This window comes from Cupressus sempervirens, chromosome 8, assembly GCF_028749045.1.
Source record: "Cupressus sempervirens isolate cs-2001-9-10 chromosome 8, ASM2874904v1, whole genome shotgun sequence".
NCBI classification, from domain to species: domain Eukaryota; kingdom Viridiplantae; phylum Streptophyta; class Pinopsida; order Cupressales; family Cupressaceae; genus Cupressus; species Cupressus sempervirens.
Window position 1 is genome coordinate 222,804,468 of NC_143125.1, and position 72,089 is coordinate 222,876,556.

Here is a 72,089-nt window from a genome sequence, read left to right on the forward strand (position 1 = left end):
TTAGCATAGGGATGGCCTCTTCCATCATTTCTCCCATCACATTGACCAATAATGTTTTTTTCCATAGACGTAATGTATTTTGCAACTACCACTCTAATAGCAAAATGGTAGTGGCATACACAATCAAAGATGCTAGGTAATAGTGTTAGTAGTTTGAATTGTAAAGGATGTGCCAATAGAGATGCCGTCAAACATAAAACTTGAAGATTGTTTATCAAGACTTAAGGCTCTTCATTGAACTCTATAATTTTCATGTTTTGTAAAGCCTCTAACAGCTCTAAACCATCATGTACACTTGACTTAAAAACTTATGTAAGACATTCTCAAATCCTTGGAAGCCTTGCAAATAACAAATTTTGAAAATTTTCACATAAAGACTTTAAAGCAAGTTCTACCCCATGTCTGGTGATAAAATCTTTGGCCCTAGATCTCTCCTCACCTACAGAAGATGTTTGTGACTAAGAATGTTGATTGCCAGCACCTTTTCGTATTAGAACTGGGACTTTTTCCTCTATATTAACTCATTTGCATTCATTTTTGTTGCAGAAGGAGTTTCACATGGATCTGTATAGGTCAAAGCACACGTATTCTTGATCAACTTATCATTTGGATGAAACCCTTTCCATTCCCCTTCAGATTTGCAATCTAGTTTTGTCTTATAAGACCTCACATGCAAAAGGTAGTTATGAGCCATTCCTTGAAGGTGCTACAACTTGTTTTAGATTGTAAAGAAGCTGCAAAATTTCCATCCTCATATGTCTCTATAAGGCAATAATCAAACAATTCAATAGCCTTGCAAATGACATTTAAAACTATTCCACATTTGAAAAAATCTGGATGCCATAACAGACTGGTGAAATTAGTCAAGCCCCAAGTGGGTCCAGCCAAAAATAATTTCATTTTCAAACACCTAACTTCTAAAACTAATCTATTGAATGATTGATTATAATTGGAATCGATCTTTGTCATTAATTCAACTTTTGAAAATCACTTTACCCCTTTTTTTCCAACTATCAATTTCATGCCAGGAGGTCCTTTGATTGGCCTTAAAAACTAATCCAAACACCTAACTAGGCTCTGAAAGTTGGCACATTGATTCTCTATTTCACACACTTTTACCATTTCAAATCTTGTCTCATGATGAATTCAGGCTCAAAAAATATTGACCGTTGAAGTTACTCTTTTAGAACTGCCTGAAAGAAAACAAGTTAGAAAAGAATAAATTACATTCGGATTTAGCTATGAAAACTAGGAAAAATGGCACTTGGGGGTGCAAAAAATTGGGATGTTGGTTCATTTTCATTAGGAGAATATGGATCTATGGTTTGGGCTCATGAATAATAGGACTCATTTGGTAAGTGGTCAAAGTAGGCTACTCGAATTTTGCAGATTGGAAACAATGGCAGAAAATTTATTTTGCAAAGGAAATGGACTTGGGAAAGTGTGCAAACGGATTCATCAAAACTTGAAAATTGACACAATTAAATTATTTTTGGAGGAGAAATTAGTGGTACAATCTATTCAATCTTACCAATTATGGGATCAAAGATATGACATCATGAATAGGGATTCTAACAAATCTACAAATGCTAACACCAGTAAAAAGCTAGAAATTACATTCGGAATCATGTTTGAAAATTGATCAAATAGATTCATCATAAGCTAAAACTTGAAAAAAAGCATGTATTTGACCTCTAAAATTAAATTCAAAAGGAAATTCATCACTTAGGTCAATTGGGTCAAAGTTATAACAGGTCAAACAGGGCATCCCAAAATTTAGGACAAATTGCATCAGCATAACATTGATAAATAGTCAAACGAACTCGAAATGACTTAAAATATGGAACATAGGCTCTTAGGTATGGACACTAAACACTCCCAAAGTGGCAAGTAATGAAACATTTTTGGGTGTGAAATATTCAATTGCAAACAAGGCCTCCTGTCATTGTTTGACACTTAGTTGAAAATTTAGTTTTGACAAATGCTCAAAACAAGACTTCACGAAATAGCTCAAAATGTAAATTTTACTTTATGAAACATATAGATGCACTGAATGAAAGGTGTTAGAAGGATTAAACACCTCATGTGCATCAAATGGGCAACTAGGTACATAGGCATCAAAAAGCATTTATGGGGCTTAAATTTCTCAATGGTGCGGCTACAATTTTGAGCACCAACACCTTTGATGTGTTCAACAACCACCTTCTCTTTTCCTTTGTTGATCTCTAGTTTTGGTGCCTTTGACCTTGTTGGGTGATTCCTGCTAATATGATCAGTCTTTAAGTAACTAAAACATGTGGTTTGACTCAACCATCTACTATAGTTTCCTCTGAAATGTGTTCTTATGCAATTTTTAGGAATGTGTCCATATTCTTGACAGTAATGACAATTGTACTTGGTGTTGTAGTCCCAATTGTAGTGATGTTCATGGTTATTTCTTCTTGTTGGCTAATTAGGTGTCCACATGGGCTTTGATCTGCACTCAAAAACTCTACGTCCATACTTCTTGCAATTGTAGCAGTGACCTTCAAATCTTGGTGTTCTTGTAGTCTTAGTTCTGTAGTCATGTGCTTGATGTCCTTGTTTTTTGCACTTATGATAGTGACTCACATTTTTAGGTTTTTCATGTTGATGGGCATTCTTGCTCTTGCATACATTAGAGGTATGTCCCTTTTTACCATAGAAATGACAAGTAGGTTTAGTGTTCTTACCTTTGTTACTTCTTTCTTTTATAGTCTTGGATGACTCTCCTTGTTTAGTGCTATTGTATCCTAGTTCTGAAGTATCATTGCTAGCCCTTGTGATTTCAGTATCTACTCAAAGTACTTGATTTCCTCATTGGGTTTGTTGAATCTCTTTAAAATTTCCTTCTCTCTTTTTAGGTCATTTTACAATTGTTCATTTTGCATCTTTAGTGTAGAGATCTCAATATCCTTCACATTTAGTTCATGATGTGCATTCATCATCCGACTTAGGGTGTCTAGCTGCATGTTTGAAATTCTTGCAAGTTCAATTGACTTCTTTTCCAGTCTATTGGCCATATTCCTCTTGTCTTCTTCTAGCATAGCCTTGTTGTCAATGGCTCAATTTGAAAATAGTTTTGAGGTGTCAATCTCCTTCTATTATGTATCATTCTCATCTATAGCAATGTCTCCTCTTCTGCTTAAGGATTTTCTGAACTCTTGTCTGGCTTCTTCCAAAGCATGTAAAGCAAGTTGTATATCTATTGCTTAATTCTCTATTATCTTCCCAAGTTTGTAGACTTCCATTTCCAGATCTTTTCTCTAAGTTACAAGGCTCCTCCTTGTGAGAACTTGGCTCTGATACCAATTGTTGGAATATACAAGTGGGAAGATTTACTTCTAAGAGAGGGGGGTGAATCAAAAGTAACTAACTTTGACCTCTAAAAACTTTTAACTAAAAACATTCACATGCATCTAATTCATCTAATAAACATGAAAGCAAAGACATGCATGAAAATAGATAACACAAGAAATTGGTAAGCTAGAAACCCTCCAAAATGAGAAGGTAAAACTGGGGTGGGGATGACACCCACAAAGTATCACTCCAGTAATATGTAACTATTCAAGGTTACAAAGTTTGACCACTTCCAATGGTCTGCCTTGTGAAAGGCTTGTCCTATTAAAGACTTTACACCTTGCTAAAAGTGACTTGGTTAAAGGATTTACAACCATTCATTTGGAATATTATCCTATTAAAGGATTTAAAATCTTGTTAAGGATCTACAATGTGGCTATTAGACCTATATAGTTGTTAGGCCAACCTATCATCGTAGGACTTTCATTCTCACAATACAATGGTTAGAAAGTATAGAAGAATGTCTTGACTTGATGAGTTGGAATCCTCAATTATTGATTCTAGATCCTCGTTCTAATTTATCTACTCTAGTCCTTGCTTGATCTGATGTGCCTCTTCTCAAAACTCTAATACTCTATTCTTGATCGAATGGTGTTCTGCTCTGTCTAAGTCTTTAAACTCCCCTCTATAGTTCGCTATAATTCACCTATACACTCTTTCATATACAGACATACAATGGGGTATCATCCTCCTTTTAAATACTTCAAAACCTTAGGGTTAGGTATGATTCTGCGATCCATATTCAATCTTCATTTCGCACTCAATTCTTGCACTTTTCCTATTGGTTGCATGCCTTCTCCATTTTACTTATTGGCTGCATATTGATTACATAGGTGATGCAAAATATTTGATCTTATCTTAAAGATCCTTCAAGATTCATCCTATGTTAGCTCCAAAAATAGTTTACATCTAAGTTTGTAAAGATACAAACTCATATGTATATTCTATGTTACTCCACACTTACTGGTTGTTGATGCTCAACACATATAGGAATTCTATTTCACTTGGCATCTATACTATGCTTGACACCTATAGTGACTTGACATCAATTATCACTTGGCACTTTAACTTTTCTTGACACCTGAAGTTCACTTGGCACCTATTGAATATTTGGCTCAACACACATTGTAGCTCAGTAACTATATTATACTCGGCATCAACTTAAGAATTGGTTTAAGTGTGTTGAAACTCAAATCTCAAAACCAATCTAAGACCAACACATGGATTAGTTAAGACAATGGTAAAATGATGTATTGATAGTATACTTGAAGATAAAGATGTTGGTCACACTTGGAAACACTGGAAGAATAAGTTTTAACAAGGTTGTCTGCAATGCTTAACTAGGTTCATTAGTGAGTGTCAAGCAAGCTAGTTCAAGCTGAGAATATTTTCAATAAGTACTGAGAAAATTCAAAATCTAGTGTGTGCTGAGTGATATAGAAGGAGCCAAGTGTATCTAGGTGCCGAGAAAAGTAATAGGTGTTTAGCATTAGAAAAACTTAGTGGATGCCAAGAGAATCGATAGTAGGTGCCAAGCACCAATAAAATGTAGTTGATGCTGAGTAACATAGTATGTGCCAAGCACCAGAATTGCAATAGTATTGAGTTGCTGCATCATTTGAAAAGTCTAAGATTCCCCAAATATAAGCCAACAAGGTTGTTACCTTGAAATTTGTGAACCAGATGAAGGATAAGGATGATGAGTTGGATCCATAGAATTTTTGATAAACCATTTTTAGAAAAAATCTGGAGGATTACTCATGATGTTTCTAGAAGAAACAAGATATGGGTTAGATTCAATGAATCCTACCTAATCCATTTGAACCAAAATTAAAGGAGGGAAGAATTGAGTGGGAAAAGCAATACCAAGCTTCTGTTTAAGTATTCATAAGCAAAGAAGCTAGAGTTGCTGGTGTGCCAAATTGTGAAGTGGTTGAAGGGTGTCAAGGAGAAGAAAGAATAAAAGATAGAGACTCTACTTCGATAAGTGGTCAGAGAGAGAGAGGATTGCACTAGTACATTGAGCATAAAGACTCAAGGAGACAAAGCTTGAGATGAGGACAGGCTATCAAAGATGAAGAGATTAAAATCTAGGCAAAGTGTTATGAGTTGAATAGAGATCTAAAATCTATAAGATAAGTTGTGAATTGTAATCAAGTCAAAACCCCTTATTGTTACTCTCTAGAAATTGTATCAGTTAGGGTAAAAATTCTAGTGACATAGGTTGTTTTCATAGCCATTTGTAAATCCTTCAAAAAGGTAACATTTGAAGTGAATGTTCTAAAGTCCTCTAACCAGACCCACTTCTAACAGGGTGGTTAAATCCTCTAACAAGGTCACATTCAATAGTGTATTGTAGCCTTTAATAGGGTAGATCTTTCATAGGGCATCACTTTAGAAGAGTGAAAATTGAGTATCATGTTGCTAGTGGCTTTTCCCAAATTGGGTTTCCACATAAACTAGTATGTTATGCATTGATTCTTCATGTGTTATGTTTGCATGTTGATTTACATTAACTTGCTAAGTAGAAAAATTTAAGCTTAGATGAATGAATAGTTTAATGGCTCACTTTACTTGATGAAAAAGTTTTATTACGACATTCAAACCTTGAATAACTGATTCACCCCCCCTCTTAGTTATTCTAAAGCATTTATAACATTCATCTCCCACCAAATTTTTCAAAATTAATCTATTCCAACCAAAAAAATATATACATTATGGAAGAGGACTCTCTTCTCTAGAGTGTCACATTCTTTTAAAAAAAAATTGATAAGATTTACTATTTTTTTCTTTCTCTTGAAATCAACATCTTGACGAGTGTTAAAATATCTACTTGTAGTATTTTTTAATTACGATATACTATATTTAATTAAAACATTATAAACTCTATATGAGAATATTATTAACTTTGAGCTCTATAAAATGATGTTTATATGTTATTAAAAAAATATCATTAAAATGAGTAAGTCTTATTGAAACATCACTTTTTGTGAAATAACTTTATTTCTTCAGTAATTAGACATAAACTAGTATAAAACATGCATTTAGTAGACATTTCCAATTAAAAAAGTGCGAGAACATATATGGCTAAAAGAACAAACATGTCCCAACCTTTTAGAAAGGAAATGACTAACAAAAGTATAAATATTCAACTTCAATAACATAGAACAAGTATTATTGTTTAGAATTTGAAAATGAAGAAAACTAATGAAATTTATAGAAATGGATCAAGTTTAGGGTTATTATTTTTTATGATTATTTGGAATAAAAATTGATATATTTTCCTAATTTTTTGGATACCTTTTCAGTTGTTGGAAATAGTGAAAATGAGGAGTCTAGTTCCCAAAACAAATTTGTCTAGAAATACACCTATTTCCCTTTGATCTTAGATTATGTTATAGATGAAATGTATAGTTAGATCACTTAAAAATAAAAAATGTCTTTTGACTTATATTTTCTTATTAAGATAAATAGTAGAAGTGATATCAACTACAAAAGTATGAGTTGTAGGTGGGTTCATTGGATCATCAAAACTATCAAGTTGTGATAATCTTGTAAGTACTCCACTTAAAGATATTATCTTGAAATAGTATATTATATTTGAGTATGTGCAGGATCATAGTCAACTAAACTATACCCTTTAGTGGCAATAAAAAATAAGCAAATCAAGGTTATGTCAACTTGACATGCAATTTTCAACTTGTTATGAACTTTCTATCAACATGTTGTCAGAAAATAATCTCTAGGAAATTAAATTCAGTTTCTATAATACAGAGCCTTGTCTAAAAAATAAAAATTGATTGTTGAAAATTTTGAATTTTGATGCAATAGTACAAACATTTTAGGACAAAAATAAGAAGTAGACATATGTCTAAACACCTTAATAAAAATAAAATGATAATTTTTTTATATGATTCTATATATAAGAAGTAGACTCATGCTCGAATATGACACATATTCTTGCGTATTTTTATTCGAATTAATTAATTAATTATGAATTTTCTCCTATAGTATTTTTGGAATATGAAAAATCTTGTGTCTAACTACCTTAACAAATTTAAAAATTTGCAAAACTGAAATCTTCATTTTTCTAACTTATAGTAGAAGAAGCATAGAATGTGATGCATCTTTTGGATTTTAAAAATGGTGTACCATTTGAAAGTAATAGGTTTTTTTTTAATTATTTGTTAATCAACACTTTATACGTAATAAATAATAATTACTTACTAAACTTTTAATTTAACAAGAATTACACTAAGGGGAAGTTAAGAATATTCTTAACAACCCCTTCTTGTTTCATCACATTTGAGTGAAAAAAGTTATCAAATACATGTTTGAAGTAAAAAAACACACAAGAATAGGCCAAAAACACTTTTTTTGGGATTTTTTTAAGTTGATCATGTAGGGTTCCTATCCAAAGATATACTATGACTTATAATGGTATTAATTTTTTTGTTTGGTATCAAGATGGGTGGGAAAAACTTGGAATAGATTTTGAAATGGTTTGAGGCATTTTAGAACTACATATTTTTCAAATTGCCACTTTTTGGCACACCATGATCCTGCACATACCCATCCATCACCAAGTAGAATGAGGAAATATATAAAGAGGATGATCTGGGAATGAAGGAACACATGGATCTCAAAATTCTCCAAAAAAGTGGTAAAATGTGGAAACGAACCTAATAACTTCAATATCCAATTTGCTTTCATGGCAGAGACACAACCTAATGTTTCTAGTGATCAATCCTATGATATTGTCATTTTTTTGATGTTAAAGTATCTTTTCTAATGTGTAATATTCCATATAAATGAGTTTGTACAACAAGCCAAAAGATTAAGCCATCAATAATATGTATTGATGCCTTTTCCCCATGACTCATAATTATCCTCAATAATAGTTATTACTATAGGAAGCATGTCATTTACCATGATTAAATTAATGATACACTTCTCACATGAAAAAATGAGATAAAAAAAATCAACACACCTTTTGATAATAAACTCAATCTATGTCTCTACTCCTACCAAAATAAAATAAAGATTATTTTGTATAGTTAATTTAACATAGGTATGATTTCTTTTCCCCAAAAAAGAGCTAAGTGAAATTATGATTTTGATGATTACAAATACCTCAATGAGCACAAATGAGATTCAAATAAATATCGCTTAAGCTAAAACTAAAATCCTATTATTACAATAATCATTAATTGTCAAAAAATACTCAAAACTAAAATTTGTTTTTTTCTTGCAATGTTTACAAAATAGTTATAGATCTAAAAAATAGAAAAAAAAAATTATGAACCTAAAAATAATGGAACCTAAACATTTATCTATATAACCATGAAAAAAGCCTCTAGATTGGAAATTGAAGGATTGGATAGGAAAAGTCACCAAAAGCTATTGGTTTTGCAAAAATTATCCACGAAAATTATAAAATAATACCACAAGGGGAAAATTTATGAATTTTTACCCCAAATAAAATAAATGTACCAAAATGGGATTATGTCTGATCAAGCTATTACCCTCTAAATTTGAACTACAAATCTAAAACCTTAAATGGAAAGGTGTTGAAAAATTCCAAACCCTATCAATCTCATAAATCTAGAAGTTTTTATTTGATATTCAAATAGATATCACAAAATTTTTTTTAAAAAATGCTTTACGTGTCCTGATGATCATAAAATTCAAAGTGCACATCATAGAAAACATATTGAGCTCAAAATATATGGTTAAATGTTTGTCAAAGTAAAACAAAAAGTATAACTTTTGATATGACTATCAAACAAAATCCAATTCTTGACCACATGGAGAACAAAGATTGATCAACCTTTATAGTTGATAGGTCACTCTCATGGTTGTGAACCTCGTAGATGACATATTAAACTTGATAGGCCCTTGATTTTTTTTGGAAAACTAGGATCCTATTAAACTCCATTTGTGGGTTTTAATATGCTTAAAAATAAATATTTGTTCGCAAAAGTCTATATCAAGATAAATTCTACTAGGAATAAAAAAAACCAAAGGTAAGATTGTCAAAAGAATTTTAATTTGTTGAAGAATAAGAAATTTTGTCGAAGGGGAGTGGGATTCTTGACTCTTATTGTTCTTAAAATTATTTATATGTGTGTTAATATAGGGGTTAATTTAATAAGCATAAGGAGATTTAAAAAAATTTCCAATTCAGTTGACCTCAATCTCAATGATTGGAGGCCTCCTTATGTGCAATGATAAAAGACATAACAATTAAGAGGAAAATAATATGATCCCAAGAAAATCAAGTTAGTAGTACAAATGATTTTCATGATATTTAATAAGAAATAAATTGGTCTATAAACCACTAATAAAATTGCATACAAAGATTCATTGAGGTGTGACTAAACAAACACAAAGTTGCAAAGCTCACAATAGAGCTAAGTTCATTTTAGGAAAAGATGAAAGATGTATAAATTTAGTTCTAAAAGTATCAAAACATCCATATCTATATTATGTATCTTGGTAGATATGGAGCTTAGGTACAATGAGTTTTGTTCAAGTCTTGAAAGAAGCAATAACTATGGTGACGACTAATGTTGGACATTTTTTAGAGTGGGAAAATTTGTGCCTTTATCTTTACTTTAGTTATTTTTTAATTACAACTTTGAACTATTACATTATTATTTTATTAAATTATTTTATCTTTTAAGTGTTGTTGTCATGCTATTTGTGCGCTATTGTTTCCATATTTTGAAACCCTTGATTTTTTCTATTATAGATTGAACACCTTGTATATTTCATAGCTAACAAAAGAAAACATATCACATGTTACATTTATAAAATTTAATTTATAGACATATATTAAAAAGAAAATTATAATTAAAATATCAATACTTTATTGTCCTATAATGTGTGTGAATAATACTCTCTCTCTCTCTCTATCTCTGTGTGTGTGTGTGTGTGTGTGTGTGTGTGTGTGTGTGTGTGTGTGTGTGTGTGTGTGTGTGTGTATACATACATATGTATACATACATATGTCTACATACATGTCTATTTGTCAAGATTAATATTAGGATAAGAGATTATTTCTATTTTTTAATTGTTTGAGTGGTGGTATTATTTTTCTAGCTTTATAGATGTATGTGTATATACGTATTAATATAAACATATAGATACACATACATGAGGGTCCACACACACATATAACTATGTATATGTGCCTACAAGTATATGTTGTAGAATATATAGTCCACCAATAGAGCTAAGAGTGGGTGGGGGGGTGAATAAGTTATCCAACTGTTATCACAATTATCAACCTTAATCAAACTTAACCATGTGAAAAATATAATTAGAAACCACAACAAGACACCCGTGCACAATAAAACATATATGTTAACTAGGGAAACCATTGATCAAAGGGAAAAAATCGGTGAGGATGATACCCACAAAATGATGTACTAACAAAAATATTTGTCGGTAGAGAATGGACCCGATTAGGAGTCTATGACAAAATTCAACACATATCAATCCCTGTTAGGAGACTTTGAATTCTTGTTAGGAGATTCCAAGCCTATTAGTAGTTGTTTCAACCCTATTAGGAGTTGTGGAAGGTAGATGGACCCACTATCCAAACAATTTCAAGGGAAATGCCAATGAGCCTACTATCCAAATGATATATATATTATTCCTTGTATAAAAATAGAATTGAATTATACTTCCTTGCTCTTTCTTTGTCCTATCAACTAGACCTCTACTCCTTTTAGTCTTGTAACTAGATCAAAAATATCACATCTAATAATCCCTTAGATTTATTATTTTCATTTACCAAAAACTCTACTCCTTTTTGCAATTCACATACACTTGATAAACTTTTTGTAAATAAGGAAAACATCTTTCCTTTATGCCACATCTTCAAAATAACTCCATGAGTCATCCTTGAGGCTTTAGAAATTAATTACAATAAGATAATTAATTATAATTAATTAATTCACAATTATAATGGCATTGTTGGCTCATAGTATATAGAAAAATTCACATGTGAAACTTTAGTACTTGCGCACTCACTAACATTACCATTAGATTGTCATTTGTTACTAGTTGGCCATGCATCAAGAGATTACATCTCTACTAGAAGATTTACTAGGATCATCATAAACTACTTTCCATGTAGTCTATCTCTACACTGTTCTCTCTAAGCCGCTTATAGCTTCTATACAACTTTGACTTGGACTTTGTACATTTAATTGCATCATCAAGAAACAAGGTACAACATTTTCTTAAATGTGCTTCACTTGTACATCAGAACTCTATTTGTACAAGTACAATCTCTATTTGCTACTTTGGCAGTCTTCACAGACTTACTATTATGTTGACATCAATTAAAAACAAAATCATGAATGCAACATGTCAGTACTCTCCAATTCTTAGGATACTCCCCCAAAGGAATACCATCAACATTCTATTAACAATCTCCCCCTTTTCTATTGATGGAAACATAGATGAAAAACATCTAAGTTCCAAGAATATTGAACAATACTTTGTTTTTGTTGTTGTTTCTGTTGTTCTCATTTTATTTTTTAAATCCTCTTCATCAATCAAATCAAAAAATCCTATAAAACATTGCTTGATCTATATCTTTGTGCTATATATCCTCCTCATAGAGATATTCATGAATCTTTTAAAATCTCCCTGATAAAGTAGAGATTTTTGTGCACTCTTATCCCAGATACACATTTAGGACATTGTTCTCCCCCATACATGCTTAAGAGATGTTTTCATGTATTCTTCTTCAATATTGACATCAATGACAAAAGACCTCACTATGTCAAGTGCTTCTCAAAGACTTTAACTAGCTCAAGTGTCCAAAGATATTATTCAATACCAAATACCAAGAGTCTTTAATGACTCTTCTCATTATAGATAGTCTCCCATGGATAGAAGCATCAACATTTAGTCTACTCAAAGAATAGTGCTCTATACCACTAGAGTGATGAACATATCTACTCTAAATTAGGAAGGGGCATGACTCCAAGCATAGCTCTAAAGTTTTCAAATGTATCTTTAGGTAAAGGCTTTGTAAAGGTATCTTCAATTTGATATTTAGTATTCACATATTCCAATCTAATCACTTTTTCTGCTACCTTCTATCTTAAAGTATGATACTTAATAGATATATGCTTAGTCTTAAAATGCAATTTAATACTCTTAGACAATCTCACTATACTTGTGTTATCACAATATATGATAATAGGCTCTCAAAATTCTATCCTAATGTCTTTCAGAATTTTCTTCATCAACATCACTTGATTACAATTTCTTACAGTTGCCACACACTCTACCTTATCTATATCTATGATATACAATCTTGTTTCTTGCTAAGCCAAGAAACCAATCTTCCTTTGAGAAAAAATACTCCACCACTGGTTCTATTTCTATCATACATATCGCCTACCTAATCTACATCTGAGCACTACCATATTCTATAATCTTATTTTCTCTTCAAATATTTCAATATAATTTTTACTATTGCATAGTGATACTCCTTAGGATTGGCTTGAAATCTAGCTAAAATCCAAACTGCATTTTCTATATCTAGTATAGTGTGAGTCCAATATTGCAAACCTCCAATCATAGAATTGTACTTCTTCTTGTCAACTATAGGTGTCACATCTTTTCTAGATAATTTGTGGCTATTTATAACTAGTGTGCCAACATGCTTACAAATTTGAAAGCCAAATCTCTTCAAAAAATCTTTCAAATACTTAGCTTGTGATATAAATACACCATAATTGTTCTACACAATCTACAAATGTAGGAAAAACTTCATTTCTCCTATCATGCTCATCTCAAAGTCATTCTTCATTTCTTTAGAAAACTTATCACTTGCTTCATCATTACCTCAAAATATTATGTCATCAAAAAATATTACAAACTATTCTCTATTTCTTTCAAATACATGTTACTATCCGTTGTACATTTAGCAAATCTAGGTTTTTCCAAATAGTTGTCCAACCTTGCATACCAAGTTCTAGGCGCTTGCTTCAAACCATATAGAGCTTTCCTCAATTTGCATACCATATCTTTTTCTTTAGTCAAAGGGAAATGTTCAAGTTATTCAATGTATATCTCTTCTTCAAGTTCTCCATTTAGGAAGGTTGATTTTACATCCACTTGATACACAATGAATTTCTTTTTTGTTGCATATGGAAATAATATTTTTATTGCTTCCATTCTATGTATAGGAGCATAATTCACCTCATAATCTATTCCTTCTTGCTGTGAATATCCTTTACACAAAAGTATAGCCTTATTCCTTACAACTTTGCCTTGCTTATTCATCTTGTTTGTAAATACCCATTTAGGTCCAATAACATTATTTTCTTTAGGTCTTGGAACCAATTCCCATGTTTCATTCTTCACAATCTAATCTAATTCTTCCTTCATTTCTTGAATCAAATGATCATCTTTATAATCTTCATCTTCACTCTTACGTTCAACTTGATAAATCAAACATATCTCTTCATTAACTCTATTTCATGTCATCACTCCTTTGTCTATGCTTCCAATTATCTTTTCTAGAGGGTGATTCTTTTCCAAATTCATGTTAGAGGTAAGAGTTTCTAACTCAACTATTATCTCTTCTCTTGGTTTAGATCTTCCTCCTCTTTGTTTAACACTTTGCACATGATTTTGCAGATCATTGTTAACCTCAATGAAAATGTTTACATTCTATCCAACAATTTTGGTATTCTCTTTTTCTTCATCATAGCTGTATCCATCATCTTTTCCTTGACTCCAAACTTTTCATCAACTTTTACATTTGCACATTCAACTATAGTCTTAGTTCTATGGTTAAAACATCTGTAAGCTTTACTTTTCACTGAATGATCGATAAACATACCTTCATCACTGCTTCGAAAAAAATTACGAATATCATTATCTTTCTTTATATAAAATTGCTTCCAAATATTGTAAAATACTTGATTGATGGTGAATGAAAAAACCATAATTCATAGGGAGTCTTACCCATAACTTTTCTAATCTATACTTTGTATCCTATTGTATTAACCGCTTCTCTCCAAAATGTCTTTGATACATCATTGCTCTTGATACCTCTACTACTGATATGTTTCTTCTTTCAACAATCCCATTCTACTCAGGTGTCTTGGTTGAAGACAAGTGTCTCTTGATTCCATTCTCTTCACAAAAATGTTAAATTCTCTAGAGGTAAACTCTTCTCCTTTCTTAAATCTCAAACATTTTATCTTAACACCAGATTCATTCCCAACTCTATTCTTGAATATCTTAAATTTCTCAAATGCTTCAGAATGTTCTTTAAGAAATGCTACCCATATCATTCAAGTGAAATCATCAACAAAAATCATGAATACCTTTCTCCATAGAATCCTTTTGTCCTTTAGTGACCACTCAAATCAATGTGAAGAATCTGTAGCTTTTGTGTAGTAGTGAACTTCTTGCTGGGAAAAGATACCTTCTTTTTCTTAGCCAAGATATGTTCTTTGTAAATAATATTAGTAAGCTTTATTATCTTAGGCGGATCTCTAACTGCAAATGTGCCACTAACCTTCATAATGTTATCAAAATTTATATGACAAAACCTCCCATGCCATAGACAATTATTATCCACTTTTGCAACCAAACATGTTATCTTAATATGATTCAACTAAAATACATTACCTCTAGATCTCGCTCCAGTTCCAATCAACTTTCCATATTTTTCTTTGATAATACAAGTCTTCTCTATGAATTGCAACATATAACCTTTATCTACCAACTATTCAACACTCAATAAGTTATGCTTTAATCCATCAACAAAGTAAATATCATTAGTGTTAGTCTTTCCATATAGAGTAATAGATCATATCCCTATGATGTGATAGGTTGTATTATTACCATTTCTAACATTACCTCCATCATGATTCTTGAATTTAACAAACTTATTCATATCACCAGTCATGTGATGTGAATATCCAGTGTTTATTATCCAATCAAACTTCTTTTCATCTAGGGAAACTAGAGCTTTTTGTTCTCGAATTTCTATGTCAAGTTCATCTTCATTAATGGCTACAAATCCTAGGTTATCATCACTTTCACTTTAAAAATTTTCATAAGATTCCTCATCTTCATTTGCACACAAACAATTTCTAGGTCTTCTAGGCTTATACTTTCCCTTAAACTTTTTCTCTCTTTTAGGAAATGTAGATCCATAATGACCAAATTCATTACAAGTCCAACATTTCAAAATATTCTTACCAACTGGTTCTCTTCTTACAAGAAGGGCCATATCTTCTCCAGTCTTCTTTTCCTCATCAGATCTAGCATGTGTGCTTGTACATCTAGTCAAATTAGGCTAGACATTTAAAGAATTGAATGTTGTTTCAACTCTTGTAAATTCTCTATAATGTCTCAGAATTTCTTTTGTTGACTCTAATATTCCAAGAAAATATTTTGTGGAAAACTTCTCATTACAAGGTATCAAAAATTCAATCATTTGGCCTACTTGCTTGAATGGTAGTGTCAAGGCTTTCAAGATCTTCCATACTAGCTCATATTATTTTGTGGATCCACCATATGATTTAATTCCTACAACAATCTCAGACATTCTACCAACATTTCTTCTTACAAATACATCTTCCATCATTTTACCATATTTAAATGCACAAATATAGTTTTGCAATCTTATTCTCTTTGTATGTGTATCACCTTCACTAGTAGATTCTAATTCTTTTCAAATCTGGGTATGTGCAGGATCATGGTCAACTAAACTATGCTCTTAATTGGCAATGAAAAATTTAAAAATTAGGGTTATGTCAACTTGATGTATAATTTTCTACTTGTTATTAACTTTACATTAAAAATTTGAGAGAAAAGAATCTCTAGAAAATTGAATCTAGTTTCTAAACTACTAGGACTTATCTCAAAAAAAAAAATTTGAATGATCAAAATTTTGAATTTTAATGCAATATTACAAAAAATTTAGAAAAAAAATAAGAAGTAGAGATATTTCTGACCATCTTAATCAAAATCAAATGATAATACTTTTTAATAATATTCTAGATATAAGTAGTAGACTCATGCCTGGATGTGACACACATTTTTGGTTATTTTTATTGTAAATAAATAATAATTAATTAATTTTTGACTTTAGTATTTTTAGAATAAAAAACTCTTGTGTCTAACCACTTTAACTAATTCAAAACTCTACAAAATTTAATTTTTCATTTTTTTCCCTTATATTAGAAGAAACATAGAATGTGATGCATCTTTTGGATTTAAAAAAAGTTGTACCATTTGAAAGTTATAGTTGTTTTTGAAGTAGTGCGTCAGTCAGTATTTTATACATAACTTCATTAGAAAATAAGAAATAATTACTTGCTAAACTCATAATTTGGAAAACATTACATTTATGGAAAGATAAGAAAATTCTTAACAAACCCTTTTCATTTACTCAAATTTTGGTGAAAAAAAAAGTCGTCAGCTACATGTTTGAAGTAAAAATCACATAAAAATAGGCCAAAAACACTTTTTAGGATGTTTTTAAAGTTGACCATATAGGTTTGGTATCAAAAGATATACTAGACCTTATAAAGATGTTAATTGTTTTCATTAATATCACAGTGGGTGGCAAAAAAGTTGGAATAGATTTTGAAATGGTTTGAGATATTTCAAAACTACAGATTTTTTTGATCGCCACTTTTTTGCACATGAAAATCTTGCACATACCCATCTCATAAGATGTTAATAGATGTTTTACTTGATTATATTCATTTTCTTGAAGGGTTGATAGTAAGGATTCTTTGGCTCATATATTACACATAAATATATCTATTCCTACTTCATTGTATTCTTTAAGCATTTCTTCTTTCACAATTGTCTTGTTGCTTTTTGTCAAAATAAATTAACCTAGAACCATACATAACAGATGAGTCTTCATCTTATCCTTCCAACTATCATAGTTGACCCCATCAAATTTAGGACTATCCTTTCTCAAATATTCTGTTGTAATTTGATTGAAAAAGATCATTGTATGAAAGATATTGTTGCTACAAAATGTGTTCAATCATTATTTTGTCACTAATGTCAAACCTGCTATTTGCTAGAATGGCAATTTTTTATAAGATCCAAACACTATCACTTAGTTGATTGATGAAGAATCAATAAGATGTAACAAAAGCACCTAAGGGAAAGGTTGAGTTATGGTTTTGTAATGAAGTGCAAAGATTAGTTAAGACAATAATAAAGTGATGTATTGACAATATACTTGAAGATGAAGAAGTTGGCCACACTTAGAAACTGTAGAAGAAGAAGTCATAATATGATTGTCTACAAAGCTTGATCAAATTCATTATAGGGAGTTGAGAAAACTAGTTCAAGCTGAGAAAATTTTCAACAAATGCCGAGTAAAGATCAAGTGCCAAGTGAAGATCAAGTGTCGAGTGAAGATCAAGTGTCGAGTTATGTTCATGTGTCGAGCATCAGAAAGTCAATAAATGTCGAGCTGATGCATTATTTGAAAAGTCAAAGATTCGCCTACTCTGAACTGACATGGTTGTTATCTAGAATTTTTTGAACAAGATAGAAGATAAGAATGATGAGCTGGTGCCACGGAACTCTATGTAATTTTTTTTGGGCAAATACAATTGGATTCTAGATGAAGTTTTTAGATAAAAATGAGATATGGGATAGATACATTGTATCCTACCTAATCTATTGAAACCCTAAAATTGGAGAAGGAGAATTGAGCAAGAAAATTATTCCACATTTTTATTTATGGAGTCATAAGGTCACGAAGAAAAAGGTTGGTCAAGTATGAAAGCATGAAGTGTTGAAGAAGGTGCTAAGGAGGAAGAGAGGATAGAAACTCTATTTCGATAAGTGACCATAGAGATGATTGCACTTGTATGATGAGCAAGAAGACTCAAGGAAATGAAGCTTGAGAGGAAGACAAGTTGTCAGAGCCACAGTGATTAAAGCCAAGCAAAGGATTGAAGTGAAGTATGATTTGAAATCTACAAGATATATTATGAGTTGTATCGGATTAAAAGCCCTTATTTTTACTCTCTAGCAATTGTAACAGTTAGTATAAATCCTATGGACATAGGTTGGTTTAATAGCCATGTTTTAAATCCTTTAATAGGGTGACATTTCAAGTGAATGTTCCAAAGTCCTTTGACCAGGCCCACTCCTAATAGTGTGGTGAAATCCTCTAACAAGGTCACATTTAATAGTGTGTTGTAAGCCTTTAACAAGGCATCACTTCAGAAGATTGAAAATTGAGTAGCATGTTACTGGTGGTTTTTTCCAAATTGGGTTTCCACATAAATTGCTATGTCATGTGTTGATCTTGCATGTTTTATTCTTGCATGTTAATTTGTTGTAACTTGCTAAGATGGTTGTTTTAAGCTTGGATGCATGAATAGTTTCATGGGCTCACTATAATTAGTGAAAAAGTATTATTAGGGCATTTAGACCTTGGATAACTAATTCACCCCCCTGCCCCCCCTCTCAGTTATTCTAAAACATTTCCAACAATTGGTATCAGAGTATTGATGCTAGTTTAGTTTAAAGGAACTAGAAGCAAAAAAGATCAAAATGCCTAAAAGAGAAGTTCCCAAGCTCAAAAAAGACAAATTTTTTGCATGGAAAAGTTTGATGAAGCTATATCTTTGATCCATAGGTGATTATGCTCAAAATTAAATTGTTACTGAACATGTTGATCCAACTGGTACTCTTACTGCAGAAGATTTGAAGAACAAATAGGAACACAATCAAACAATGCTAGGGATTGCTTCTGCACTTAACTACGCTAAATTCAATGATATCAAAGGATGTAACATTGCATTCAAGATGAGGAAAACCCTCTCAAACATTTATGGAGGAGATCAAAATTTCCAAAGAGCAAAAAGAGAAAGCCTCAGAGGAAAGTTTGATGACATGAAAATTGAGGAAAGTGAGAATGCTACTTAGTATGCCTCTAGAATAAAGGAAGTGGTAAGTGCAATAAGATGTTTGAATGGTCAATTAGATGATGATACTGTTAATAGTAAGTTCTTAAGAACATTTCTCCCTATCTATGCTATTAGAGTATTAGCTATACAAGAGCTAAGATGTGTACTAGGAAACAATCTAAGTTTTGAAGGTATAGTGGGTAGACTTACTGCATTTGAGTTATCTAACTTTGTCAACTACAGACTTGAGAATGTTGAATCTGCTTTCAAGGCCAAGCTATCACTAAAAGATATTGAACAGGTGAAATCAAAGAAAGGAAGAAAGATGAAATATGTATCCAGTGACAGTAGCACTGATGACAAAGATGTGGAACAATTGGAAGCATTATTGGTTAGAAGATTTCACAGAGGCAACTTGGAAAATTTAAGAGTAAGCTGCTTATCCTTTGTTTCAATTGCAATGAAGTAGGACATATTGCTGCAAGGTGTACATAGAAAAAGGATTACAAGGAAGGCAGCAAGTACAAAAATAGAAGAGAAGATGATAAGAGAGATTACAAAGACAAAGGCAAGAAGTGTTGTATTGCTGAAGAAGAATCTGATGATAATGATGATGAAGTTGTTTATGTTTTCGTGAAGGACTAGTCTGATGAAGAAGAGCCTACAACACTAGTAACATATATGAAAAAGAATGGAAAATGGATCATAGACAGTGGGTGCTCACATCACATGACAAGAGACAAAAGTAAGTTTGTTAACTTTACTTAGTATGATAATAGTGTTAGATTTGAAAATGATGCTCCATGTCAAATCAAAGGAAAAGGCTTCATTAAGCTTGCAGAGAAAATTTCATGTGATAATGCATACTATGTTGAAGGACTAAAATACAATTTTTTGAGTGTCTCACAGTTAGGCAATGTAGGGTGCAAAGTAGAATTTGGAAATAAAACTACAAAAATCTATGATACTAGTGGTAAATTGATAGGAAAAGGAGATCAAACAAGAAGTAATCTATTTTATCTTGATATGGAAAATGCTTTTTGTTTTGTTGCAAAATTTGATGATGTGTGGTTATGACATAGAAGGCTATGTCATGTCAACTTTGATAATCTAGTCAATATCAACAAAATAAAGAAAGTCAAACGTTTACCTAAACTGAAGAAGCCTAACAACATCATGCGCAAACAATGCCAGCTAGGAAAGATGACTAAGTCAAGTTTCAAGAGTAAAAACTATACATCTAAAGAAGTACTTGAGTTAGTCCATATTGATTTATGTGGTCCAATAGAAGTGCAAAGCTACAAAGGAGATAAATATATAATGTTGTTTGTTGATGACTATTCTAGGATGATGATTGTTATGTTCTTAAAGAAAAAATTTGATGCTTTTAAAATGTTTAAGTGGTATGTGGCTAGATTTGAAAAAGAAATAGGAAAGAGTTTGAAATGCCTGAGATCAGACAGAGGTGGAGAATTCACATCAAAAAAATTTGAGATACTTTGCAATGACAAAGAAATCAAGAGACAAACATCAGCTCCTAGAACTCCCCTACAGAATGGAATTGCTAAGAGAAGAAATAGATCTATGATTAACTGTGCCAGAACATTGATGATGGAAAAGACTGTTGCTCTAAAATATTGGAGAGAAGCTATAAGTGTAGCTATTCACACACTAAACTGAGTACAAGTCAAGAAAGGTACAAATGCAACAACTTTTGAATTATGGTATGGTCACTCACCCAATGTAAAGCATTTCAAAGTATTTGGTTGCAAATGCTTTATCCTTAAAGATACTAGAAATGGAAAATTTGATGCAAAAAGTGATGAGGGCATATTCCTTGGTTACTCCACTAGAAGTAAAGCATATATGTGTTTAAATACTAACACTAACAAAATTGTGGAAAGTACAAATGTAAACTTTGATGAGCATACAAAAGTCCAAGTTGAAGAACCAAAGAGATTAGATGAATACATAACCTTTTTGTATTCTTATGAAGGAATGCCTATTGACGAGGATGCTATCAATCAAATTGGGATTCAATAGAAAATTTTAGTCTCAGCCAAGTCACAACCAGTGAATGTCGAGCTGCATTCAGAAGCCAAGTTGTAGAATGAAGAAAATGCACATTCTGACTCTGAAATCAATACACATGAAAGAGATGTAGAATTACTTGACAACGATGTGCATAGTGACCCTGAATCTGAAAGATCAAACATGGAAATAAGGATAGAACTAAGATTATCCAAATATCTAAAGAGACATCACCTTGCTAAATAGATAATTGGTGACAAAGATGCAAGACCAATGACAAGGAATAGACTAAGAAATGAATCATGTCTATTAATCAAATTTGAACCTAAGACAATGTATGATGCATTACACGATGGTGACTGGTATAAAGCTATGGAAGAAGAGATTGATCAAATAAAGAAGAAAAAAACTTGGAGTTTAGTTCCCGGACCAGCTGACAAGAATGTGATTGGCACCAAGTGGGTATTTAGAAACAAAGCCATACTAGTATGTAAGGGTTATGCTCAAGAAGAAGGATTTGACTATGGGGAAACCTTTGCCCCTATTTTTAGAATGGAAGGAGTAAGAACTTTACTTGCATATGCTATGTATAAAGGTTTTAAAGTCTATAAGATGGATGTAAAGTCTACTTTTTTGAATGGTATATTGGAAGAGGAAGTCTATATTGAACAATCAGAGGGATTTGTTGATGAGAACAACAGGGATATGGTTTGTAAACTACATAAAGAACTCCATGGTTTGAAACAAGCACCTAGAGCATGGTATGAGAGACTTCACAAATATCTTGTCAAGATAGGATTTGAGAAAATAGTTGACAACAACAATCTATATATCAAGGAAGAGAAAGGTAAAGATGTTTTGATATTTGAGATCTTTGTTGATGATATAATATTTGGAGGAAAAGATGCTCTATGCAAAGATTTCACTGATCAGATGAAACATGAATTTGAGATGTCAATGTTTGGAGAGATCAAATTTTTTGTTGGATTGCAAGTACATCAATTAAAACATGGTATATTTGTAACCCAATCAAAATATATCAAGGAAATACTCAAAACATTTGGTTTAGATGAATCAAAACTAGTGAGTACACCAATGGTGACAGTACATAAGTTATCTAAGAATGATGATTCAATTGAAGTAAACCAAATAGTGTACAGATCCATGATTGGAGAGCTACAATATGTTGTACATAGTAGACCAGATATTGCTTTATCTATTGGAATAGTGGCAAGATTTTTTGCAAACCCAAGAGAAAATCATCTTATGGCTGTCAAGAGAATAATGAGGTATCTAAAAGGTACAGATGATTTTGGTTTGTACTACAAGAAGATTGAAAATTTTGATTTGAAGGCATACTCTGATGCAAATTGGGGAGGTAACATAGATGATAGAAAAAGCACCAGTGGAGGAGCACTTTTCTTAGGAAAAAGATTAGTCACTTGGACTAGTAAAAAGAAAAGTTGTACATCACAGTCTGTAGTAGAAGCTAAGTATGTTGCTACTGCTATAAATTGTACCAATATTGTATGGATCAAGCATCTATTGAAAGGAATGAAGGAAGAAATAACTGAAACTGTGATACTTTATTGTGATAACACAAGTGCTATCAACATATCAAAGAACCCTGTGATGCATGCCAAAACAAAGCATATTGCAATCAAGTATCACTATGTAAGAGAATTGGTGGAAGACAAGAAAGTGAAGATGGAATATATCAATACAAAAGAACAAACTATTGACATCTTCAAAAAACCATTACCTAAAGATGCATTTGAATATCTTAGAGGTAAGTTAGGGGTGATACCCCTAACCAAGGCTGCTTAAGTAATAGCAAGACTACCCTGCATCAAATGAGTTGATTGTTTAGATGATATAAGTTGATGTAGAGGGTACTTACTTTAGGTTTATCTTAAAGTAATCAAAGTACTGACATTCCAAACAAGTCACAAGCAAGGTGGCAGAGGGAGATATTGGAAGTTCTTGTAAATGCTACAAATGCATGATAAGATGCTGAAATAATGTGTCTTTGGCATTGTTGTCAAAGAGGGAGAAATAGCATAAACTGATCAAATCTAGAAAAGAGGGAGATACAAAAGTCAAAAAGTTTTCTTTTTGGCATTTGACTTAATGTTTTAGCTTAGTTAGAATTTTGTTAACTTGGTTGATCAGTCAACTTTGGTTTGGTTGATCAGTTTGGTTTGCCATCAATGCTAAAGAGGGAGATTGTTGTAATCTGATTGAAAAAAATCATTGTATGAAAGATATTGTTGCTACATAATGTGTTCAATCATTATTTTGTCACTGATGTCAAACCTCCCATTTGCTAGAATGGAAATTTCTTATAAGATCCAAGCACTATCACTTAGTTGATCAATAAGATGTAACAAAAGCACCTAAGGGAAAGGTTAAGTTATGGTTTTGTAATGAAGTGCAAAGATCAGTTAAGACAATGATAAAGTGATGTATTGACAATATACTTGAAGATGAAGAGGTTGGCTACACTTAGAAACTATAGAAGAAGATGTCATAATATGATTGTCTACAAAGCTTGATTAAATTCATTAGAGAGAGCTGAGCAAGCTAGTTCAAGCTGAGCAAATTTTCAATAAATGCCGATTAAAGACCAAGTGTCGAGCTGCTACATTTTTTGAAAAGTCAAAGATTCACCTGATCTGACTTGACATGGTTGTTATCTAGAATTTTGTGAACCAGATAGAAGATAAGAATGATGAGCTGGTGGCACAAAACTCTATGTAAAACATTTTTGGGTGAATACAATTGGATTCTAGATGAAGTTTCTAGATAAAAATGAGATATGAGACAAATACATTGTATCCTACCTAATCTATTGAAACCCTAAAATTGGAGGAGAATTGAGCGGGAAAATTATTCTAGATTTCTATTTAAGGAGTCATAAGGTCACGAAGAAAAAGGTTGGTCAAGTATGAAAGCATTAAGTGCTAAAGAAGGTGCTAAGGAGGAAGAGAGGACAGAAACTCTGTTTCAATAAGTGACCACAAAGATGATTGCATTGGTATGATGAGAAAGAAGGCTCAAGGAAACAAAGCTTGAGAGGAAGACAAGGTGTCAGAGCCGCATTGATTAAAGCCAAGCAAAGGATTGAACTGAAGTATGATCTAAAATCTACAAGATATGTTGTGAGTTGTATCAGATCAAAAGCCCTTATTGTTACTCTCTAGCAATTGTAATCGTTAGTATAAATCCTATGGACTTAGGTTGGTTTAATAGCCATGTCGTAAATCTTTTAACTGGGTGACATTCCAAGTGAATGTTCCAAAGTCCTTTGACCAGGCCCACTCCTAATGGTGTGGTGAAATCCTCTAACAAGGTCACATTTAATAGTGTGTTGTAAGCCTTTAACAGGGCATCACTTCAGAAGAGTGAAAATTGAGTAGCATGTTACTAGTGGTTTTTCCCAAATTGGGTTTCCATGTAAATCATTGTGTCATGTGTTGATCTTGCATGTTTTATTCTTGCATGTTGATTTGTTGTAATTTGCTAGATGGAGCCATTGGATGGAGGGATTCATATTGATAAAGGTGGCCCCTTACCACACACCACTATTGATGACGAGGGTGACTCCCCGGTGAGGGAAACCAAACTCTCCTTCCTTCACTCTGCTAAACAAAAAGCCAACTCTTTCTTTCATGTCAATTCTTGGTTATATAATGAAATAATGGGGTTGAAGAAGAAAGTGGATACATTGCAACAAAACCAAGAGGCTGACCAAGCTATTATTCAACACATGGAGGTGCAAATGAGAGATATCCCAAAAAAACTAAAGGATTATGAGTAGAATCTCAGAGTGCTCATCAAGGAAAGTGGAACAAAAATGGAGCAAGTTACCTCAAGCATCTATGCAGCTATGAAACACTGGGCAAAAGACTTGATGAAGGAACCATATCTTTGGAGGGTCAAAGCAAGAGGACAAGATAGAGTTTGAGAAAGAAAGCTTTGATTGTTGCTACTTCTTCGGCTGCTAACTCCATCCAGGACATGGCTAAGATTGGTAAGGAGGCTATGAAGATGATAATGAAATTGCAATAGTTTCTTGGGTCTTCTTTTTTAGTCGGGTTCCTGTTCTGGTCCTGTTTGTTGGCTAGCACTTCTGGTTCCTGGGTTTGGTCCTATTTTTTGGCTTTTAGTTTTTCTTGTGCTGTAGGTTCCAGGTTCTTGTAAAACTTGGGTACTTTATCTAGACTTTTTAGTGGTTTCAGGTCCCTATAAAACTTGATTTTGGAACTACTTTGCAGTAGGTTTTTGGGCTCTTTCCTATTGGATGGCTTGTTTTTGCCTTTTTTGAGGATGTGAAAGGGTTTTAGGGTCCCTTCAAAAACTATTTTTACCATAATCTAAAACTTGCTAAGATGGTTGTTTTAAGCTTGGATGCATGAATAGTTTAATGGGCTCACTATAATTAGTGAAAAAGTATTATTAGGGAATTTAGACCTTGGACAACTGATTCACTCCCCCCCCCCGCCCCCCCCTCTCAGTTATTCTAAAACATTTCCAACAATATTCAACTTTGATCTCCCAAAGTTGTTAATCTTTCCCTTCAAGGACTTGATGCTCTGATACCAATTGTTAGAATCTATAGTCCACCAAAATAAATGAGAGAGGGGGTGAATCATTTATCCAACTATTATCACAACTATCAACCTTAATCAAACTCATGTAAAAAATATAATCAAAAACCATAAGAAGATACCCATGCACAATAAAAACATATATGCTAACATAAATATTCCTTAAACTAGAGGATGGACCATGTTAGGAGCCTATAACGAGATTCGGTACATATTAGTCCTTGTTAGGAGATTCCAACCCTATTAGGAGTTGTGCCAACCTAGTTAGGAGTTGTGGAAGGTAGATAGACCCATTTTTTGGAAACACCTCCAAGGGAAAGACAAATGAACCCACTATCCAAATTATCTCTATATTATTCCTTGCAGAATAGTAGAATTAAATTGGACTTCATTTCTCTTTCTTTTTCCTCTCAACTAGACCTCTACTCCTTTTGATCTTGTAACTAGATAAAAAACAACACATCCAATAATCCCTTGGATCACTTACTCACATTCACCAAGCACTTTGCTCCTTTCCCCACTTCACATATACTTGATACACTTTTTGTAAACAAGTAAAACATATTTTGCTTATATTGTATCTTTAAAATAATTCCTTGAGTCAACTTTGAAGATTTCCTAATTAATTATAGTAAGATAATTGATTAATTCACAATTGCAATAGCATTATTGACTCACAGTCTATACCAAACTTCACATGTGCAACTTCAAGATTTGCACACTCACTGATGTCACCATCAGAGTGTCATCTATTACTAGCTAATCGTGCATCACTAGATTATATCTCTACAAGAAAATATAATCTAGGATCATCAGAAAAATCTTTCCATGTACTTTGTCTCTGCACTACTCTCTGTAAATCACTTCTAGCTTTTGTACAACTTTGACCTAGACTCTGCACATTTAACCTCGTCATCAAGATACAAGGTACAACATGTCCTTAAATGAGCTTCACTTGTACATCAAAAATCTATCCATACAAGTATGATCTCTATCTACTACTCTGCTAGTCTTCATAAACTTACTACTATGTTGATATCAATGAAAAACATAGTAATGAATACAACATTTCATTACTCTTTAATGCTTAGGATACTCCCCCAAAAGAATACCATCAATATTCATGCTAATAGATGTATTTCTATATATTTGTATGCATCTCTCTCTCTCTCTCTCTCTCTCTCTCTCTCTCTCTCTCTCTCTCTCTCTCTCAATGCATATATACAATGTATAAACACACACAAATTTTATTGTAGTTCATTTTAGTTTTGTATATTTATATATTTGTATATTGATATAATACATATTTTTATTAGTATTATAAGTAGATGATAGAATATTGGTTATTTCAAATCAAAGTTCTCTCTCTCTCTCTCTCTCTCGCCCCCACCCCCACCCCCCCCCCTCCCCCCCCCCCCCCCTATGTGTGTGTACAATTTATAAACATTTTGATTAGTATTAGAAGTATGTGATAGAATATATGTTACTTTGAATGAAACTTTTATCTATAAAAATATATGGTAGATTACATCTCTCTCTCTCTCTCTCTCTCTCTCTCTCTGTGTGTGTGTGTGTGTGTGTGTGTGTGTGTGTGTGTGTCTATGTGCACACACGCATGTGTGTGTGCATGTGTGCATGCAGGCATGTGCACAATAATTAAATACACCCAAAAAAAAAAAGTTCCATGTTTATTGTAGTGCATTGTAGCTTTATGTATACTTGTATTTTTATTCAACACATATTTTTATAAGTATTAGACATAGAGGATATATTATATGTATTTTATTAAAGCAATAGCTAGAGGATGTTGCCCTGTGGAACAATTGGAGAATAGGTCCAGAGGGCCAATACTAGACATAGTTAAATAACACATTAAAAGTATGTTAACATTACATTAATGCCACATTAACAGTTCTTTGACAATGACTGGTACCACAAGACTAGATAAAGAAATACACAAATATCCCTATATCAAAAAACAAATGTTTGAAAGCAACCAGGCCACCAAACATTGTTAGTATTCTCAAAGATCATCATCGGAAAAGCTCCCTCAAAAGCTACAAGCTATACCAATAACACAAATGAGGGATCAAAGTGAGCCCTTTAAAACTTCCAATAATCACCCTATCATATGGAGGAAAGAAATTAAAAGATACTATCATTATAGTTAAAAGAGAGGAAACCAACAACACATTGGTAGTTTCCCACAAAAGAAAGCTGAAAAAAACCTTTGGAGAGGGCATGCCTGACAAAGATCTTCTTGTACACAAAAATAACCTAGTTGTTGATAGAAAAAAAAGATCCATTAGTAGCAAATCTCCCCAAACAAGAAGTTGACAGTTGTCATCTTTCAGAGTCAGTCTAGTATTTGCAAGGATCTTAGAGAAAAGTAACTCAACCAAAACCAAGGCAAGCAAAACTTCACCTCCATCCTCATAACTAGAATGAATGGCCTTAGATCTGTAAACAACCCTCACAAATGCATGAATAGATGTGTCTCCTTAAAGAGCACAAAACTTGAGATACAACAACTTACATTCAAGTGAAGGGAAAACTTCCCAAAATGAGGATGATAATAGAAAAGTAGAGACAAAGGGTAAAGAAACCCCCGTCCAAGTATTCTAATACCATTATTAAATAGAGAACAAAGACAAGCAACCTCAAACCGCCTTTGGTCTCCCAGATCATCATTGTCATGAGTGTTTTCCCCTTCTTCCTATGCAGGATTAAAAAATTTCATGCTCGCTCCTCTTCCCGCTCATGTTGCTCTCCTTCACACCCATTTTTTAGTCAGCATATATACGTCATAATAGGTTATATGTTACTTTGAATCAAAGTTTTATTTGTACAAATATATTGTAGATTAGAGTTTGTTTTCAATTTGATAAATTTTTAACAACATTTCTATAAAATAGATGTTTCCTTTTAATACAATATTAATTTTGGATGTGTGCACAATAGATAGCTTGATATAAAAAATGGTATGAGTTATACATTGAATCATAGTGTTTGTGTTTCTCAACCAAGTTTATTACAAATGGCTCTAGACACTATCTCTATTGATAGAACAAATGACACAACACTAGCAACCCGAATATCAAAATATTGGTTTACAATATTTTTATTATAGATATTAATGTATATTTCAATTATTCACAAAACATCTCTATACCTGTATATGTATAGCACGCCCACGTATATAGACACGTACATACAGGTAGACCTCACTGATAATTATTTGCTATATATTGATTCCTAATTCGATAGGAAATACAAACGTGTCATTTTCACCAAGCAAAGAACAAGTGTTGTGAGGACCAGTAATGGCTGGTGCATGGTCTATTTTGCCTTCATCCTTTTGTGCCCGAATATCATTTCTACGACACGAGTACCAAATTCATAGATTCATCCGACCGACCTATTAGCATTTAAATGTATACAACTGCTTATGAAGAGTAGACCAGAAGATACTTCTTTCCTTCCATTTAGGAGATGGGTAGATGCAAACATCAAATAGTGATTCATATACCTAGTTTTGATCACTTATTGATATCACACATAGTCCAAATGAAGATTCACGGTATCACAGATAAACAGGAAGTTTGATCTTCCTCGTTCCACGTAAACAAAACTTCATCAGGAGGTGGATAACATTTAGGCCACACTATATTCCATTTCGTGAAGTGGACATGAGCAGAAGCCCGTGCTTAGAACATGTTATAATGTGACATTTTTCAGTATCTTTCTATTCCTTCTTGTCTCTGTTCTCATCATCTTTCTTGTCCTCAATGTCCTTGTTCTTATCTGTTTTTCCTTTTTTTCTTTCCTGTTTGCTTTTGTGGGAGATAGATTGGAAATAACGCGACCACGGTTCAGTTTTTTTTTTTTGTTGTTGTTTTTTTCAGGGTCCCGTTGGTTGCTGGAATAGGAATAGGAATAAGAAGTTACAATTATGTTGTCTATTTTCTGTTTTGTGCTTAAATTGAAATAGGGAATAGGAATACATATACCCATTTTGCTCTTGAAATAAGCTTATGTCCATTCTAAAAAATAGCTGTTATTGGAATAGCCATTCCTATTCTCAATTCCTATTACTGATTATAGACATTGAATATGCATCCCATGAACAATTGTAATCTTGTCCTCACATTGAAAAAAACTTGTCTACTCTTCCAAACAAATGATATAAACCCAAAATGAATATCAATCAATCCAGTCGATAATAAAGCAGAAAAGAGGCAATGAAACTCTGTTTCCATGGTGAATACGTGTTCCATCTCCATGTAAAAATATTATAGACTTCAACAAGAAGAGACTTGGAGACATAGCTGTTGGAACCTCAAATAATTTGCCCATCTGAATATGTTGACTGTAAAGATCTTTATTTTTTTCATTTCCTCTTGACTATGGAGTGTTATGTGTTATTTAAATTAGCTTAGATATCTTTATACATCTATCTAAAACATGCTGAGAGATATCAAGCTCGAGGCACCTATTTCAATAAAAATATCTCTCGGTGTGTTTTAGATAGATGTATAAAGATATCTAAGCTAGTAGTATCCACAATGCAACATGTAAAATTGATACATGCTATCAACATTTCTTCTATTTGTGTTAGATTAGAAAGCTCTAATGATTGTGGACCAAGATCCATGTTGTTTGATGCTAAAAATTGATGTTCATTCTTTTCTTGTCAACGTCGATGACAAATAGGGCCTCCAGGGACCCATGAAACCTTCATTGAAAGATAACTTTCTTGACAAATGTAGCACATATTGGGCATAGCAAGTTTATCTAGTCCATTTTGAAACATTATTTGTAATGTCCTCAAGTCAATCCCATTATTTTGAATGGTAATGATTGTCCGCTTATCCATTCTATTTTGTGTTCTTTTCAATTGTCTTTGTCTTCTTATTTGTGATGTGACCTCTTGTTGTAAATTATAATTTCCCAAATCAACATTCATAATATCCTCTACTCGATTAGTTAGTTTTTGTAGAACACAATCTATTGTCATCGAATTCCCATCTGAATTAAACCCACCATTTCATGAGATTGACCTTGTCCTTGAATTGAGTCACATTTACATAGTTGTATTTGTTGTATTTCTCTTTCATTCAACTTGTCTAGGCTCATAGATCTTTTTTTTTTGTCTTCTCAGTATATTTTGGTAATCTTGAGATGTTTCTGTATGATATGCTCTCATCTTATCTACATGTCGTCTCATTTCTTCTTCAATCTCTTCCATTGTCATAGTTGCCCTACGCTTGACATGTCTTTCTCTATCAAGTTGGTTTCGATGATTCCTTTCTTCTTCTCTTTCTGCATTAGTCATTTGTTCACGTCGTTGTCTCATATAATTTCATGGATATTCCTTGTGTTGTATTTTTTGGTCACCATTTCTAGGACTTTTAGCTTCCTCTCTTTGAGCACTATTCCTTTGTTCATGTTGTCATTTCATATAATTCCAAGCATATTCTCTTTGATACTGTCTTTGTTGCTCTTCATTCTCAATATTTAGTCTTGGAGGAGGCATTTTAGAAAATCTAAATGTGATAACATTAAAAATAAGAGGATTTAAATTAGTAATCTTTCACAAACAAATAAAACATAAAATATATTGAGCTATATATTATTAAAAATAATGGAAGTAAAGATTAATATATTTCATAAATAAATATGATTTTCTCATAGTAAATTATAGACAAAACCTCTCTTAGTATTAAATTATAGACAATTAAAATGGAGATTAATATAAATCTTAATCTAAATCTATTATTGTTTGAAAGATATAAACAAATTTAATATACACAAAACCCTAAACTATACTCTAATTTTATTAATGTTAACACTAATTCAACTGAAACCTAAAGCCCAACTTAAATAAGCTATATTTTAAGGAAGTATTTTTTAACTATTAGTCTGACTTTTTTTTTGTTAAAAGTTTGGTTTTTTGAGTGTTCTGATTTTGGACAGAAATGTAAGAGCCAATAATATCAAATGTAAGCTTTGATAGCTCAGTTGGTTAGAGCACCTGTATACTTTCATTCATTTTGCATTTATTCACTATCGTACATTACCATTCATTTTGGCAATATTGTTTTCATTTTTCATCTTAGAGAGGAATTTATCAAGTTATGGTTGTATTTGTCACAAGATTTCAATCCTTTGCAATTAGACACTATCGGACGGCTCCAAAAATATTATATAAGACATCGATACTTTTATATGTAGATAAAGACTGGATCAAACACAGATAAGACATGGATTGATCAGTTGTTCCACAATGAACTGATATTTAATTGCACTCATGTTTTTAGTTTTCAAAATTAATTTTGTTTCTTGTCTAGATGCTTTAAATTCTTGGATCTCTAATTGTGCTTTAGTCTATGCCTGGTAAAATCAATTGTAATGCCTTTAATATACCCAATGTATTGCTAATTTGGGAGAGAATTTGGTAGTGAAGAAGTTCAGCTAGGATGTTAGGGATTCTAATCAATCTAATGATATGGAAAAGAGGGGTGTGAAAAGTCTCAAAATTAGATTTCTAGGAAAAAAAAACAAAACAAAAAATAAAAACAAAATAGAAAAACCTTTATAAAATAGAGTGGGACCATAAAGAAATTGATTTCTAAGGCGATATAAGCAACATACTCTAATTTTATTAATGTTAACACTAATTCAATAACTTGTATATAATGTCATTGACAGAGTGAATTCAAACACAGATGTAACAGGTGGGCTTTTTATTTCCATACTCCATTTCTTAACTCAATCTCATTCTATGGCTTTTTAGCATCACAGTCTTGTCATGTTGAGAAATCTTGCACTATTTTATTAAATATGAAGGTATAAGTTTGCAAAATTTGAATGTATGTGGAAAACATTCAATATGGTCTTCTTTTAAAATAAAACACCCAGTGCCCTAACTGAGTGATTTTAGTCTTAAAGCACTGGTCCATAGAAATCAAGATATTATGCTGCTAACTATGTTTATCAAGAAAAGAAAACTTCAACATCAAAGTTTTATACTTGCAAAGATACTAAATAGAGCCGAGGTGTCCTTATTAAAATTTAACCACGGAAAACATTAGGCCAAGTAGAATTGTTATAGCAACTTTAAATGGCAAGGACTTTGAATGGATTTGGAAAATATTCAATATCTATTTTGTATCCCATTTTGGGCTGATCTTTAAATGTGAAACCATCTCCCAAAATCCCACATATTTTTTGGTCTTTTTTATTCAAGAGAGAAAACATGACTAAGTGAAATGGAGAATTTTTCTTACAGCAATGATGAAGTGAACATAATCAGAGAAAGTAGCTTTCTGATCCATGCCTTTGAGGGAAGAAGAATACAACTCATGAAAATTGAATGAAAGTTGGTAATTGTAGGAGATATAGAAGGTATATTTATATATTAATTTTACTTAGTTGGCTTTCAATTTTTAATATTAAAAACTTAACATTAACACGGTCACAACACTTTAGTCTCCCATTCTGCCACTGTAGGTTATGCCTCTCGACATAATAAATAGATATATAAACATAAGTAGTTAATAAATTTATTTATTTTATATTTAAAAAGCTCTAAGTATTTTAAGAGTATTTTGAATGTATAATTGTCAGTATAAAATTAGTAAATAATTATGGTGACAGTCACATCACAATCTATCATATAATAATAATTTTAAAATATCTTTTTGTAATTTTTAATATCTATGAAGTGTGAATATATTTGAATTATAAAGTAAGAAATTTATGTAGGCAAAAAAGTGAAACACTCTTTTTAAGTTTTATTTTCTTAGTGATCATTTGCTTGTAGTCAATTCTAATACTATACAAGAATTTTCAAGACCACTTTGGAAGGCTAATTTTCTTTTTGTTCAAATTAAGTGTGTAGGGTCTATTATGAGTCAAATATAAGAGATGTTATAAATAGTGTATAACATATCATGAAAGAAAATCAAATTTTAGCATTTCAGTCTTGTTTTGTTTGAATCTTATTTTTTGCAAGCATATCAATGTGTGACAATGATGATCTCATATTTAAATGAAAGAAAATTCAATAATGATGCTCTTCTTTGTATTAATTTTATGATTTCTAAATTTAGTAATTCAAAGATCTTAGTCAAATCATTGCATTTATTTCATGTGTATATGTTTTAATTTTAAGCTTTGATAAAAATTCAATTAAAATGGTAAAAGAAAATTCATAGGCTCATCAGGTTATGAAAATGATACTTATAAGAAGTTTGATTTTGAGTTGTATGAATGGTTGTTGTTGTAGTTTACTAATAATTCAAGTATTGGAACATTTTCAAACTCATTATGTTCATGTTGTGAGTTGTTCATTATAGTGTTACCCACTATAAATTTGTTATAATTATTATTATTTTTATTTCCTATTATCTAGGTATACCATCTTTTGAATTAAAATCCTTCCAATTTCTGGTATGTGCATGGTATGCATGCCTTATACTCCATACCAATTGAGAATCAATGTTTGACTAGCCATTACTTAGTATTTTATTTTATTATTTAGTAGTTTTAGGAGATAGGCTACTCTATTAATTCAAGCAATTGAGAATCAATGTGTGACTAGCCATTACTTAGTATTTTATTTTATTATTTATTAGTTTTAGGAGATAGGCTACTCTATTAATTCAAGCAAGTTTTGAGTGAAACTATTAGTAGACTGAATATATAGGTATACATGTCCTAGTTTTGTAAAGAAAAAAGTTTAGAGGAGTACTTTATCCATGTTCGTTTGTCCAATATATCAAAATAATTTTATAATTTGACCTAGTTTTCTCCTTATAATTTATTGTGAAATATATTGGTATCCTCTAGAGTCTAAAATCATTTTGGGAACAAACAAAATGAAAACTCTAATAGGGAGATATTCAAAACTATTGTGTTGATTAGGTTTATAGTTAAGCTTGATCCTTTCCTTTTCAACAATATTCTCTAAAAATATTTTCCATTTGATGTTTTCACAGGGTTATTTAACATATTTTCCATGTATTGAAAGAGTAGTGTACTTGTTTCTAGATATTTTGTCCTTATTATTCATTTAGGGTCTACAATCTCTAGGGTGTCCTTGTTAAGGATATAAAACATATTTCTTAATATTCCATTAGTTGGTGATTCAAATCTCTACACCAGTCCTTATAGAAAATTATGTTAAAGAGGATACTAAGAAATGAAAATGAAATTTACTAGGTCATGGATGAAGGAACCTCCAAGGGAACAATTAGAGAGTGAGATTTATGATATCCGTAAAGGTGGATAAAAAAAGAAGAATCTATAATAATTAATACTTCATCATCTTCATAAAGACCAAAGAATGAAGACTTGGATAGGGTTTTTGAATATGAAAAAGTCAATAGTGAATCCTCTTCTAAGGATTCAAAATATAATAGTGCAGTTGCATATGATAATTTGGTTTTCCTCTGGTGCAAGAACAAAAAATTAAAGGAGTAACTCAAGTTACATATAAGGGTGATAATAGGAGATCCTACAATGAAAGTGTAGCCCCTCATAATAGTAAATCTAATTTTGCATATGTGGCTTTAGGTTCATATATCCATTATAGAAGTTTGAAAATTTAGAGGGAGAATAGTTTGATCAATTTGAGTGTATCATCTAAATTCAAAAGCACTTAGCTAGAATCTAAAGATTTTTTTGTCCACTCAAATATTTAGGTAGACAAGCCAAATAGGAAAATCCCTTAAGGACTAAGAGGCAAAAATATATGAAAATGAAATTAGGAAGACCATAGTTCAATAGGATAGGCTTAAGAAGAAAATTATAGATATGATAGATATAAATTATGAGGAATCTTAAAATGATGATGAAGGTCCTTGTGTCTATCAGTTGCTTGAACAAAAAAAGCCTCGAGTTAGGACTATCATAAAAAACATTCAGTGCATGAGGTTGATAAAATAGATAACGGGAAAGGGAAATAAAAGGTCATCACTATAAATATTGATGAGTTTTTGAGCCAGTGAAAAAGGTGTTAATCATTTATTCTGGTTGGATCTTGAATTGGAGAAATTTAGACAAAAGTTGAGGTTATAGCAAGGCTATTATTGAAGGAAGAAATGAAAGCTATAACCTTGGAGATAAAAAATAAAATTATTTTCTTGAAACAATCTAGTGGTTCTCCTTCTATTAATATATCTTCCTCCTTTTTTTCAAGAAAACTTTTTCCAACCTTCTCTTGTGCTTCATGGTTTTTCCTATTTGAAAGAGTTTTAAAAATAATGCATGTGGTGGTTAGTATTCATCAATGATTTTACAATAGATTGATTGATGTCTAGGAGCTCATGTTAATGGTCACCCACAAAGAAGACCCATAAATATTTAAAACTATAAAAAAAATTATTTGAAGTATAATGAGTACCCTACTTTTCTCCCTAAAGAGTTAAGAGACAAGCTAACGAAATTTGTAGGAATTAATGTTATAAATCCTAAAGAAAATTTTAAAAATTTTAATAACATGTTGAATTATTATGAAGTAAAGAATAAAATTGTGGTTATCCATTTATTTGTTAAATTTTTAGTCAAACATTCTTGAGATTGATTTAGAGGACTTCCATGTGAAAATATTGCATCTTTGGAGGTTTTTAAAGATTTCATTAAGGAAAAATATGTTGATTAAATCAAAGAAATTTTTTTGTTGAATAAGTTTGATAATATTAAAAAGATGTGTAATGAAGAGGTTTTCTAGTTTAACACCAAGTTTAAAAAGGCTATGTATAAAATTAAGAAATTTATGTGATTGGATGAAAATGTATGCTTATCAACTTATGTTAATCTTCATGATTCTAATATTTCTTATAATTTAAGGGGCCTTGGGAAAAAATCCAAAAACATAAAGGGATATATTTAGAAATGTTGGCAATATCAAAATTAATACAAGGATATTTAGGAATCTTGAGAAAAGGGATAACCCCAGGTTGAGAACTACATAAGAAATAAATTTATAGGTAGTTCAACAATTGTTGGAATTTACAATAATAAAGGTAAACTTATCAGGGGTGGGGAATGGGTGGTGTGGGGTGAATCAGTAGTTTAAAATTTGTCCCTTAAAATATTCACCACACATCCATCTCATACATTCACTAAGTAAACTGAAATATCATGTAAAGCATGTACATCTAAAACATGAAAGCAAGTAAACATTCACACATGCATGACACTAGATATGATTACCTAGAAACCTTTCAAGGAGAAGGTAAAATTGGGGAGGGGATGGCACCCACAAATCTTCACTACTTTAGTAATAAAGTGTATCCAATGAAGGTTAGAACATTTGATCATAAGACATGATCTACCATATGAAAGGTCTACCTTGTTAAAGGCTTAGAAAGACTCTTAGGTCTTACCCTATCAAATGATTTCAACACCTTGTTAGAAGTGTGCCTGGTTAAAGGACTTCAACTCACAATTAAGAAAGTACCCTATTAAAGGATTTCAGTACAACTTGCTAGGACTACTCTGTTGAGAGATTTAACTAATTCACCTAATAGAATGATTCGACAATGATCGTGGGATTAGCACTTGATTGCTTAATGACATATCGCCTCTATATAGATATATTCTTGATCCTTCTTCCTTTCATCTATTCTCCTTTAATTGATTCTGCAATTTAGTCTTTTTTCATAACTCCTTATCCACCATGAATACTTTGTTTTCACATGCTAACTTCTCTCTTCACAACATAGATAGATTAGGGTTTCTCCTCCTTAAGAAGACTTTGGTGATGTAGCATTAGGTATGAATCAATAGCTATTATTCATCCATTTATCTACTTAAAACTTCCCTTTTTCTAATTGGCTACATGCAATGCATTGGGAATTCAAATTAAGACTTGTCCTTATTGCCAAATATCATAATTCAATCCTTAAGTTGGATAAAAAATGGTTTACATTGTTATTTGTGCCATTACAAACAACTATGAGGAAATTTTCTTACTCGACATCTGATGCTCGATATATACTATTCTTTATACTCTAGCTTAATGTTTGTATCACTCAGCATCCATTGTTTGCACGACTCCTGAATCACTCAACATATAATGTCTAATCAGCACTTGAGTGATTCAGCACATGAGTGGCTTGGCACTCACTATGGATTTGGCATGAACTATTATATACATGTTGTGCTTAGTATGTAATACTTATTTTGTATGCTCCAAGTAAATAACTGAAGTGTGTGGACAATCACTTGTCAAAACCAATCTCATACCAACAATCTCCCCCTTTGAAATGAGTGTCAAAAACACTTTTTCATGTATTAATATCCTTATCCTTATGATCATAACATATCTCTTGTTCGACTAATATATAAAAATTCAAAATTTCAAAATTTGGCAACAACTTTTACCTCAAAATATAATAACTCCCCCTGAGTTGATAGGTTTTTTCTATATTAAGAATTATGTACTCTTGCTGAGAAAATATTTCTCTACTAATTCTCTTTGACTTTATGTTGTTTGTGCTTGCTCCCTCTTAGCTTATTTTCCCCTTTTCTCTCTTATATTTCCTCTATCCATTTCTCCAAAATCTCTATATCTCCCCTATTTATTTCTCCCCCCTTTTGACACTTATGTCAAATGGGCTATACACATATAGTGTGTTTTCCCAAAAAGGATTTATGGACCTCTGATATAATCTTGAGAGTTGCATCCCAGCTTTCACATGCTACATCCAAGGATTTGATTTGGATAGCTAGCTCGATAGTAAGGTGAACTGGGCCATCTAAAGTTGAAAGATTTGGATCTTTCTTCATGAGAACTTTAGCATATCCTAATTTCTTGTGCAAGATCTCTATATGTGGGGTCAAATTTTCTTGGATGCTAGTATGTTTAGCCCTTATATTGGCTTCTTCTTTTGATAATGTAGCCAACTAACTCTAGGTTTGTAGCAATGTTCTAAAGTGTTTTTCACTTTGAGCTGGTGTCATAGGCAATTTTGCACTTGATGCACAAATCTAACTTTCCAGACTCAAGATATGACTACTAGTGTCTTGTGTGAAGAGTGTAGGATTGCACAAATTGGTGTACAGCAAGAAAATGTTCTCAAGTAACTTCTTCACACTTTCTAATTTAGTTTCTAATGCAAATTGTATTAGTGCTATATCACCTAATATTTTCTCATTAACTTTTCTTTTGAAATTATTTTCTAATCATTCTAGGAATTTAGCATTTGTGTCTAGGTTTGTATCATTAACCTTCTGTACTATATGTTGCAGTTGTTCAATTAGTGGCTTGGTCTCATCTAGAGTTGACAAACTAAATGCATCTAAAAAGATTTCTTTGATGTCCTACAATGCTTGCTTCTACCTGTGCTCCTTTGTGAGCAGTTCTCGTCTTCTCTTTCTTGATAGGGATTCTTGTAATATACCCGTCTACTCAATTGTAATTGTATCATAATTATATTTTGGTAAAATAATTTCTTCATCAAGGCTCATATCTCCATATTGTATCACTTTTTCAACCTTTAATGAACTCGGGCTTGGCATTGAGATCTGCCATGGTGTTGTATTAGTGCTTGACTTCTGAAGAGTGTGAGTAGGAGTGCCAAATTTTGGTACTACTACCAGGGCTTGAATGGAAACTTTCTACTTCACCTTAGGTGTTAATTCTATTTCTTTATTCTTATCCTTGAATTATATGATGTCTTGTGGTGCAACTTGTACTTGTGCTATGGGTGCAGATAAGTCTATCTCACCTGTTTGACTCTTTTTTTCTCTGGTGGCTTGAGTTTCCACTATGTCCTTTGTAGTCGTATCTACTTTCTTAGATGTAACTTTAGGTACCTAATCCAAAAGTTGTACATTAGTGACTTGAGGGGTAATAGTAGGTGGTTCTTGTGTATTCACCTCTTCCCTTGTTGTTTTAGTCATTGTTTTTTGTATCTCATCCACACTCACTAATATAGGATTATCACATAGTTTTTCCTATAGTGTGGACTGATCAAGTATCCTTTTGAGATCATCCTCTATAAGGGGATTTAAGTTCTAAGTTGTGACATTAGATACATCCTTAATTGTAATTGTTTTAGTAATTGCACTTGTTTTATGATGAGGGATGACATTAGGCAATTGTGTATCTTGTACACTTTGTTCCTCTTGTTGCTCTGCCTCAACTATTGCCTTGTGATCTTCTTTCATTTATGTTTCACCCTCAATAGTTTCTTCATTATCATCTTCATCATCATCCTTAACTTAATTAAGCTCTTGTTCACCTTTCTTTACTGTAGCAAGTCCATAAATTACCTTCCACGTCTATGTGGACTTCTTAACTATATCTTCAATATTGTTTTGTAGAATTCTAAAGGCTCTATATCTAGGTACAAACCTAACTGCATATTTCTTCATGGCTTTAGTAATCTATGCCTTGCTGAGTTTAGGCATCACTTGTGCAAGTTAAGTCTTTCTTATTTGTCTCTCTAAGTTTAAGCAATAGTGTCATTTCTACTCTTCTCTTTCATCTAAGCTCTTAGGCATTGAGTTGGCAATTTATAATGGGGATTTCTTGAAATTTTCCATCATGGCATATATAGCTTCCTCTACTTGATCTTTCTCAACTTTTCCATGATTATCAAAATCAACATGAGAAAATCGTGATAAATCTGCACTATTCTTAATATTTTCACACAAATTTTTTAAGTTTGATAAAGGATTGTGACTCACCACTTTGAATTGGTTGTTTTTATCTAATTCTATTTTCTCCTCATTAGATTCTACTTGTGCAATATACTTGCTTCTTGGTCTTTTCTACATTTCACCTCTCTGCTCTATTAGTTTTTTTCTTTTCTTTAGCCTTTTGTGCAGTAGCATGTGTACTAGCCCTTGTAGTAGGTGTAGAAATTTTGGGATGACTTGGCTTAGCTACCTTCTTTTCTTTTGCCATTGGTTGGGACTTAGCCTTCCTCTTCTTTTGGTCTAAGGAGGTAGGTGCTTCCTCAACTTCTTCTCCCTCAAAACATTCATTCTTCTCCTCTGGTTGTTCTTTACTCATTCCTAGTGTTAAAGCTCAAGGTACTTGTGCTTGGCTTTCTTCATTCTCTTTATCCTCTTCATCTTCCTTTGTGTCACCTTCACCAAATTTTTCTTTTAGCTTCTTCACCAACTTCTCTTTCTTCTTAATAACTGAGGTAGTTTTCAATTCCATGGTGATTTTGGATTTGTCCATTTCATAGGTTCCAAATTCTTTTGCATTTTTATCAACTTATTTTGGTAGTAAAGTTGTTATAGCTATAGAGGCCTCATCTACATTGATCTCATATTTAAGTGGCCCTAACCATCCCACCCTTGGTGTTGTTTCTTAGACAAATGTATAGTTAGCATCCACTAGAAAATATATATCATCATAATTTTTTTTACTAGTGACACTAGAATTCTCAATCTTCTTTTCATTGATTTCTTGAAATCCTCAAAATAGCCAATCATAAGTGATTCAATGTTCCTTCCCAATTATTCAATGAATTCACCAATTTGTAATACCATCGACCTATTGGTTTTCTTGGATTCCAAATAACATCTTACATTTGTGTTCATGCTCATATAGTCTTTTCCAATACTAAGTCATTTCGGAATTGATGTATGATATAACTTTTGAATATGAGTCTCACATGCCTCTTAATTTCTTAGTTTGATGAGGTGTGATCACCTGATCCATTTGGTGAAGTGATCTCTTCTCCATTTGATGTGTTGCAACCATCCTTTTTCTTCCATGTCTTGTTCATCTCATATTTGGCATTAATAACATCTACCTTTCCTTTGTCTTTATCAAATTCACAACTTGGTGCCTTTGACCTTGTTGGACAATAGTGACTGATGTGACCAATCTTCAAATAGTTAAAACATGTGGTTTGACTCAACTACCTTTTGTAGTCCTCTCTAAAATGTGTCCTAATACAACTCTTAGGAATATGTCCATATTCTTGATGATAATGATAGCTATACTTTGTGTTATACTCCTAGTTATAAAATTTTCCTTTATTCCTTACCTTTGTTTGCCTGTTTGATGACCACTTGGTTTTGTATTTGCACTCAAGGGCTCTATGTCCATACTTCTAATAGCTATAAAAATATCCTTCAAATCTTTGTGTGTGCATGATATTGGTTCTTCAGTCATGTGCTTGATGTCCTTGTTTGTTTCACTTGTGATAGAGAACCATGCTCTTATACTTGATTTATAGTCTTACTCCTACACACATTAGTAGTATGACCTTTCTTACCAAAATTATGACAAATAGGTTTTAACATTCTTACCTTTGTTGTTTCTTTCTTCAACATTTCTGGATGATTCTCCTTTTTTAGTAGTTGTGTATCCCAATCCAAATATGTCATTACCGGATCTATGTGATCTCCATAATTGTTCAAAGTATTTATTTGTTGGCTTCATTTGGCTTATTGAAACTTTCAGTAGATTCCTTTTTCCTTTTTAGGTCACTTTACAATTTCTCATTCTACAGCTTCAATGTTGTTATCTCAATGTCCTTAACATTCAATTCATAGTTGACATTCATCATTTGGCTTAGAGTAACCAGTTGCATGTTGGAAATCTTGGTTAGCTCTAATGACTTTTCTTTCAATTTGTTTGTCAAAAATCTTTTCTCATATTCAATCATGGCTTTGTCTTCCATATCTCTTTTCTTTTGTTTAGTCACTTCACATAGTAGCTTTCTCTAACTTAAGATTTCTAAATTCCTGAACTTGGGCTTTGTTTTTCTCCATTAGATCTACAATTGTTGCATCAAATTCATTGGAGTCTCCATTAGCAAATATCTCAGTAACTTGTCTATCTCTCTATATTGTGTGTCACCCTCCTCAATAGCAATTTCTTTCCTTCTCTTCAAATATTTATTTATTTATTCTCTTTTTTCATCCAGTTGATTTAGAATGAGTTGTATATTGATTGATTGATTCTCAATGATCTTTCCCTAAAAATATTTTTATTTCCAAAACTAGGCTCTGATACCAATTCTTGGAATTTACAATAGGAGAGGTAAACTTATGGTGAATTAGTAGTTTAAACTTTGTCCCTTAAAACATTCACCACACATCCATCTCATACATTCACTAAGTAAACTGAAATATCATTTAAAGAATGTACATCTAAAACTTGAAAGGAAGTAAATATTCACACATGCATGACACCAAATATGATTACCCAAAAAACCTCTAATGAGAAGGTAAAACTGGGGTGGGGATGACACCCACAAATCTTCACTACTGCAGTACTAAAGTGTATCTAATGAATGTTTCAATATTTGATCATGAGACATAATCTACCCTATGAAAGCTTTACCCTATTAAAGGCTTACAAAGACTATTAGGCCTTACCCTGTTAAAGGATTTCAAAATCCTATTAGAAGTGTGTCTAGTTAAAGGACTTCAACTCACAATTAATAAAGTACCATGTTAAAAGATTTTAGTACAACCTATTAGGACTACTCTATTAAGAGATTTAATTGATTCACCTTCTAGAATGATTCAACAATGATCATGAAGTTAGCACTTGATTGACTAATGATGGAAAAACTTTATACAGATGTATTCTTGACCCTTCTAATCAAATCTCTTGTTGCTATATGTTTTTCATTTCCTTTGTTCTCCCTTAACTGATTCTAAAATTTAGTCTCTATAAATAACACCTTAACCAGCATGAATGCTCTGTTTTTGCATGCTCAAGTTTCTCTCTTCACAACATAGATAGTATAGGGTTTGTCCTCAAGAATACTTTGGTGACTTAGGGTTAGGTATGAATCTCTAGATTTCATTCATCCATTTTGCCACTTAAACCTTCCATGTTTTTGATTGGTTGCATGCCATGCATTAGAAATTCAAATTAAGATTCATCCTTATCTCCAAATATCATAATTCAATCCTAAAGTTGTCTCAAAAATGGTTGACATAGTTGTTTGTGCCATTACAAACAACTATGACAAAACTATCCTACTCAACATCTAATACTTGACATATACTATTCTTTGTACTCTGGCTTGACATCTATATCAGTTGACATCCACTATCTATACAGCTCTTGAATTACATACACTATTTTCTCAACACTTGAGTGACTCAGCACATGACTGACTTGGCACTCACTATTGACTCAGCATGAACTATTATATACATTTTGTGCTTAGTATGTACTACTTATTCACCATGCACTAACTAAATAATTAAAGTGTATGGACACTCAATTTTTAAAACCAATTAGAGACCAACAACAATAATAAGCCTAAGAAAGAAAACAAGCTAGATAAGGTGTTATATGTGTTGAAAGACCCTAAGCTTGCAAACTAGAAAAATGAGAAGGATGGGGATGGAGAGAGACCTATGTACAATAATTTAGCTTCAAACATAAGTTACACAATTTCACTTATAATACTGAGTGAGAAGATGGGAAGTTTGTGCAAAAAATTAAAAAAACCAATTTAGAAGCCACTTTTGATCCTTGAAAATGAATTACAATAAATTTTATTGAAGATGCTCCTTAGTGTATGGCCTTGCAATCACCTCTGAGTCTTGAATATTGTTTTTTAGCACAAGCAATGTCTAAAAATGAGGTTGGGGAAGCTAAGATTATTGAATTTTGTGATGATGTAGATTGTCTCATGACATATTCACATTTATGAGATGAACTTGATTTTACCGATGAAGTTAATGATCAACATGCCATCTAGAGTAAAGAAAGATAAAATCAATTGTTTATTGGAAAGTATTTTCTGATACTAATGAAGCAATTATTGTAAATCAATGCAATGTTGAGAATGGTTATGTACTTGTTTCACTGAAGAGGCCTTCAAATGTTGAAATTGTACAAATAATAGTAGACATACTTACCAAGGAAAGTAGAAATTACTATTTTGAGGAATAGGGTTATTAGAAATGAGAACAGTAATCTTGATAACATGTTAATATAAGATGAGGAAAGGGTGAGGCAAAAGATCTACATAAGAAGTACAAGAATATTGATAAGATAGAGAATGTTGAAATGTTAAGGTTTGGGCTAAGAATAGTAAGTTTATTAATTCTAGGAGTGAAATTTTTACATCTAAAGGGAAAGTGATTTGAAAGTTTTCTAGACTCCTATTGCAGAAGATATGAAGAAAAAAAGGTAAATTGAATTTTGTAAGAAAATACAAGGTCAATATGCTCCCCATAAAGAAATTACTATACCTATTTATATGTTGTTGTATATATGCTAAAATTATTATCTCAAAATGTTATTGAAGTACTTTTCTTGAAATGATGAGAATTTTTGAACATAAAGAAAAAGAATTATCATGGATTAGAGGTATCTTATCAGTTGAGATAGAGAAAGAAAATGATAACCAAGTAGATAAGGATAGAGGAGATAGAAAAGGAGAGAGAGGTATAAAATCATAGGGTTAGTTTCTCAAATTCCTTATATGTATTTAGATGGTTCTATTGGTTCTTGTTATGGAAATGTGAAACCATTCTCTAACTATAACCACTAATGAAAAAGACTCAAAAATTATATGATATATTTGTGAGCCTTAACTATTGTGATGTTGGTTTAGATTATGAAAGAAATGGGGTTCAATGTTGATGCTCCTCATGGGAGGTTTCATTTCATGAATTCATGAGGAGTTCCTTTAATTGGTTATATTAAGGCCGTACTACATAATCTGGGTCCAATCCCTAGTAAAAATATGACAATGAATGTGTTAGTTGTAGATATTATTTCCTACTATAGTGTGTTATTATCTACAAAATGGAATTCATCCATTAGAGGTAATTTGTAATGTGATCTATATTTTTCTACTTTCAATATTTATGATAACAATATAGAGGTAAATCAATATTCAAGAGTTCTATTTAAGATCCTTCCTCATATGTACTTATTTAAATATGAATTTCTTGTTAAAATCATTTTTAGCAGACTTGAATAGATATATGAGCACAAAAATATGATGTTATGAGAAATTTTCATGGTTATTGCTTGAAACCAAGTAGAGGAAATTATGATAATTTATAATATCTTATGTAAAATTATTTGAAGATTGTTGCAATAATGTAATTTAATACTTACCCTTTTAAGATTAATAGGGAAATTTTAAGACAAGATATCAAATCAGTAGAAGTATCTTTAAGGTAGCTTAATTTTAAAATATTAAATGTACATTATGATGTGTTAAGGGTTTTAGTGTATTATTTACAAGAGGTCATACTTGTGCATTAGGATAAGTTTTTTGATTGCTCAAAATTATGGTTTAAATCATAAACATTGTGTGTGTTGTCTAGGGTACACCTACGTAACTAGGTGATAGAAAGTTATGGTCTTTGATGATTATGGTGATGGATATAAATTAATGTTTTATGGGTTAAGTGTCCTAAGGGAAATTGAGATCAGTTCATACATTCATGTTTTGATATGTAGTGCTTGCCCCTAGTCCACATTTCTATTATCATTGCTGAACTCTTTTAGGCTAGTTTTATGCTTGATGTTTAATAGCATTATCTTGAGATTATTAGATATTGTTTTACATTTAGTTGATTAAAAGATGAGATTACTTAGCACTCTATATTTCATGTATGCATGATGATTATTCTATGATTTCAATTGTTGATGAGGATTATTTAGATGGTTTATTATCCTAGGTGTTTTCTTATAGATACATACCCCATACTTGCATGTGTATGGTGTGTGTGTTTTTTTCTTTATGTATGGCATTTCTGATGTGGTTAAGGAAGGGAGTCATAGTCACCTGCTAGTCAAGATCTACATGATGCACCACTTCCTACCATTGCCTGTTTAGCTTAGAATATTGTGTCTGTACATGCGTGGATTTTTTGTAGGTTGTAGATACTCGATATCGACTTCCCTGAATTTCCAAGATGAGCGTACCCTATCATATTACCTCAATGGTAAGAGAGGGGAGATAAATTCTTGAGTCCAAATCCCAAACTATTAAGCCATTTGTCCTAATTGAAAATTAGGACAAGTATCTAAGTTGAGTACCCTCTAAATGCATCGAATGACATTAATTCATGATTATAACCATTTAGTTTGATTTGGTATGTGGTTTTCTATGATGGGTTTTCGTATGTTGTTTAATAAGTTCTCAAAACTGTTTGAAGGACATATTAGAATCATTCTTATGGGTCTAATTGGGTCATAGGTTGACCTTTGACCATTGACCTATTGGGGTTTTTTAAAAGGACTAAAACTACTAAGAAACAAAATGCTTAATACCAAAATGATAATACTTATACAATCTAAAGGTCAGCCAATTCATGTTAACAATTGCATGTGTAAAGAATTTGGAGCCAACTTCGACAAAACCAAAGGTGGTTTTCTACTCTTTTGGCTCTGCAAAACCAGGGTTGTTATACCTAGGGATGATTCAAGACTAGGAAAACTGTATGAGGATTATTTTTAGTTTCATTCTGATTCTCATTTCAAAATCCTCAAACACATACATAATTCTTAATAAGCTGATAAACACATCCCATATAACAGAAATTGCCAAAATTCCTTCTATAAATCTGCAGATGTTCTTAACAATAGTGGCTAACTGAAGCTAAAACATTCCATGGAGACAAGTGTTGGACAGCTTTGAAGATCTATAGGAAACAAAAGTAAAATTAATTTAATTCTGCATTTTTGACAACCATTTGTGACATACTTCTCCTTTAGCTAAATCAATTTGATCAGTACCTAATACATTGGGGTTCAGAGTCTAAAGCAAATTCTTAGATCTAACTTGTTGCCTTACAAAAAATTCTATCAGCAATTCTTATCAAAATTTATCATTCAAAACCCTTTCCATTACTAAAGAAACCTTATCACATTCATCAAAGCTTTTATTTAATCCATTGAATTAATAGAAGTGATAAACAGATATACAACCTAACTAGATTGCATTCAATTGCACAGGCCTTTACTTATACAATATCAAGACAACCAAGTAATTAGAAGGAGACAAGATTCAGAAAGAACTAATATGGGGACAATTCACAATTTGTATTCATTTTCTTTGAAAATGGTATATCATTTACAATAGACTCAGAATGACCTTCAAAAAGAAACACAGCTCATTCTATATTCATGTATGCTTAGAGAATTGATAGAGAAAATGCATCATAAACTTGCTTTCAAAAATTTGGACCAAAGACAGACTAAGTATATCACTTAGAAAATTAGAATTCAGACCATTCTTTAGCCTTGGAATCTCACTTAAATAGTGTGAGATACAACAAGCTTCAAGCTAAAAGGAAGTGACATGTGTCTTCTAAAAGATACTGAAAAATGTCTGTCATATAAGACAAAAGCCAATAACAAAAAAGATATTACATCAAACATTCCTTGGTGGGTCCCTTTCTATTATGCTTCTCAACTGTTGAGACAAGAAAATATGATTTGATTCTTCATTTATTGTTCATCCTCAGAGTAAGTGGCCATCAGGTTAAAAAGTGACGTCTCATCTTCAACTACCTAAAAACTTACTTTAATCTGGGGATTTTCCATGTCTTCATTACTAACTATGAGGGTAACTTTTACTTTTGCATCTTCCTCCTCATCACCTTCTGACATTTGTTCTACAAACTAATTTTTCCATTTATTATAAGCAGCATCATCTGGCCAATTAAAATTTAGAGTTTCTTGTTGTATAATCACTAAAGAATTTTCAATTTCCTCTAAATCATCAAACTCTTTTCTCATAGCATTATAAAATAATTGTATCTTTAATAACTCTTGGTTTGTCCTTGCCCAGAACCAATGGCCAATTTCACTCATGATGTTCTTGATTCTTTCATAAAATAACTCATCCAACTCCTTTTTCCACTTTTCCTTTTCTTTTATTGTATCAAAATATTCTAATGCACAAGGAAATAAAGTGAATTTTTCAGCAATATACTGGGAAAAACAAAGTGTTAATCTCTTCTGCAAAGAATCCCTTTTATCATCAAAATCTTCTAGCTTATTTAACAAATCAAAAATTTTCTCTACTTGATGATAAGGCATTTGGATGGAAAATATACACATAATTGTGATATCATTATTCCTCTCCCTTCACTTCTATGCAAGGGGAGCCAATTCATCCTTATCTCTATTCAACTCATCCATGAGGGCTGAAATTCTTGTCAATTGATCAAAGAAGGTTGACCATTGTATTTTATCCCTTAAATACATCACACCCTACTTTAATTTTCCTTCATATTGATTTCTTAATTCTACCTACAACTCAAGTAATTTGGTTTTTTCTTCTTCAAAGTCCTCTATAGTATAGAATTTGGGCCTTTTAGGGGTGTCTGGTATTTCAACAATAGGGGTTGTTCTATCAAATGACTGTGGAGGGTATGCAATTCTAGGTGCACTAGATTCTCCCACCTTTCTTTTCCCAAGTATCTTCTCCATTTGAGACACTTTATTTTCTAGTGACTGTATCTATATACCCCTTTACTCATATGCTTTTAAAACTTCTTCAAACCTAGCATTGAGTTGGGTAAACTTATCTTCTTCCTAGCTAGATACAACACCACCAAATTTTAGCACTTCTGAGGCTATTCCCATTATTTTCTTACTACTTACTTCACTAGCCCTATATACTGTTAATGTACTAGTATGCTCTACAGTTGGAAACTCATGCAGCTTGGTATTTTCCCTCTTTTCCATAGACCATATAACAAGGGCTTGGTGGTCATCACTAAATTTGACTCCTCTATGAGCCTATAATATCTCTTCAGCAGTTGTTAGTTGAACATCTTTCTGCTTCCTTACTGAGTCAAAAATAATTTCATTTGCTATATCCCATTCTGGCAAAAGGAGGACTCCTGACTAGCTAACTATTTTTCTCCCAACTTCAGGAGTAAACTGGGCAAAATCATTCAAAAATTTTGACTTCACCTCTCCCTTAATAACTGAGTCAGGTTTATCTAGGTTCTTAGCTTTGATTTTCTCACAGGCTTTCTCAAAATTTCCAATATTTAATCTCCAAAAAAACTGAGCAAAAGCCCTAGATCTTACAAAATTTACATCATTAATAAATCTTTCAGAAGCCTATGCAACTATTGGGTCAATTTCCTTACCTTGATAATCAGCAATGGTTAGGTCCAAGGAAGGTACAGGAGGTTCTTATAGCTCTCCAACATCCAAGTCTGTAGAAGTGACAATCACATCCCCTTCTCCACCCATTTGTCTACGCTATTCCCTTAGAGATGCTTCATCATCTATATGGATTGGGGGTTGCCTTGGGGAGTATTGTTCCTTTTGAGAAGCAGAAGACCTCTACTTTAATTTTTGCCTTTTTGGAGAGCAGGCTACAGATGGGCTTCTTGACCTTTGCTTTTGATGAGAGGGTTCTTGTTGCACATTTCGAATCATAGCATAACCTGCCCTCTTCTGCAATGTATATTGGCCAGGAGCTGCCACATTTCTATTGCTTATTCTTCTTTGTACTTCTACAGCCTTGTCTGGATGTGTTTCAACATACATAGCTTTCTTTTCATTCATGGTTTGAATTATTATGGCAAAATTATTCATTAATGCTTGTATTTTAGCTCCCCAGTATTTCTTGTCTTTCAATTGGTCATACTGGGGGCCAAAAGCATTAATAAATTCCAAGGTCTTATTGAAAACTATCCATTTCTCTTTTCTCAATTCTTGTTCCTGCAATGTGAAGATATTTCTGATTATATCTTCTGGACAGTAAACCTAATGTACCATATGGGAAGCTCTTACCCTTTGTTTTGAAAGGTCATAGAGTCCTTCAGGGTCACTGAATCTGGCATGAGACTCTACCATGTTATATCTATCCAAAAACAAATTCGGGTGCTTCCACCCTTTTCTAACAAAGACAAAATCATGCACTACAATAACAATTGGAAAGAAAGTGCCCTTGTTAATCAATTCCCTCTCATCTATAGTGCCTATTTTTCACAAGAGCTCAACAATCCCAATCTTCAAAGGCACATGAAAAGGCAACACATGTGGCTTTCCCATAAAACCATATACCCTTATCAAAGTTGAAACATTATAAGGGATTATATCCCCCCAATTATGACTAGCCAACAGCCCTTGTGCATGATCTTTAGGTCTAATCAATTCCAACAATGCTTGTGGAATTTTGGGGCTGTCCCCTCTCAAAAGAAATCTCATCCTAGATGCGAAAAATCTATCAAACCTTACATAACTAGCATCTATGGATTCTGAAGTCATATCCACACTCCATAACTGCACTAGATTCCTTTCTCCATCCATGGTTGTTTCCAACTCCATACCCTTAGAGAAGAAAGTGTGTCCCTTGAATAAGCATACATGCATCAACAATGAATACCAACAGAATGGTTTGTTTATTTTTCCCCTTGCTATTCCAACCAAACCATTGTGAATCTCTTTTGATAGAAAAGTGGCAAAATCCAGAGTGGTACTCATTCCAAATTGAAGGGTTTGAGCCATTATAAGGACAATAGAACCTAGAATTTGATAACCTTCATCTATCCCCAAAATCTTGCAAAGAGAAAAATACAGTGCTTGAGCTCTCAAGTTGAAATGTCTTCTCAATAATGGCTCTAGGGTACTGGCTCTAATCACAAGAAAATTACCAACCTTGGCAGCATTCTCCTGTAGTGGTCTTGTTCTTAGATAAATTTTTTGCGCATCATATATGGCTTGTAGATCATCCATATCAATGATTTCATGCACAACGTGGTTAGGGTTAGGGTTGAAAACCTCACTGAACGGCTTAGGGAAAACCCTAAAAAGATTGATTCCAGAATGATTTTTAACCCATCTCGTAATAGGATCATATTTCTTTTCCAGGTCCATCAATAAATCACTATCAAAGAAAATAGTGGGGACTACTAGTTTACCAATATCAAACTCCCAAACATTACTCATAGGAGTATCCATTTTTCGCTCTAAAAACCATTTCTTGAATAACTCTAGACCTCCCATGGAAACCTGAGCATCTCTTACCCAATTAGCTTTGTCATAAAAACCCTCTGCTACAACTATTTTAGGATGTTTCAGGATGAGTTCCCTCCCCTTAGTTATTTCATGCACTGATAAGGGGAATTGTTCAAGAAAGTCATCATGCATAGAATGTTTCAAATAATCTATTTGCCTAGTAAACTCTTTTCGAGGAGGCATTTTGAATGAACCCTAGAAAATTCTACAATAGTAGATACTTCAAATTTACTTAGAAAACCACAGAGTACTTACCTGCAAAAATTTGCACTTCTGTACTATGAGAAAACTTTTGCAATTCTACTAGATTGTTAACCAAGAATTTCTATGCCCTAGCACTAAAAAATTTGTATGCCATGATATTCTCTCTGTGCTTTAGTGGTTTATTAATGGTGAAATCATGGGCTCTTATCATGCAATAAAATCACACGTATAAGGTCTGGATCATATTTACCCTTAGTAACCGTTACCTACAATTTGCATCCAAGTTTGAATCCCATCAGTAGATTTTCACTCGATCGGACGGTCCTGATTTAAAAAGTAACAAGCATTATGACTTTTAAAACAATGCTAGGTGTCACAATTTCACTTCCCCGCATTGTTTAAAATCCCTTCATCTTAGAATTGTGGGGAAGCATCGTTCGTTGATCAAGACAAGATCGATGATCTGACTAATCCACTTTCTAATAAAAACCAGTCAGCTGTACTGACCAATAAAAAATTTCCATATGGGCTTATGCCATCTGACCACATCCCACGCCAGCAGATCCCACATCATCTTTTGGGTGAGCAAGTACTTGGCATCACTTAGTACACGTGTCATGCTGGTGCATTCTCACTTTTCTTATTTAACAAACATTTTAAAATTGTAGGCTTGCACCAGTCGTTGATCATTGAAAGATCAATGATTAGAAACAACTCTTCACTTTATGCTAGCATTATCCACTTGGGCCAATGACATGACTGATTTTAACCCACATGTTCTAACTATTGTGTTCATTTCTGACACCTTTCTGGCCTAGGTCATAAATATCTCTAGCTAAGCACCTTTGGCCAAACCTATGGCGTGACTCCTGCATTCTTCATGGTCTCATCCCACTATGACACATGTCAGAAAGGTGCATTCCCACTTTTCTTATCTGACTTGTAGCTTCATAATGTGGGATTGCACTGACCGTAGATCTTCAAAAGATCTATGGTTGATAAGACTTCATTTCCATCTAACATTCAAAACTCCTCCATGTGGCACATCTGGTAGTACATGTCATCAATCATTTATAAGGTGGCATACTACTTTGCAAATACCTGACCCCACCTTGCCACATGCCACAAATCTACTTGCCCACATTACTTATTTCCTATGTAGTTTCAAATTGTAGGCATGCGTTGGCCTTTGATCTCTGATAGATCAATGGTTACATAAACTGCGCCTTTTGAGTAGCATATTGGCTAATAGTGACGAATGATGTTCCTCCACCTATTCTAACTCATTTGACATACATCACAGAGGACATCTCACCAGTATTCTTTTAACAGCGGGCCCATCTCGTCAGACTGTGCCACTTGTCCAACTTTCACTTCCTAACATTAGTTATCTGTCGAGCATATTATTCTTGTGGGAAAGCACTAGCCCTTGATTGAGATGAAATCAATGGCTGACACTTCTTGGTGATAAACAACATATCTCTGTAGGCGAATCCTCCAATGGCATTGCGAGAAAATTAGGACATACGCAAAAGTACTGACAAACCTGCAAAAGTTCCTAACAATTTATGATTCACCAAAATTTAGGAATGTAAAGGAAACGTGTCACCAAGTCACATGCCCACTTTACTTAAAGGCCTTGCATCTTGAAAATGTGGGTATGCGATACTTGTTGGTCTGAACAAGATCAACGATTAAACAGACTTTGCATCATCAGAGGTAATTGCTAACAGAATGATTAATCAATTTGTATGCTAAGTGCAATCACGTAGGATTAAACAAAATATAATGACCTCATGCTTATGCAAGCCCTCCCTTGGGGAAAATGTCATTGAAAACATTTTTCTGAAAACAATTTTGAGGGTATTCTAAAGCTAGGGCAATATGATGACTTTGAAAAACACAAGGAATAAAACCCTAGCTTTCAAAATTTTAAGATTTAAATGTTTTTTCACAAGATTTTCCTTTAATCTCTACATAGTGAAAATCAAACCAACAATGGCTCTGTCTAGGGATGATAGATTACCTGAGTCTATGCAAGAATTCAGAATCTATGGGAGAGTAGACCACATACTTGGTGCAAAATGACAACTTCTTCAGAGAGCACAAAGCAACAAACAGAAAGAAAAAACCAGACTTCATAGGGATATTTACAAGGATTTACAGAATATACAGAATGTACAAAACACTAGGAAACCCTAACACTACTGTTCATGGAGAAAATAAGTATCTTTCAAGAAAAATACTTCTTCAAGAACCGTCCATGAATTGGTAGTTCAAGAATATTGTCCAATAAATCTTTGAGTATATAGGAATCCTCACCCCAAGTAGTTTCAATCAAATAAGGGCCTAACCAGATAGGATCAAATTTTCCATGTTTCCCCTTTTCTTCAATTTTGGCATTCCACATTAAGACTAGATCTCCATCTTCAAACTTCCTACTTATCATTCTTTTATCATAGAGTGTCTTAACTTGTAGTTGCAACTTTTGGTTATGAAGATATGCTTCTCTTCTGCTTTCTGTCAGTCCTACCAATTCATCCATCCTTTCTTGCATTTCATTTGTAGTATCTTCATCATACAACTGAATGTAATTGTAGAGTCCCATCAAGTTATTCTAAGGCATTCTGGCTTGAATTCCATATACCATATCCAATGGAGCTACACCAATGGCCTTTTTCATAGTTACTCTATCAGCCCATACTGCTAATTGTAACTTGGAATCCCATGCCTTTTTGTTATTAGCCAAAGTTCTCTTAATAACCTTCAAGAAGCTCTTACTTGTGGATTCAGCTTGTCCATTCCCTTGTGGATGATAAGGAGAAGATGATGACCTTTTTATTCCATATTTATCAAAAAATTTAATAAATTCCTTAGACCTGAAGCACATAGCATTGTTTGTTACAATTTTCTGAGAAAAACCAAATCTAGAGATAATATTATTTAGTAGAAAATTATTGACAACTCTACTTGTTGCATTTCTTGTGGGGATAGCCTCTACCCACTTTGTAAAGTAATCAGTAGCCACTAGAATCCAAGATTAGCTAGTGCTAGAATTGGGGAAAATTTCTCCTATGAAATCTAGACCCCCTTGTTGAAAGGGTGCTTGAACCTCTACTGGCTTCAATGGAGTATTACCTGAGAACTTAAATTTTCCAGCAAATCTTTGACAAGGGTCACATTTTCTAACCATGGTCTGAGCATCCTTGAAAAGGAAAGGCCACCAAAATCCAGCCCTTATTACTTTATATGTAGTGGTTTTGGCCATATAGTGTCCCCCGCACACTCCAGCACGCATTTCCTTCAAGACCTCTTTTGCCTTTTCTTCATCAACACATTTCAACAATACTCCCTAAAAATTTCTCCACCATAGGTTGCCTTGGAAAATTATATACCTGATGGCTTGCAATTTAGTACTCCTCTTTTCATTTTTAGGCAAATGAGGGGGAGCTTCCATGTGTTGTAGATAATATATAACATTGGTGTACCAATCACACTAATCCATGTCACATAAGTCAACTCTAAGATCATCACTTACCAAATTTATCTAATTTTCCTCTAGATTAGCTTCAGCCATGAGTTTGGCCAAACTTTGACCTCTTACCAACTTAGTCATCTATATGTCAATATTGAATTATTGGATCCTGTTGATCCATCTACACCTTCTGTCTGATACTTCCTGCTGAGAAAATATATCTTTCACTGTAGCACTAGGTACAAAGGCAATGACAGTAGTACCTACAAGATAGCATCTAAAAGCTTTTACAACCTTTACTAAAGAATATGCCTTCTTTTCATTTATCTCATATTTTAATTCAGCTGGCTACAGTGACTTACTAAAAAAGGCTATGGGCTGCTCATATCCTTCTTGATTTTTCTGCAATAAAACTGCAGCTAGAGTGTGAAAAGATGCAAAAGAAAAGATATGCATAGGCTTTGTCTAATCTGGGGTTCTCAGTACTAGAGCATTTTTTATTGCAGTTTTAATATCTTGGAATGCTTTTGAAGGTTCACCATTCCAATCTATAGTGGCTCCCTTCTTGAGCATCTTTGAGATAGGTCTACTGATCTCAGCAAAATTAGTAACAAATCTCCTGAGGAAATTGACTTGACCAAAGAAGGATTGAATTCCTTTTATATTTTTTGGCTTGGGGACTTTATCAATGGCTGCTACTCATCCAAGGTCTATTATCACCCCATCCTTGGACACAATATGTCCTAGTAATTTACCTTCTATCACCCCAAATGTGCTTCAAGGACACTCCATATTCCAAATCTTTGATAAAGATTTTCTCCAAGTGTTTGCAATGTTCCTCAGCCTTTTTAGAATATGTTGTAAGGTCATCCTAGTATACAGCCATAAATTTTTCAATATAATCATGAAATGCCACATCCATGGCTCTTTGGAAAGTAGCTCCTGCATTAATCAGGCCAAATGGAATCCTTACATATACATATGTTCCCCATGGGGTTGTGAAGGCTATCTTGAATTTCTCACTTTCCTTTACTAGAACTTGATTATATCCAGAGAAACCATCCATCATTGACATTAACTCAGAACCAGTCACTTGTTGCAACATGGCTTCCATATTAGGCAATCCATAATTGTATTTTAAAGATGCAATGTTTAAGTTCCTGAAATCGACACACAATATTATATCCCCATTCTTCTTTCTGACAGGGACCAAATTTGAAACCCAGGTAGAATGCCTAGTTGGTTTAATTATTCCCCCATCCCTTAGTTTCATCAACTCTTCTTGCATTTTGGGAGCTAGGGTAGGGTTTACTTGTCTCTATTTCTATCTGAAAGGTTTTACATTATCTTTTAAGGGTATGACATGCTGGAATAGATCTTCCCTGTAAGCCTTAAGGTCATCATATGACCATGCAAAAACATGTCTATACTTTCTAAGCAGGTCAATCAATGTTTTTCTGATTTTAATAGGCAAATTTTGGCCAATATAAACCTTTTTGGGGGCTTCATTAGTGCCTAGGTTTATCTATTCTAACTCCTAAGGTTTAAGATCCTTAACTCCAGGTTTTGCTTTGTCCTGGTTATCAAAAATGTTTTCCAAGACCACTAGCCCCTTAGGGACTTTATTGGTTTTCAGTTGCATAATCTCTTGGCCAAAAATGGTTTCCTTGCCATCTATGGTTTCAACCAGTTCACTGCAATCCATTTCCTGACCATGGTACTTATCTTCATTTAGCAAAAAATTCGTAATTTCTTTGTCATCTTCAAAGACTTGCTAGTTTTCAATGTTATATGGTATAGAAGGCCTATTTTGTACCTCAATCTGAGATATTCCTACAAATGATATTTCCTTAGGCTTGATTGCTACATTTGCTAACAAATCAGCCACCTTATTTTGAGTTCTATCTCTCCATGAGATACCAAATGCATCAAAGTATTCTATCTGATCCCAAACTCCATTTCTATACTGTTTTAGTCTCCTATTCTTGGATGCATAAGTTTCTTTTATCTGGGAGATGACTAACTTAGAATCCCCTATAACATGTAACTTTTTGATCCCATGACGTGTGGCAACTTTCAATCCTAGCAACAATGCCTCATATTCTACAATATTATTTATGCAGGAAAACTTCAGTGTAAATGAATATCTGAAGGTATTATTCTCAAGGGAGACAAAAACTACACCTGCCCTTGCACCCTCTTTAGAACTAGCCCCATCAAAGAACATTGTCAATAATTTTGGTGAGTTCGTAAAACATTCAACTTCATGTTCAATTATAGCAGGTAAATTCTCAACTTCTTGAATGATCAACTCGGCTCTGAAAGAATTGACCCCACTATCTAAGAAACAAGTGGCATCTTTGTCAATTTCTTCCCCTAAAATGTGATTAACCCTTGGTTCTCTATTTACCCTGATAGCTTTATCCCCAATGTGGAAAGTAGCATAGGTTAAGTCACACTACAGGCTTCCCCCCATGGCAGCACTCCATTTTTTAAATAGTAACATTCCATAGTGTGGAGGTATATCCACCACCAAGATAGACATGGTTAACTCTACATTAGGATATGCAGCTAGTTTGAATGGTAAAGCATTTATGGTACTTATGACTGGGACTTCCCTAGCATCCATTCCTCTGCATCTGCCCTACTTGGTATCCGCTTTCAATCCTAAGGCTTCCATTACTTTGAAAGGCATTATGGTGTTGGAAGCTCCTGAGTCTATCATATAGTTTTTTAGGGTCTTCCCTTTTATGATTAGACTGAGGAAAAAAGGATCAATATCTCCTATAAATGCCACTGAGGAATCATCTAAAAACATTTGAGGAATCTAGGATATGATACCACTATCCTCTATTACTAATGGGGTTTTTTGGGAAATAGTTTGATCTACAACAGAATTATTGTTTCCTATTCCACCCAACCATGATAAAGCCTTGTTCTTATGCTCTTCAATTCTAAGAAGTTCAGACAAGGGAAATTTAATAGTAATTTGAGATAACACAGACATCATATCAACAGGTTCAACAATAGTGGGTTTTACAAGAGTACCGAGAGTTGGAATCTTTTGAGCAGCAGGCACCACTATTTTTTTGATAATATCAAGTTCTAATTTCTTTGGTTGCACAACTAGTTTTTTTACTTCACTTATCTAAAATTGAACCTTCTTCTTTGGTTCCCATTTCTTACCTTTATTGTCCTTGATCTTGTGCACATCTTCATTGACTCTCCTATTTTGATCATTCATCTTATGGGTGATATCTTTGATTAATACATTGGATGGATTTCTTGCATCATTATTTACTATTCTACTTCTCAAATTATAGTTACTATGGACTTGTGAAATCATTTCTATTGTACTTCTGTCAATCTCCTCTTTGGAGGGCATTCTTAAGCTTGTGAGACCTACATCAGAAGATGTAATGCACACCTTATCTGTATCATAACCTTCATCATCTGAAAGCACTTGCTGATGATGTAAATGATAAGCAATTCTTTGATTGATAATGTCATTTTCAGGCTCTTTTGAATTAGAATCTATCAAATCATCACACATGCTTACCATATTGCAACTTATATCATGATGGCTTTTCTCTTCAGTTTCTTCTTCAAGTTGCACACCTTGACCTTGGGCAAATGACTGAGCAACAACACAATAATTAGCAGAATGAGGTGACTAATATATAATGCACCATGGTACATCATCATTCATATTTATAGTATTCCTTTGCAGGGGATCTGGAGTACCCTTATCCTTTACATTTTGGGTCTGATTGGGAACTCGCTTACCATCTTTCCACTGAGTGGTGTAAGGGTAATTTTGCATTCTAGGCTGCCTATTGAAATTTTTGTTATTCATAGGAGTTCTCTTAGTAATATTTGGCTTATTAAAATTAGTGGGATTCATCTTCTCAAGTAATTCCAAAACTTGGCTTATAGTGAGCTCTTCTGGCTTCTTTCCTATAGGGGTTTTATCAGCCTCCCTTTTATTATTGTTCTTAGGATTGAAAAGCTTTGGATCATCCCTCCTACCTAGTTTTCCAAATGCCTTCCTATATTCTCTATATTTACTAAAATTTTATAAGCATCCCTAAAAGTCTTGGGATCATTATCCCTAAATTGATAAGCCATTTTGCTATCAAAAGCATTGAAATATGTTGTGAGATAGAAATCTTCATTCAACCTCATAACTTGAAATAATGCGTACATACCTTTCTGGAATCTTACATTGAAATCAAATGTGGACTTATTTGGATTCTTCTTGATGTTTTTGAATTCATTTAACATGAATCTTGCATTAGTGTTGTCTCCATATTGCTCCTTGAATAATTTTTCCAAGTCATTCCATGAGGTGATACTGTCATCAGGCAACCTCCTAAACCAATCCATTGCATCTTTAGTTAGTGAATGCACAAATAATTTCATTACCATATCTTCATGTTCAACCTCATAATCATTCAACATATCAATGAAAATTCTCAAATGTTCTTCACCAGTAACAACATTATTCCTAGAGAACTTAACCACTTTGTCTCTTAAATCAAACGATATGGGATGTGCAGCACCAGGAATACCAGCAAATGATATTTGTCTATACTTTTCCAGGTATATAGGTTTCTTCTAGAAACTAGGAACATTTGAGGTACTAGCTATATTAGCTTGACTCAGAGGAGTAGCTTGGGATTGTTGAGGTGGGACAAATGGGACTTGGGTGCTAATAGTGGAAGATGAGGTAGGAGCAGATTGGGGTATTCCCTGAGTTGAGATTATTGGACCACTAGCTAGTGCAGGAATTGCAGGTGGGATAGACAAATTAGGCCATGAAGCCAATGCAAAATTAGATTTTATGAATTGGATTTTTCTCCTAGTTTCTGTAGCTTGAGCTTCATTTTCAACCTTCTCAAGCTCTTTTGCAAGATCTTCTTTCTCTTTTCTAGCCTTCTCTAGATCTAAATCTAATTTTGACATTGAGGGTTGTATGGATTTGCTTGGTAGAGCTTGAGGTTCATTTATTTGGATTCCTATAGCTTTGCCTTTCCCTTTATCTTGAGCTTTTGTGGTGGGCTCTACAGGGTCCACTTAAACAGGTTTATAGGCTTGGACTTGAGCAATGACTGGTTCTTGCCTTTAATTTAGGCATTTTTTTTGTTCTTGAACTTTAGCTCTCAGATTGTCTACATCTCCAACTTTTTATTCTACTCCTTTAGAGAAGCCATCCTTCTTAGTAGAGCGTCCCTTTCTATTATGGCATCCAAGGTGGCTTGCTCCTTTTCTTTTTCAAGACAAATGTGTTTGGCATCTTTCTTAGCAATCCATTTCTTCAAAACTCCTATCTCAGAATACACTTCTTTAGGATCTGTAGAAGTAGTTTTTGAATCAGTAGGATCATCTAGATCTATAATATTTTGTTCCACGTATGGGGCTGCTCTAGGATTAAAAGGATTATCAAATGAACTCCTAAATCCTAGCATATAGTTCATATCTACTACAGGATCTGGCCTTGATGAAACAATTCATACTATGGACACATCTTTTTCCTGAAATACTTTCTCATTTGGTAATGGGGTACTGAAGATGCCTCCTAAGAGTCTTGTAGTTTTGGATTCAAAACTAAGTGAAGAAGACTCTCTTCCTAATACTGGTTGATACTGAGAATCGACGGATGCATTGCCTCTAGGTTTTCGGGTTGGATTTGGATCTATCTTTTTCTTATTTTGGTTCTTCCTACCACCTTGGGGTAGATCAGTATATATTGATACATCAAGATGGGCTCTCATGTAATCTCTTGTGTTCTTTCTCTTGTCAACCATATTCACCTTTTGTTAAAATAAGCACTAGCTTCAAAACCTTGACTGAATCGCCACCCTATTCTCAGGAAAATACACAAAGACACTTAATGCTAACTCAAAGAAAACAACACACAAGTAGGAGCAAAAATATCTGGCATAGATTGATCAATCACTGATGCTGTAATACTACAACCCTTGCTTGTTAGATAAGACACTTGGATAAACTGGATACGTCAATGTGTAGCTATGGTACTTGGGCCTTTTCTCCTTTAAATTCTCAAGATTTGTCACTAAAATATTCCCTTAGAACTGCGGGGAAAACTTGGACAACCTGACACACATGTACACAACAGAACCAAAGAAATTGTAGTACTTTCTCACAAATGTGTTGGATAACTCCCCAGCAGAGTCGCCATTTTGTTGGTGTTAAAAGGACTAAAACTACTAAGAAACAAAATGCTTAATACCAAAATGATAATACTTATACAATCTAAAGGTAAGCCAATTCATGTTAACAATTGCATGTGTAAAGCATTTGGACCCAACTTCGATAAAACCAAAGGTGGTTTTCTACTCTTTTAGCTCTGCAAAACCAGGGTGGGTATACCCAGGGATAATTCAAGACTGGGAAAATTGTATGAGGATTATTTTTAGTTTCATTCTGATTCTCACTTCAAAATCCTCAAACACATACATAATTCTTAATAACTTGATAAACACATCCCATATAACAGATATGGCCAAAATTTCTTCTATAAATCTGCAGATGTTCTTAACAATAGTGGCTAACTGAAGCTAAAACATTCCATGCAGACAAGTGCTAGCCAGCTTTGAAGATCTACAGGAAACAAAAGTAAAATTGATTTAATTCTACATTTTTGACAACCATTTGTGACATACTTCTTCTTCAACTAAATCAATTTGATCAGTGCTTAATCCATTGGGGTTCAGAGTCTATAGAAAATTCTTAGATCTAACTTGTTGCCTTACAACAAATTCTATCAGCAATTCTTATCAGAATTTATCATTCAAAACCCTTCCCATTACTAAAGAAACTTTATCACATTCATCAAAGCTTTTATTTAATCCATTGAATTAATAGCAATGATAAACATATATACAACCTAACTAGATTGCATCTAATTGCACAAGCCTTTAATTATACAATATCAAGACAACCAAGAAATTAGAAGGAGACAAGATTCAGAAAGAACTGATATGGGGACAGTTCACAATTTGTATTCATTTTCTTTGAAAATGGTATATCATTTACAATAGACTCAGAATGACCTTTAGAAAGAAACACAACTCATTCTATATTCATGTATTCTTAGAGAATTGATAGAGAAAATACATCATAAACTTGCTTTCAAAAATTTGGACCAAAGATAGACTAAGTATATCACTTAGAAAATTACAATTTGGACCATTCTTTGGCCTTGGAATCTCACTTAAATAGTGTGAGATGCAACAAGCTTCAGGCTAAAAGAAAGTGACATGTGTCTTCTAAAAGATATTGACAAATGTCTATCATAAAAGACAAAAGCCAATAATAGAAAAGCTATTACATCAAACATTCCTTGGTGGGTCCCTTTCTATTATGCTTCTCAATTGTTGAGATAAGAAAATATGATCTGATTCTTCATTTATTGTTCATCCTTAGAGTTAGTGGCCATGAGGTTAAAAAGTGACATGTCATCTTCAACTACCTGCAAACTTACATTAATCTGGGGATTTTCCATGTCTTCATTACTAACTATGAGGGTCAGACTTTTACTTTTGAATCTTCCTCCTCATCACCTTTTGACATTTGTTCTACAAACTAATTTTTCCATTTATTATAAGTAACATCATCTGGCCAATTAAAATTTAGAGTTTCTCTTCGTATAATCACTAAAGAATTTGCAATTTCCTCTAAATCATTAAACTCTTTTATCATAGCTTTATAAAATAACTGTATCTTTACTAACTCTTGGTTTGTCCTTGCCTAGAACTAGTGGCTAGTTTCACTCATGATGTTCTTGATTCTTTCATAAAATAATTCATCCAACTCCTTTTTCCACTTTTCCTTTTCCTTTATTGTATCAACAGATTCTAAAGCGCAAGGAAATAAAGTGAAATTTTCAGCAATATACTAGGAAAAACAAAGTGTTAATCTCTTTTGCAAAGAATCCGTTTTATCATCAAAATCTTCTAGTTTATTTAACAAATCAAAAATTTTCTCTACTTGATGATAAGGCATTTGGACGGCAAATATACACATAATTGTGATATCATTATTCCTCTCCCTCCACTTCTGTGCAAGGGGAGTCAACTCATCCTTATCTCTATTCAACTCATCCATGAGGGTTGAAATTCTCATCAACTAATCAAAGAAGGTTGACCATTGTATTTTATCCCTCAAATACATCACAGCCTGCTTTAATTTTCCTTCATATTGATTTCTTAATTCTACCTGCAACTCATGTAATTTTTTTTTTCTTCTTCAAAGTCCTTTGCAATATAGAATTGGGGCCTTTTAGGGGTGTCTGGTATTTCAACAATAGGGGTTGTTCTACAAATGAATGTGGAGGGTATGCAATTCTAGGTGCACTAGATTCTCCCACCTTTCTTTTCCCAAGTATCTTCTCCATTTGAGACACTTTGTTTTCTAGTGACTATATCTGTATACCCCTTTCTGCATATGCTTTTAAAACTTCTTCAAACCTAGCATTGAGTTGGGTAAACTTATCTTCTTCCTGGCCAGATACAACAACACCCAATTTCAGCACTTCTGAGGCCATTCCCATTATTTTCTTACTACTTGCTTCACTAGCCATGTATACTCTCAATGTACTAGTTCATGCAACCTGGTATTTTACCTCTTTTCCATAGACCATATAACAAGGGCTTGTCATCACTAAATTTGACTCCTCTATGAGCCTGTAATATCTCTTCAGCAGTTGTTAGTTGAACATCTTTCTGCTTCCTTACTGATTCAAAAACAATTGCATTTATTATATCCCATTCTGGCAAAAGGAGGACTCCTAATTGTCTAACTATTTGTCTCCCAACTTCAAGAGTAAACTGGGCAAAATCATTCAAAAAATTTGACTTCACCTCTCCCTTAATAACTGATTCAGGTTTATTCGGTTGCTCAGCTTTGATTTTCTCATAGGCTTTCTCAAAATTTCCCATATTTAATCTCTACAAAAACTAAGCAAAAGCCCTAGATCTTACAAAATTTTCATCATTATTAAATCTTTCATAAGCCTGTGCAACTATTGGGTCAATTTCCTTACCTTGATAATCAATGATGGTTAGGTCTAAGGAAGGTATAGGAGGTTCTTGTGGCTCTCCAACATCAAAGTCTATAGAAGTGACAATCACATCCCCTTCTCCACCCATCTGTCTAAGTTGTTCCCTTAGAGATGCTTCATCAACTATATGGATTGGGAATTGGCTTGGGGAGTATTGTTCCTTTTGAGAAGAAGAAGAAGACCCCTGCTCTAATTTTTTCCTTTTTGGAGAGCGGGCTGCAGATGGGCTGCTTGACCTTTGCTTTTGATGAGAGGGTGCTTGTTGCACATTTCGAATCATAACATAACCTGCCCTCTTCTGCAATGTATATTGGCTAGGAGCTACCACATTTCTACTGCTTATTCTTCTTTGTACTTTTGCAGCCTTGTCTATATGTGTTTCAACATACATAGCTTTCTTTTCATTCATGGTTTGAATTATTATGGCAAAATTATTCATTAATGATTGTATTTTAGCTCCCAGGTATTTCTTGTCTTTCAATGGGTTATACTGGGGGTCAAAAGCATTAATAAATTCTAGGGTCTTACTAAAAACTATCCATTTCTCTTTTCTCAATTCTTGTTCCTGTAATGTGAAGATATTTTTTAATATCTTCTGGATAGTAAACCTGATGTACCATATGGGAAGCTCTTACCCTTTGTTTTGAAAGGTTGTAGAATCCTTCAGGGTCACTGAATCTAGCGTGAGACTCTGCCATGTTATATCTATCCAAAAACAAATTCAGGTGCTTTCGCCCTTTTCTAACAAAGGAAAAATCATGCACTACAGTAACAATTGGAAAGAGAGTTCCTTTCTTAATCAATTCCCTCTCATCTATAGTGCCTATTTGCCACAAGAGCTCAGCAATCCCAATCTTAAAAGGCACATGAAAAGGCAACACATGTGGCTTTCCCATAAAACCGTATACCCTTATCAAAGTTGAAACATTATAAGAGATTATATCCCCCCAATTATGACTAATCAACAACCCTTGTGCATAATCTTTAGGTCTAATCAATTCCAACAATGCTTATGGAATTTTGGGGCTGTCCCCTCTCAAAAGCAATCTTATCCTAGATGCAAAAAATCTATAGAACCTTACATAACTAGCATCTGTGGGTTCTGAAGTCATATCCACACTCCATAATTGCACTGGATTCCTTTCTCCATCTTTGTTTGTTTCCTACTCCATACCCTTGGAGAAGAAAGTGTGTCCCTTGAATAAGCATACATGCATCAACAATGAATACCAACATAATGGTTTGTTTATTTTTCCCCTTGCTATTCTAACCAAACCATTGTGAATCTCTTTTGATACAAAAGTGGCAAAATCTAGAATGGTACTAAATCCAAATTGAAGGTTTTGAGCCATTATAAGGACAATAGAACCTAGAATTTGATCACCTTCATCTATCCCTAAAATCTTGCAAAGAGAAAAATACAGTGCTTGAGCTCTCAAGTTGAAATGTCTTCTCAACAATGGCTGTGGGGTACTTGCTCTAATCACAAGAAAATTACCAACATTGGTAGCATGCTCCTGTAGTGGTCTTATTCTTAGATAAATTTGTTGTGCATGATATCTAGCTTGTAGATCATCCATATCAATGATTTCATGCACAACATGGCTAGGGTTAAGGTTGAAAACCTCACTGAACAACTCAGGTCAAACCCTAAAAAGATTGATTCCAGAATGATTTTTTACCCATCCTGTAATAGGATCATATTTCTTTGCCAAGTCCATTAATAAATCACTATCAAAGAAAACAGTGGGGACTACTAGTTTACCAATATCAAACTCCCAAACATTACTCATAGGAGTATCCATTTTTTTCTCTAAAAACCATTTCTTGATTAACTCTAGACCTCCCATGGGAACTTGCGCATCTCTTACCCAATTAGCTTTGTCGTAAAAACCCTTTGCTACAACTATTCTGGGATGTTACGGGACGAGTTCCCTCCCCTTAGTTATTTTATGCACTGATAAGGGTAATTGTTCAAGAAAGTCATCATGCATAGAACGTTTCAAATAATCTATTTTCCTAGTAAACTCTTTTTGGGGAGGCATTTTGAATGAACCCTAGAAAATTCTACAATAGTAGATACTTCAAATTTACTTAGAAAACCATAGAGTACTTACCCACAAAAATTTACACTTTTGCACTATGAGAAAACTTTTGCAATTCTACTGGATTGTTAACCAAGAATTTTCGTGCCCTAGCTCTGAAAATTTTGTATGCCCTAATATTCTCTCTGTGATTTAGTGGTTTATTAATGGTGAAATCGTGGGCTCTTATCATGCAATAAAATCACACGTATAAGGTTTGGATCATATTTACTCTCAATAACCATTACCCACAATTTGCATCCAAGTTTGAATCTCATCCATAGATTTTCACTGGATCGGACGGTCCTGATTTAAAAAGTAACAAGCATTACAACTTTTAAAACAATGCTACATGTCACAATTTTACTTCCTCACATTTTTTAAAATCCCTTCATCTTAGAATTGCGGGGAAGCATCGTTCGTCGATCAAGACAAGATTGATGATCTAACTAATCCATTTTCTAATAAAAACTAGTTAGCTATACTGACCAATAAGAAACTGCCATATGGGCTCATGCTGTCTGACGATAGTCCATGCCAGCAGATCCCACATCATCTTCTAGGTGAGCAAGTACTTGGCATCATTTAGTACACATGTCATGTTGGTGCATTCTCACTTTCCTTATTTAACAAGAATTTTCAAATTGTGGGCATGCACCAATCGTCAATCATTGAAAGATCAATGGTTAGAAATAACTCTTCACTTTATGCTAGCATTATTCACTTGGACCAATGACACGACTACTTTTAACTCACATGTTCTGACTATTGTGTTCATTTCTTACACCTTTCTGGCCTAGGTCATAAATATCTCTAGCTAAGCACCTTTGGAAAAACCTATGGCATGACTCCTACATTCTTCATGGTCTGGTCCCACTATGACACGTGTCGCAAAGGTACATTCTCACTTTTCTTATCTGACTTGTAGCTTCATAATGTGAGATTGGACTAACCGTAGATCTTCGAAAGATCTATGCTTGATAAGACTTCATTTCTATCCAACATTCAAAACTCCTCCACGTGACACATCTGGTAGTACATGTCATCAATCATGTATAGTGGGGCATACTACTTTGCAAATACTTGACCCCACCTTGCCACATGTCACAAATCCACTTGCCCGCATTACTTATTTCCTGTGTAGTTTTAAATTGTGGGCATGCACTAGCCTTTGATCTCTGATAGATCAATAGTTACATAAACTGCACCTTTTGAGTAGCATATTGGTTAATAGTGATGAATGATGTTCCTCCACCTGTTCCAACTCATCTAACATACATCATGGAGGACATCTCACCATTATTCTTTTAATAGCGGGCCAATCTCGTCAGACCATGCCAATTGTCCAACTTTTTCTTCCCTGCATTATTTACCTATCGAGCATATTCTTCTTGCAGGAAAGCGCTAGCCCTTGATTGAGATGAAATCAATGGCTATGCTTCTTGGTGATAAATGACATATCTCTGTAGGTGAATCCTCCAATGGCATCGCAAGAAAATCAGGACATGCGCAAAAGTACTAAAAAACCTGTAAAAGTTTCTGATAATTTATGATTCACTGGAATTTAGGAATGTAAAGGCAATGTGTCACCAAGTCACATGCCCACTTTACTTAAAGGCCTTGCATCTTGAAAATGCGAGTATGTGATACTCATTGGTCTGAACAAGATCAATGATTAAAAAGACTTTGCGTCATCAGAGGTAATTTCTAACAGAAAGATTAATCAATTTGTATGCTAAGTGCAGTCATGTAGGATTAAATAAAATATAATGACCTCATGCTTATGCAAGCCCTCCCTTGGGGAAAATGTCATTGAAAAATTTTTTTTGAAAATAATTTTGAGGGCATTCTAAAGCTAGGGCAATCTAATGACTTCGAAAAACACAAGTAATAAAACCCTAACTTTCAAAATTTCAAGATTTAGATAATTTTTCACAAGATTTTCCTTTAACCTCTAGATAGTTAAAAATCAAACCAACATGACCCATTACATGATGACATATGTATCTAAGGGTCCTAGAACCCCTAGGGACATATTCAAATACTTCTTCTAGGTCAAAGGGGGTCATAGGTTGACCTATGAACCCCTTTGACCCATTACTTGATGACATATGTCCAAAGGGGTCCTAGGACCCCTAGGGACATATTAGAATCGTTCTTATTGGTCAAAGGGGGTCATAGGTTGACCAATGACCCTATTTGACCCTTTACATGATGACATATGTCCCTAGGGGTCCTAGGACCCCTAGGGACATATTATAATTGTTCTTATCGGTCAAAGGGGGTCATAGGTCCCTTCTACCCATTAAAAGATTACATATGCCCCTAGGGGTCCTAGGACCCATGGGACATATTAGAATCTTTCAAATGGGTCAAAGACTATCATAGGTTGACCTATGACCCCCTTCGACCCATTACATGATGACATATATCCCTAGGGGTCCGAGCAACCCTAGGGACATATGCCATCATTTAATCAATTGAAGAGGGTCATAGGTAAACCTATGACCTCTGTTGACCCATATGAAGCATTCTAATATGTTTTTAGGTGTCCTAGGATCCCTAGGGATATATGTCATCATGTAATAGTTTGAAGGGAAGACCTATGACCCACTTTGACCCATATGAGCAATTCTAATATGTCCCTAGGGGTCCTAGGACCCCTAGGGACATATGTCATCATCTAATGGGTCAAAGAAGGTCATAGGTCAACATATGACCCCCTTTGACACATATGAATGATTGTAATATGTCCCTAGGGGTCCTAGGACCCCTAGGGACATATGTCATCATGTAATGGGTCATGACCGATTCTATGATGTCTCTAGGGCTCCTAGGACCCCTAGGGACATACTATGACCCCTTTTGACCCATAAGAATGATTCTAATATGTCCCTAGGGGTCCTAAGACCTCTAGAGACATATGTTATCATTTAATGGGTCTAAAGAGGTCATAGGTCAACCTATCACCCCCTTTGACCCATATGAATGAATCTAATATGTTCCTCGGGGTCCTAGGACCCCTAGGGACATATGTCATCATCCAATATGTCAAACGGACCTATGACCCCCTTTGAGCCATAAGAATGATTATAATACATCCCTAGGAGTCCTAGGAACCCTAGGGAGATATATCTTCATTTAATGGGTTGAAGGGGGTGATAGGTCAACTTATGACTCTCTTTGACCCATATGAAGCATTCTAATATGTCCTTAGGGGTCCTAGGACCCCTTTGGACATATGTCATCAAGTAATGGGTCGAAGGGGGTCATAGGTCACCCTATGACCACCTTTGACTCATTAGAAAGATTCTAATATGTCCCTAGGGGTCTTAGGACCCCTAGGGACATATGTAGTCATGTAATGGGTTGGAGGGGGTCATAGGTCATCCTATGACCCCATTTGACCCAAAGAACAATTCTAATATGTGCTTAGGGGTCCTATGACCCCTAGGGACATATGTCATCATCTAATAGGTTGAAGGGAGTCATAGGTCAACCTATGACCCCCTTTGTCCCATAAAAATTATTATAATATATCCCTACATGTCCTAGGACCCATAGGGACATGAGTCATCATTTAATACATCAAAGGGGTTCATTGGTCAACCTATGGCCCCTTTTGACCCATATGAATGATTCTAATATGTCTTTAGGGATCCTTGGACCCCTAGGGACATATGTCATTATGTAATGGGTCAAACAGGGTCATAGGTCAACCTATGACCCCCTTTGACCCATATGAATCATTCTAATATGTCCCTAGGGATCCTAGGACCCCTGGGGACATATTTCATCATGTAATGGGTCGAAGGAGGTCATAGGTCAACCTAGGACCCCCTTTGACCCATATGAACGATTCTAATATTTCCCTTGGTGTCCTAGGACCCCTAGGGATATATGTCATCATTTAATGGGTTGAAGGGACCTATGACCCTGTTTGACCCATATGAAGCATTATAATATGTCCCTAGGGGTCCTAGGACCCCTAAGGACATATGTCATCATGTAATGGGTCAGAGGGGCTTATAGGTCAACCTATGACCCCGTTTGACCCCATTTGATTCTAATATGTCTTTAGGGGTCCTAGGACCCCTAGGTACATATGTCATCATTTAATGGGTCGAAGGTGGTCATAGGTCAACCTTTGACACCCTTTGAACCATATGAAGAATTCTAATATGTCCCTAGGGGTCTTAGGACTCCTATGGACATATGTCATCATGTAATATGTTTAAGTGGGTCATAAGTCAACCTATGACTCCTTTTGACCCATAATAACGATTGTAATATGTCCTTAGGCGTCCTATGACTACTAGCGAGATATGTCTTCATGTAATGGGTCGAAGGGGGTCATAGGTCACCCTATGAGCCCTTTTGACCCATAAGAATGATTCTAATATGTATATGTCATCATTTAATGGGTCAACCTATGACTCCCTTTGACCCTTATGAAGCATTCTAATATGTCCCTAGGGGTCCTGAGACCCCTAGGGACATATTTCAATGTGTCGAAAGGGGTCATAGTTCACCCTATGACCCCTTTCAAACCATATGAAAGATTCTAATATGTCCCTAGGGGTCTTAGGATGCTTAGGGACATATGTCATCATGGAATGTGTCGAAGGGTGTCATATTTCACCCTATGATCCCCTTCGACACATATGAATGATTCTAATATGTCCCTAGGGGTCTTAGGACCCCTAAGGACATATGTCATCATGGAATGTGTCCAAGGTGGTCATAGGTCACCCTATGACCCCCTTCGACCCATATGAATTATTCTAATATGTCCTTAGGGGTCCTAGGACCCCTAGGGACATATGTCATCTTGTAATATGTCAAAAGGGTTCATAAGTCATCCTGTGACCCCCTTCAATGCATATAAACTATTATAATATGTCCCTAGGGGTCCTAGGTCATCCTGTGAGCCATTTTGACCCATATAAATGACTCCAATAGGAATAATATATTAAAAATTATATATATATATATATATATATATATATATATATATATATATATATAATATTTATAGATTATAATAGATTATGATTTACATATGATAATAATAATAATAATATATTATAGATTATAATTTATATATGATAATAATAATAATAACATAATATGTTATTATATATTAATAGATTATATATTATATCTTTACATATTTCATAACTCGAATTAGTTATATCACTTACAAATTCATTTTTCCCTCTAATTTGTGTGCTTTTCCCCTCCAATTTTTATGCCTTGGATATCGGATATCAGATCTCATATCGGATATGCGATCTCAAATCGGATATCCGATAAGG